Source organism: Cryptomeria japonica, chromosome 10 (genome assembly GCF_030272615.1).
Source record: "Cryptomeria japonica chromosome 10, Sugi_1.0, whole genome shotgun sequence".
Classification (NCBI taxonomy): Eukaryota; Viridiplantae; Streptophyta; class Pinopsida; order Cupressales; family Cupressaceae; genus Cryptomeria; species Cryptomeria japonica.
Window position 1 is genome coordinate 383951452 of NC_081414.1, and position 72089 is coordinate 384023540.

Here is a 72089-nt window from a genome sequence, read left to right on the forward strand (position 1 = left end):
ACCTATAAACTAACTTCTAATTCACTTCAGTGACTTAGTCTGAGGCTTCTATATCCAAAATGGACTCAAGCACCAGAAACTAACTAGTACTAACAGGTTAATCTTCATTCTGAGTCAGGTATTCAAAAATTTCTTCATCTTCATGTTGACTCTGAGTCTATGATCCATCATTTGTCTCAGCACTAGCAGTAGCAGTAGCAGTAGCACCACCAGCTTTTAAAATGTTGCACAACCCTCGTCTTTCATGCATGGAATTCCAGATTGTTAGTGCCCTATCATATGGAAAATATCTAACATTATACTGAGTTACAAACAACCTCAAGCAATTTTCCAATTTTTTGTCTAATTTGTTTCTAATCTTTGATTTCAAAAGCCCTAATGCACTAAAAACTCTCTCATCTTCCATCGACCCCAATATCATTGTTTGACATAAATCAGCAAGTTTCAAATATTTTGGTATTGCAATACGCAATGCTTCACTTTGATCTATCCTTTTCCAAAGCCTTGTGATTGATCCAGGTTCAAATGGATTCTCCAAGTTAACCAACTGTTGTTTCATAAACAATGCAAAGTGTTTACATTATTTTTTAAGATGATCTGAATTTAAAATTCCTTCTATTGGTTGTCCATTGCAATATGCATCTTTTGAAAATGTCAATATCAATTCCTCTAGTTTTTAATGAAACATCTTTGCGTCATTTGGATTATCTCCAATTGAATGCCAAAATTAAAATACAAACAACCCATGGCTTCAAGTATTTCTTCTTGAGGGAAACTTTCACGAATCTCAGTTGAAAGTTCATATGAAATAGACTTCAAATTATCACTAATAGATTTAACAATCCTGTCAAAATCTTCCTTTTTAACTCGTAGTGCTCTGCCTCGCTTGCCCATCTTAGATTGGTGCATTGGTATCTGAAATCCTTTTACAAAGATACATAACTCATTTTTTGTATTGAAATGTAAAATAATTTCAGCATGATTCAAATCTATAATTATCTGCCACCTAAAAAAATTTGGGCTTCGCCCTATTAGATCTGAATATAGACCATCCAGGCTCAAGCATGTCATTTTACGTAGAGTGCTATAGTCATTGATATACATAGTTCTATCTTGGGCTTTCTTAACAAGTTTTTTCATTGAATCCAACATGGGGAGAAGACTAGCTAAAGTTAACAGAGTCTCTATATCACTTAACTTATGTAAGAGATCAAGAGCTTTGTCTACAGTGAGGCATTGCTCATACATTAGTCCGATCAAGGATTGATATTCTATTAGAACTCATTCCACTGGTCCATGCAAGGAGGTCCATCTGGTCTCAACATCCCTGAGAAGCTTGTTTCCTGTTGTTACTCCCTCAGCAAAAATCTGAAATTCTGCAAAACGTTTAGGACTTCGACAGAAGTATGAGTGGAGCTTGTGGACCAGATCTTCAACTTTTGACACTCTAGGGAGATTACTTACAATTATATAGGCTAAATTCAATTGATGGGCCATGCAGTGAATACCAACCATGTATGGTGCAATACTAGTTTGAAATCTTGTGCAAAGATCGGTCCTTTGACCTTGCATTACTGCAGCCCCATCAACTCCAACACACACCAACTTCTTGGCAATTGTCAAGTCATCCATACCAGCAATTTCATTCAAAGCTTTCTTAACTTCCCAAATATAAATTTGTTGTTGTTGAACTGCCCCTCATTTTATGAACATAGAGTAGATGAGCTCGATGGACATGTTCTTTTACGGTATACACATGCATACAAACGCAAGCAGTGTTATCTACCGTAGTAACTTCATCTATGGATAATGAAATGAAATTTGACTCTTTTACACTCTCTTGTAAACTTTTCTTTTCCACCTCAATGAGACAGTTTGCCATTTCCCATCCAGAGTTTATTGGCCAATGTGACAAAGGATAGTGAGGAACATTCAAAAAAGAGAATAAATTACTAAATTCTGGGAAATCTTTCATAGGACACCCTCTCGACAGAATATGAAAAATAACACACATCTGAATAGTCTTTTCCAAGTTTGCATCTTTTGTTGCATGTTCAAGCCCAGCCTTGATTGTATTTCCAAATCCACTATTACCAATCAGTGTTATTTTGTGGTTATGCTCTTCATATTTCGTGACATACTTAACATGAATACATTCTTTCTTTGATTTACATCTTACTACCGATGTTTCCTTTCCATCTATGATCTATTTTTCATAAACCTTACCAATATGCTTTTCTATGGTGTCAAGCTTTAGTTGCATCTTCTTGTCTCTTTTAGTTTTCTAGCTACAAATCTTACACCTGCATTTTGTTGGTTGTTCATCATTGTTTAGGACTGGTTCAATGAATGGGTACTTTGCTACCCAATCAATCTTAAAACTCCTTGTCATCTCCCACTCTCACCCCAGTTTTACTTTCCTTTTTCTTTTCTTCCTACCAACATCATCTTCAGTACTATCATTTACATCCAAGTGAGTTATCTCATTGTGTGTATCCCTTAGAACATCTTCTTCCGTGTCAGTATTGTCATCCTCATTTGATGCATTTAACTCAATAAAAATCCCACCTTGTGGTGGTGGTGAGCTACTGTGAATGGCTTCTGCAACTGCAGAAGTTGATGGACCAGAAACTTTGCCAATTCCAAAGAAAGACTTTATGGTAGTATCTTGAAGTTTAATTTTTGGGCATTTTGATGACCCCCAATCCCTTTAGTTTCACTGCCCTAAGGATTCTTACCCTTGTATGACATCCAAATCCCTTCACCACCCTAAGGAGTCTCAGTCTCACCCTTGTTTGACATCTCAATCCCTTCACCACCCTGAGGAGTCTCAACCATATCTGATTGTGACATCTTGAGTCTTGACCTCTCACTACGAATTAAAAGTTAAAACTAATACTATCAAGTATGAAGAAATGATTACTCACCTTTATGCCTTCTCAATTCTCTGAATCAGGAATCAGGAATGCCTGGGCCTATGTTGCAGGATTGTAACTTTGGCCCTTTGCCCTACAATGAACTTTGACATTCCAACTCAAATTGCAGAATGTGAATCGAGAGCTCACAAATTTACTAATCAAACATGAAAAAATTGTAAGAAAGAGTGTATTTATATCAATCCATGATTGCATTTTTGGTGAATTGCGTGGGCATTTCAAAATGCATCTTAATTTAAGCGGGGCGAAATGGGTCTTTGAATGCTTATAATTTTTTAATTGATATTGGCAAATTTGGCTGACGCGTGCAATGAACATTTAATTTACCATTGGAAAATTAGGTCCTGGGTACGTGGTCATTTTACTATTTCTAGTGAATAACAGAGGTGATCTAATACCCATGTCTGAGTGATTCGAGGCGAATATTATAGGCATGCACGTCGAACGGTGTGTGGTCAATGGAAAAGCCAGAATATAGTGTATCGTTAACCTTGAAATTCTAGGAGATTTGACCACTATGTTGCCCCAGACTATTCGCCATTTCCTCAAAAAACAAAAGCAAAAATACACAAAATTCGCCAATTGGCGAAGATTCGCCACTAAAAAACTCTCTGCATGGGATAAGGAGATAGTTATCTACACCCCAGACACCTTAGCAGGATGGTGTTGTGGAAAGAAAGATCATAACTATCATGGATGCAGTTAGATCTATGATGATGGAAGCTAATTTGCCACATATCTATTGGAGAGAAGTTATGAGCATGACGGTGTACACATTCAACAAATATCATATCAAAGGAGACCTGTAAGACACCTTATGAGTTAAGGTTTGGTCATACACCTACTGTTAAGTATTTCATAATATTTGGTAGTAAATTCTATATCAAAAGAGATGAGTCCATTGGAAATGTTTGATCCTAGATGTGATGAAGGAATATTTCTTGGTTATTCAAATGAAAGCAAATCATATAGATGTTATAACAAAAAATTATAGAGAATTATGGAGAGCGCTAATGTCAAGGTGGATGAGCAGTACAAAGGTCAAATCAGAACTTATGAGAGAGAAATGGAAGTGGAAATGATCATAACTAAACCGATAACACCTGTACCAGAACAAAATGTTGAGCCAGTTACTCCAATAGTATCAGAAAATTCAATAGTAACTAAAGATCATAGTAGAGAAACATAAAATCAAAAGACTCCTAGGTATGTAAGGTTGAATCATTTAGAAAATCAGATCATTGGAGACAAGAGAAAAGGAGTGATGATAAGGAGAAGGTTGACAGTTGAACAAATATGTTTAATTTCTCAAATTGAACCAGCATCAGTAGATGAAGCATGTAAGGATGAATGTTGGATGAAAGCTATGGAAGAGGAATTGGATCAGATAGAAAATAACAACACATGAACTTTAGTTCCCCGACCTAAAAATAAGAATGTTTTAAACTAAATGGATTTTTAGGAATAAATTAAATGAAGATGGACAAGTTGTGTGGAACAAGGTTAGATTGGTATGTAAAGGATATTCTCAGAAGGAAGGAATTGATTACGATGAAAATTTTGCTCTGGTAGCTAGGATTGAAGTTGTGAGATTATTTCTTGCTTATGTTGCCGATAAGAAATACAAGGTCTATCAGATGGATGTTAAGTGTGCATTTCTAAATGGATATCTTGAAGAGGAAGTCTACATTAGCAACCTAATGGATTTTCTCTTTCAGATGACAATAACATGGTTTGCAGATTAAGGACAGATTTATATGGATTGAAGCAAGCACCTAGAGCTTAGTATGCTAGATTGGGCAAATATCTTTTGAAGCTTGGTTTCACTAAAGGTAATGGTGACAGTAACTTATATTATAAGATCACTAATGATGACATATTGATTGTTGAGGTCTTTGTGGATGATATCATTTTTGGAGGTGAGGAAAAGTTCTGTATGGAACTCTCTGAAAATATGAAGAATGAATTTGAGATGTCTATGATTGGAGAAATGATATTTTTCTTAGGTTTGCAAATTAATCAGATGGATAAGGTATTTTCATCTGTCAAACTAAATATGCTAGAGAGTTGTTGAAGAAATTTGGTATGGAAAATTCTAAACCATTTGGTACTCCTATGGTTACAATGAGAAATTGACAAAGAAAGATGTATCAGCTCTAGTAAATCCTACAAGGTATAAATCTATGATTGGAGGTTTGTTATATTTGACTTAGACTAGACTGGATATAATGAATGTTGTTTGTATTGTATCAAGATATCAGAGTGATCCTAGAGAGAATAATGAGAGTGCAGTGAAAAGGATTTTTAGATATTTACAAGGAACAACTAAATATGGTTAGTGGTATCCTATAGATGATGACTTTACATTATGTGCATATACAGATGCAGATTGGGCTGGTGATATAGATGACCAAAAAAGCACATTTGGTGGAGCTTTCTTTCTTGGAAAGAAACTTTTTCCATGGGTCAGCAAGAAACATTCATGTACTTCTTTATCTATTGCCACTACTAGTTGTACACAAGTTCTATGGATGAAGCAAGTGATGAAGGATATAAGGGTATATTGTAATGAACCGGTAGTTATTCACTATGATAACTTTGTTGCTATTGAAATATCAAAGAATATGGTATTTCATTCTAAGACAAAGCACATATCAATCAAGTATAACTTTTTGAAGGAAAAGATGGAAGCAAATAAAGTCAGATTGGTTTATGTGAACACTAAAGAGCAGATTGCAGATATCTTCACTAAACCTTTGCCCAAGGAATCATTTGAGTACTTTAGAGATAGATTGGGGGTCTCTGCCTTTCCGATTGAGACTTGAGTGATGTTGATTGGCATTAGTCTGGTATGCATTATCAGAACTATAATTCATTCTGGATAGATGAGCTAGTGCTACTACTCAGGGGGGGTTGTTAGCTGTGTGGTTCAAAGGTTCTATGGTTTTTCTTTGATGTTTATGTCAGATTTTTGGCATTGATGTCAAAGGGGGAAAGATATACATGTCAAAATAGAGCTTAATAGAGATATCAGTCACACGGGGAGTTTGGTCTATGGTTTGGTTATTTGGTTCAGAACTTCATTGATATATCATTTGATTGGATGTCTTCCATTGGGAGAGATTTGTTTGGCACTTCTTGGTACTTGGATGTTTTTCACATCTAGTGTTGCCATCAATGCCAAAGGGGGAGATTGTTGGAAATTTGGAGGAATTGATTATGTGTTGCATTGAACTTTGTCATTGATTTCAACACTAGCTTCTTTAGTTATCTATCGGGTTTTGGTAGAGTGGTTGGACTTTGATGATGATCAGGAGATTTGTCTCCGGTATGTTCTGATTGGTGGAATTAGTTTGGTTCAGTCATTCATGTTATTCAAATGTGTGTCACATTCAGTTGGTTCATGATTTGGTGATCTGGAAGCTATCATATGTTCTAGTAAGCCTTTTGGTTCAGTAAGGGTGCTACTAGTAGAGCTTCATTGAAGATATTTGGATGGATTTGATAAGTGGTGTTGGTGCGGCTTCTAGAAGGTTTTCAGGATGATGATGGTTATCATGTTCGTGTTCTAGTTGATTGGTGATATCTCATTTGGTTTATGGCGACCTATTTTAGGTCCGGTCTTATTCTGATAGGTTATGGACCGTTTTATGTAACGTGTTGGTGGATACTCTCGATGCGTTACCGGTTGGATTTATTGTTTGGTTAATGTTGTCTCGGTCTTAGGCCGACTTAGATTATCATTAATTTAAGGGTTTATGTAATGGATTTATTGTATTATATTTTAGGTGGCCGGCCTAATTGTTTAGGTCTCGGGTTGGTATAAATATGATGTAAGATCTCTTTGTAGATCATGGTCTAATATTATGGTTATGAGATTATTTGTATACGAATAAAGTTGTAATCATATGTAGAGGTTTTGGTTGATCATAGGTGATCAAATTGGGTTTGTGTAAGAGGTTTAAGACCTCTAGCATTAAGCTTAACTAGAACTATACTCAACCATAGAAGATGCTATTCTTGCAGCTCATTCTTATTTCCAAATTGTAATCTAGATATATTTTGTAGTCAGTGAGGCTCCTTTTGTGATGAGCAGTGCGCTCTAGGTTGTTGACCTTCCTGCATGTGTAGGCCCCTTATTGTAATCACATACTTACTACAGAAGTAGCATCTGGTTGTGGGTAGGCTTCCCACCGTGGTTTTCCCTTTACCAGATTTTCCACGTACAAATCTTGGTGTTATGTGTTGTGGATGTGTGGTATTTAGTTTATGGGCCATGCTTGTACTTAATTGATATATCTTGTATTCTGGTAAAAGGTTTTGTATGCTTAAAGTTTCATAATATGTTAACTAATTCAGCCCCCCCCCCTCTCAGTTGTTCACTGGTTATCCTAACAATACTTGTTCAAGAATGATTTCAAAATGGAGCGCTAATATGTGGGTATGGACTGTGTATGAACAAGATGTAAATTCTATGACATTAGGTGGAGGATACTACAGTGAACTTCCTTGTAGCTAAAGGGATATGGAAAGGTAACTATAGTTGCAAAAGTCCTTTCAAAAGATACCTATCATCATCCCTTCATCATCTGATGACTGAGAGGTAAGGGGAGAGGAGAGGAAAACAATGAGGGTAAGGGTCTAGAAAAGAGCCTATTAAATTCCAATTGATTGCCAAAGCTGGAACTCATTTTCTCATTACAACATTGCTTGATGAGCTTCTCTAGCTTTACTAGTTTCTCTTCTAGTTTCATGAGTTGCTCCTCTAGTTTTGAGAATGCTTCACTCCTAATGTTGTGGAGCTCCTCTTCTAGTTTTTTGAGCTCCTCTGCTAGTTTGTTTAGTTAATTTTGCATCTTCAAGGTCATTCTATAATGCGATGGTGGCACGAATCAAGTAGTTGGACTTCAACAGTTTTTATTCTTCATTCCAAAGATTCATTAAGGGTTTTGGCACACAGTCTATTTGTTTTGTCTTTTCTATTTCAAGTTCTATTTTGTGAACATTTCTTTCCCATGCATATAAAACAAAAACATGTCAAAAGAAAAGACAATAGTTATAAACAACTTAAAGCTTGTCAAATTCCTTGTTACTATAAAAGGAATTCCAAGGCTATGAAAAGGGATTCTGGTGGGTGCATAGTTTTGGGAGGGATACTACTAGAAATGGTAGTAGCAGTGTCTGAATTGTGAAGTCTAGAATAAGGAAGAATGTAAATATTTGGATGGGAAATGTCAATTAGTTTATGATCTATCATGAATACTTCTGCAGAAATTATCGCCACAATGTATTCCTTATCTTACATGAATAACAAAATTAACGGTTTTGTTATTTGTCTTTACAAAAATCTTGTGAATGTGTAATACTATTTTTGGGTTCTCTTTAAGGAAGAGATTAATTTTCTAACATGTGTAAATATAATTATTATTTAATGCCAAAAATAAATATAATATTTTTTGCTATGCTATTCAATATTTAAATTACAATACTAAAATCTTAAAAAGTAAAGAGGCAAGTATTCATCACTACGTGTTACATGGGTATCATTACATTAAAATAATTGCCTGACATGTGTAAATATAATTATTATTGTAACTAGTAAAATGGGGGAAAGATTCATAACATATAAATAATCTAACCATGAAATCCTAAAAGCTATCTAATTCAATCAATAGAGATATGAAGACAAAGCACTAAAAGAAAATGCAAACCATCACAAAGTGCCTCCTCCATTATTCTCCATTGTTCTTATTTCTCCTTCAAATGGGATTTTTGTGGATCTCACCTACAAGATTGCAAATGCAAGTGAAAGAAAGATTGCAAAGTGAAATTCACAGCATAAGGATACTAGAATCGTGGTTAGGACTGATAAAAAAGAGAGCTCAATTTATAGGACAAAATTCTCCAAATTTGATGAGCAATTGAAAAGGGAAACAAATTCAAAAATTGGCATTATTATGACTTTATTGAATGACAAATTGAGAGCAAATAGTGCTCATTAATTATGACATGATTGAGAGGGAAAATAGCCACTAAGCTATGGCAAATTATCCTCAAAATTTTCTCATTGATTGAATCACAAATTGAACACAAAAATAGCCTTTAACTTATGATAAATCAGCATGAAAAGAGGAGACAAAATACAGGAGAAATTAGTGGGAAAAATTAGGAGAAAATAGGTGGAAAAAGGAGAGTTAGAAAAATAGGAAATAAGAAAGCATTAATTAATAAATTTTTATTTATTAATTAGCTCACAAAAGGAAAACAAATTAGACAATTAAATAATTCATTTAATTGTGACATAGAAGACTTAGGATAAATGAATAAATCATTTAACCCAAATGGAAGAAATGTTAATAGGATTAAACGAATAAATCATAAAACCCTAAGAAAATGGACTAGAGATGAAATTAGGTCTTGACACAATTAAAGGACAATTGACAAAGAAAATGATCATAGATCAAAAGAATAAATGACAAAGATTTGATATCGATATTGTAATACCCTAAAAATGGTCACCTAAACCATGGGCCCCTAATCTCGACAACATCACCAAGGTCCTAACCAAAGGCAATTAAATCAACTTTGAGCACACAATTAATTAATTCTTCAATCATTAAATGTCACATGGCAAGTGAATTATTCTATATTAATTAAATATTTATTTAATTAATTAAATCATTCCAAAAAAATCATTTTGATCAATTATCCTATTTAATTTATTAAATATCCTAGCATATTTAATTAATTAATAAATTTTTCATTAATCATAAAAAAGAAATTAATTTATTACAAAAGAGGAATCAATATGCAAAGCAAGAGTTAAATTGAAAATAAAATAAAAGAATTGAATTGAGAGAGAAATCAAACTTGAGATATTATTTCTTCTTCTAAATTTAGATAACTTGAAATCAGAAAAGCATTTAAAATGAATTATTAATCATTCTCTAAAATTGGAACTCAAAGCTTTTGAGAAAAGAAATTCAGTTGCATTGAAAAGACTCTTTTCTTGAATAAATTAAAGAATATGCAAGGAATCACCTATTTTTATCTCAAGTGCATAGAATTAATTGAATTTTATCTCCAATGCAAACTCAAACTTATAATCTGAATGCATTTCAATCAAACTACAATTGGAATCTATCTCAAGGTTAACTGAATCTAATCTCTCAATTATTTCAATTATCCTAAATTGTGTTTTTTCTTGAATAATCCCAACCGCTCATTGCTAATCGATCTTGATTGTTGGTCTCTCTTGTGATTCTCTATAAATTGAGCCTTCATCTCTCATTCAAAACACCTTGGATATTTATTGTTATTATACAGTTTTTGCTCTGGAGTCATTGAAGATATTGTGCTTTTTTTAGATTATTGCATCTTAGTTTAGTTTTTAGCATATTTAGTTCAATTATGATTGCTTGAATTCATATAGCTTACTATTCATCCATCTAGCATAATATTGCATCCATTTAGCTTAATATCATGCTCATATAGATTAAATCCTTTGTCTTGGTGTAGTCTAGTCACTGGTATTGCTTATACAAATCTGAGAGCAACTCTATACTCGCATCTTTTAGAAGGCAATTGGTCGATTTGTTATGGTTTTATTATTCATGCTTATATCTGTCTAACCATAAATGTAATGACTTAATTGGAGTGTTGTGTCTTATAGATTGCAGATACTTATTCCACTTTTCACACACACAGATATGACAAAGATTGATGATGAATCAATCAAAGATGACAAAAAGATTGAATTTATAGATGATAATTGATAAAGGATCAATGACCGATTGATCCAAAAGTGACAAATATTGATGATTGATTGAGATCGATAACAAATCGATCAAAGATTGATAAAAGGTCAATTTGATGAAGGTTGAATTGACAAAAGACCGATGATGAATTGATCACAAATTGATAAGAAAATTGATAATTGATGATTGAACGAGATCTAAAATGATTGAAAATGACAAAGATCTAGGACAAAACCCTAATTTGACAGTGATTAGGGTTGACAAAGTCCAACTGACATGATAAGTTGATTAAGATGATTGATTGCAATTTGAAAATGATATTGACAAGACCCAATTGAAAATGCAAGAGAATTGAAACCAAATAGGAAAGAATGGAAGAGAATGACAAGATGTCAACAAATGATAAATATCAAGTGTGCAACATAGAAGAAATGTTAATAAGATGCAAAAACCCTAAAATAAGGGCATGTGGACATCTTAAAGTATGACACTGCAAGCATTGACCATTTTTAGATGCTTGCATTTTTCCCCTCAGACGCTGCAAGTATTGACCATTTTTAGATGCTTGCATTTTTCCCCTCTTTGAGACAATGCGATTATGAGCGTTGTTTCAAAGAATAATCAAGAAATATGCCCCAGATAACGACAGGGTATATGTATGCCCCCTCAGGGAATTGGCCAAAAAAATCCTGAAAAGAGGCCAATTAATCGACAATGACAACAATAAGCCACTGGTTCAAATAGACTAAAAATTAGAGATCAAATGCACAAGATACAAGCATGAAAAAGTGCAACAGACCGCAACCAAGACAACTTAAGAAGGGTGCATGTCCATCTATACACTTGAAAAGCCTATAAAAGGAGAGATGGGAGAGGTGAAAAGGACTCATTTTCACTCTCTAACTTGGCAAATTTTGAGCTCTGGATGAAGGAGACTATAGAAGGATGGCAAACATTATAGTAGTAGAGCACCTTAGGGAATGTGTACATAGCTTCAGATGACCAAACAACATAGGACCACAAGCGAGTGGCTCAAAAACACATGTTTTAATTGCTATGAATTATGCATGCTTTTATGACATTGCAAGGGATATGTCAAGGGGTTGCAAGTAGAATTACCCCAATGTAGGCATGTTCTGCACCTGTGTCAAGTTGTTTTGTGCATGTGTTGATGACATAAGTGCAATTGTGCATTAGGATAGTAGATGGACAAATTGCATGGGCCAAGGGTTAAGCGGTCAAGCCGACAAGAGTCCTAGGGTAGAGGATACCTAAGTAGGATAGGATAGGACACAATGATGAAATGCAAGCATTAGGAAGGAAATTTAAAACTAATGAATTGATGCCCTGATGTTAATGCAGATTTGCCATTATCCATGGATAACCCAGGAGAATAGACTGGACTGCTTTGAGCTACACCGTAGATCAAGGACTATAGATAGAGACACACTGGAAGCCTTTGGATTGCATTACATCACCTATATGCCTAAGATTAGGGAAAATACAGGACTTCTCACTGCATTAGTAGAGCAGTGGCACTCAAAGACCTCATCATTCCATCTCCCTATCGGCAAGGCTATAGTGACTTTAGAGGATGTATAGTGCATCCTATGCATTCCTATTCATGGGTAGAGGGTGATTTATGATCCCTTGATAGGGATGGATTCCTTATGCAAGCTATTCAAGTGTGAGCCAGATGACATAGAGGTCATGGAGAGAGAGATCTGATGGGAGACTATGGTAGCAGAGTTTGAGAGATGGTATGTCATGATTTCAGTTGTCATATCATGTCTTCTAACAGTGGAAAAATGAGGGAATGGTTTCCCTATTAGATGGGGAAGAGTACTACAGTGGATGTGCATAGAGGGCACTATGTATGCATGGGGACCATGCATGCTCAAGATGTTGTACTTTTAGTTGTATCAGATAGCCTATCAGGGCATACAGACTCTCAGTTGTGGGGTGGTGTTGCTCCCAGTATGGGCTTTCAAGCACATAGTAGTATTTAGACTGATCATAGATAGGCAAGTGATACCAAACCAACCTTATGTATACTACTACAAAGGTGGATTGAGTTAGGGTCTATTTGGATACATGTTATACTAGCATCATGAGCTAGATAGACTTAGAGAGTTCATATGGAGACCTTATAGGGACTAGCCTAGACGGTTGGAGGATGAGGATCATCTACCGTATTGCCAATAGGAGAGATACTTGGTAGGGTGGTCAGTGAACTACCAAAGAGTAATAGAGCTTCATTTACCAAAGAGGGTCAGATGGCAGTTTGGGGAGCAATGGGATATACCCTTAGGGATAGCATTCTTTGCTCGGTCAGTCAAGAAGGTCAGATAATGGGGTAGAGTGATTCAATATCACATAGCATATGCAGATTTTGCATAGTTGACGTAGTCAAGGCAGGGAGATTCAATGAAGGATAGCCCAACCTTGTAGCTTAAAACATAAACCATGCAAAGCATACCGGTAATTGATAACAAGATGCCAGAAACAATAGAAAGATCAACTGGTAACAAGACACAACACATAATCGATAAACAATGTGAATGAATCATATTATAATTTGAAAAATTATACATGCCACATGCTAGATCGTAGTCCAGGATACAAACAATGCTTAAAATGCAATTTCAAGATCCGTAGATCATCCACATATCAAATCATCTTCCGAGAATAGTCTATCAATTCTACCATAATCCGAACCTCAGCCTTCCAACCTCAGTCCTACGGGATCAAGATCTCGTCGGGTTTAACATCTTTACTTAATCTCAAAGCTCTGTCTTCAATATTCTAACTTCTCTCTCTCTTCTCAAATGACTCACCGGCTTCATTTATACCATTTGCAAATAATTACAACTCAATCAAGTCGGCCCAAATACCAACCGGTTCATGAAATGTGCAATGACAACATGTCAACTCAAATCACTAAGAACAATCTCCAAATAATAAAATGATGCACAGACCTCTGAGAATACCAACCACAGCCCAAAGCAACATCTCTAATGATCTGCAAGTCACAGAGATCAACCGCAACCCGAAATCATATTTGCTCAACATACAGCCAAGCTAGCCAATAAGAACACATCAACCGGGACAATACCAGAATCTACATCTCACCGAAAAAAAATCCAAATGCTATGAAACTCAAACATTATAAAGACCACAAACACAAGGGAATAAACCCAAAACCATAATGATAAACACTCAAACATTGAGAAATGCCATGCTCTCAAGCAATTCCACTAAAAACTGCCCAACTAGTAAGAACTAGACTGGTGCTCCTGCATCAGACTCTCGGGGTTAATCTCTAGGATCTACGGTCTACCTACAAACCTTACTCTGCCTCACATTTGGGGATCTGAACAAGTCCACAAGTTGCCTAAATCTTCTCTCCAACCAACCAGTGCATAACCGGGTCCTCCTCCAACAACATGTTCACAAACCATCTCTAATACCACTTGAAGAAGTCAAGGCAGGGAGATCCAATAAAGGACAACCCAACCTTGCATCTTAAAACATAAATCATGCAAAGCATACTGGTAACTAGTAACAAGATGCCAGAAACAATAGACATAACACATACCCGGTAAACAATGTAACTGGTAACTGGTAATAAGACATAACACATACCCGGTAAACAATGTGAATGAATCGTATTACAATTTGAAGAATTATACATGCCACATGCTGGATCACAGTCCAGGATACAAACAATGCTTACAATGCAATTACAAGATCCACAGATCATCCACATATCAAATCATCTTCTGAAAATGGTCTATTAGCTCTACCATAATTCAGACCTCAGCCTTCCAGCCTCATTCCTACCAGATCAGGATCTCATCGAGTTTTACATCTTTGCTCAATCTCAAAGCTCTGTCTTCAATCTTTTAACTTCTCTCTCTCTTCTCAAATGATTCACCAACTTCCATTTATACCATCTGCAAATAATTACAACTCAATCAACTTGGCCCAAAGACCAACTGGTTCATGAAACATGCAATGACAACATGTCAGTTCAAATCACTAAAAACAATCTCCAAATCATAAAACAATGCACAGACCTCCGAGAATACTGGCCAAGGCCCAAAGAAAAAACTCCAACAATCCACAAGTCATAGAGATCGACAACAACCTGAAATCATCTTCTCTCAACATACAACCAACATAATCGGTAAGAACACATCAACCAGGACAATACCGGAATCGACATCTCACCAGAAACAAAGCCAAATGCTATGAAACTCAAACATGATAAAGACCATGAACACAAGGGAATAAACCCAAAACCACAATGTTAAACACTCCAACATGAAGAAATGCCACACTCTCAAGCAATTCTACTAAAAACTGCCCAACCAGTAAGAACTAGACCTGTGTTCCTGCATCAATAGTTGCAGCCTAGAAAATGGGATTGGGGATTAGTTATTGGAGATGCAGGCATGATAGAGAAGTATGATGGATAGTTTGTACAATATCATCTGATACCACTTACATATCCAATTATTCCTATACCTAGGAGATAACAGGATTTCTTGGGAGAGGAGGATGAGGATGAGGATGAGGATGATGAGGATTATGATGAGGATAGAGAGGAGGAGGAGGAGGATGATGTTAGATAGTTCAGATTGTTAGGATTCCCAAAGATACTGAGAAGGGGGGGGTGAATCAGTATCTTACCGGTTAACAAATTTTCTAAACTTATTAAACAAATTGCATTCCAAAATAGTGTACTGGTAAACCAGAAATAATGCAATAAATAAGATCAATAACCACAACATAGAAAGAACACCATAACACAATATTTTTAATGAGTAAACCCGGTGTGGGAAAAACCTCGGTGGGATTTGTGACCCACAATATTCACTCAGTGGCCAATAAATGAATATTACTTACAATAGGGTCTTGTACATGCAGGAAGGCCAACTGCCTAAAGCTCACTACTTAATTACAAAAAGGGAAGTCTCTCTGACTTACAAAAATGTATTATGCAAATCCAATATCATGTACTGCTTTGGTTCAGCATCTACTATGCTAGGTTCAGTATCGGTTTAAGCTCATACAACTTCCATAAACCTTATTCCAAAATCTGCCTTAATATTCACATCTACCTATTACATTCCATACTTACCATATATACACAAATGATCTAGAAGATCTCATACTTATATATGAGGCCTATTATAATTCACCTTGTTGGCTTACAAAAAGATTTTACAATTAAATACAAAATAAAATCTTGTTGGCTGGGGTGTCGATAATCATCTTTGTCAGTGTCGGTGCCTGTGTCGGTGCCATAGGATTGTAAGGTTTCCATCAATGACAATGCCTTCAATCACCTACAATTTCTCATTGGAGTGTGCATTTGCCAACAATCTCCCCCTTTGGCATTGATGGCAACACTCATGAGAAAAAGTCAAAATTGTATCCAAAAATGTGTTGTTAAAAAAACTGTCTTACCAAAACTGTGTGCTCCAAAATTGTGTGCTCCCCTTGAGTAGATGATCTCTTCTGGCAATCATTTTTTCTCATTCTATACTCCCCCTTTGGCATCAATGACAAAGGCTATCAATTAATGTCAATTGAGTGTAGTTCCTATTGGGATCCCTGTAACTGGTGGGTTACAATCTGATATAGATCCGCTAATGCAAAATTCAAGTTGTTAGTGAACCTCTCACTATCCTTCAATGTTGCTTCTATCCTTTGGATGGTACCGGTGAGTATGTGCATTTTCTCTTCCGGTGTCTTAAGTCCTGGAACAAGAGCCTCTAATATCTCTTTTCTCAAAGAGATGAGGATGTCTAGTTTCAAACCAAGTCTACATTTGAGTTCCTTAGCCTTGTATTTTATTTTTTCCTTCTCTTTTTCAAATTTCTCAAGTTTTTCCTCAAAACCTGCTATCTCCTATTCTATAACTGATATGGGTTCTGATGAACCAATGAGATTGTCAGCTATATCATTTATTTATTTTTGTGCTATGTTGATTTCCTTGTCAATATCTACTATTAGAAGATCAATCTTGCAGGTGTCTTTGTACAATTCCTTAAATTCCGTTAAAGTTTTGTTTAGTGCGGTAGAAGGGTGTCAATGTGTTTTGTGCACTTATTTATTGTCTCTTCAGAGAATTTTTCTTTTTCCTTGTTCATTTTCTCACTGAATGTCTCCTCATTGATCTGATCAATTGTCAAAAGATTGATGGTGATGTACTTAGACAATGTGTCTAGTTGACTCAAAGAATCTTTATTTTCCACATTACACTTAGGTGCAATCAATTTCAATAAAGGAATTGTGTCATCAATAGCCTTATATGCCTATGCATTACACTCTGTGATTTTCTTGATGGAATCCAGTAAAACCTCTGTTACATTTGTCGGTTTGAATTCTGTTAAGGAGGAACTAGAAGATTGTCCAACTACCTTAACAATCTGCAATCTGTCGGTGTGAGTAACCTCTTTGCTTATGTTGACCTTTGGTAGGTCAGTTTGAGTCTCCATTTCTACTAGTAAAGGTTTGGGTTTCTCAGCTATTGTCGGTGGCACAGTCTTTGTTTTAACCTTTTCCTCTTCATATTTCTCAGAATGTACCTTTGTCGGTTTCTCTATGCATTCCATTGCCAGTTTCTTTGATTGTGACTCAATGTTTTCTACCAATTTTTCTGTAAGTACCTCTGAACTGTCTACTACCGGTATCTCAACAGATTTATCGGTAGCCAGTTGCTCAGTAGGTTTTTCAGTTTGTACATCAGTGGTATCTAGCTTTCCAGTATCTTGGGGATCAGTTGATAGTTCAGTGTGTGTTTCAATCCCAATCTCAATGTTTCCAACTATATCCTCAACATTTGTCTCAACTGCAATGTTTTCTGTCGGTGGCTCAGTTGCCACATCTCTCTTCTCAGTAGTTTCCTTATCAACCATAATGTTGACTTCTTGTGTGTCAATATTCATCATATACAACACCTCTGAATCAGAATTAGGATCCTCATGTGTATTTTCCATACTCTCCACATTATCTGTTACCGGTGGTGTATCAACTGAGAGCGGGGGGTGAATCAGTTGTCATAGATTATCAAAAGTATTAGAAATTTAAAACAACAATACCAAAACCCAAAATAATAATATAGTAATAGCTATTAATCCAATTAAGCATAACCAATAATCACATAATAAAATCCATCCACACAACACCAAGATTTTTACGTGGAAAACCTGGTAAAGTGAAAAACCATGGTGGGAAGCCTACCCACAGTCAGATAATACTTTTACAGTAAGTATGTGAATTTATAGTGAAGGGTCCTACATATGCAGAAAGGCCAATAGCCTAGAGCACAATGCTTATCACAAAAGGAGTTTCATTGACTACATACAAATCCAGACTACAATCTGGAGAAGTGTTGAATTGCAACAGATAGAATCTCCTATGCCTGAGTACAGTTTTAGTTAAGCTCAATACCGGAGGACTAAATCCTCTTACAAACCCAATTCGATCTCTAATAATCGACCAATTCCTGTTCCTGAATAATATTACATTATTTGCACATTATGTTCCTTGACCATGCTCTTACAATAACCATGATGATCTACAATGAGATCTTACATCTTATTTATACAAATCCTCAACCATAAACAATCAGATCGGCCACCAGATAATAAACCAATTACATAATTACAAACCATGTCGGCCTTATACCAAAATAAATAATATCCAACACATAAGATATCTCATAAATACAACAATAGGTCTTTACCACACGTTACATTAATGTCAGTCCATAACCTAGATCAACCGGGACCAAGTATAGGTCCACATGCTTCAGAAATGATCAACAAATGGCAAGTGTCAAACATGATAACCAACAACATCCTGAAACTCTATCAAAAGTTGCACCAACACCAATTATGCAATCTATCAAAGATCTCCACCAAAAGATCTATCGATGAAACCCTCATCGAAACCAGAAACCAATCTTCATAGCAAGCAAGATAGCATCCAATCACCAGACCAAAATCAACTAACCAAATATGAGTATAAGCATTATGAACAAGTCAATTCCATCACCAAATTCTACTGGAGTCAACCGGATCATGCCGGATCCAAGTTAGCTAGAAACCACTCAACCTACCAAGATCAGAAAGGTGCTGGTAAAGCATCCAAACAACTAGTGTTGACATCAATGACAAAAAATCAATGCAACACATAATCAATTCCACCAAATGGCCAATAGATGGTGAGGGAGACAAGGAAGAGGATGAGGAGGATGAGGAGGAGGTCAGGAGTTCTATGCACTTATAGATGGATCAGGTAGAGGATGAGACACTACAAGATATATCCATTGGGGATGACATAAATCAAATCAAAGGTTTACAAACATATAGAGCTACTATGAGCAGTTAGTGAGATTGCATTATAGAGTTAGAGAAACATATTTTGACCTGTAGCTAGAGAGGGATCAGTTGAGGATTGAGCAAGCGCAATTTAGGACTGAGAGAGATTAGTTAGCAGGAGATAGAGATAGGTACACAACTGGGAGGGATAGGTGTAGATGATGGTATGATGAAAGAATAAGTATCTAGTCAACTACTAAGAGGGGGGGTGAATCAATAGATAGAAAAATTGATACAAACTTCACCAATCTCTCAAATTAAACTTAGAACTAACAATGTAATACCTCTATCAAGATAAAAAATCATAAGATAAACCGGTTGACTGTTACAACAAATTAATAGTAAACAACTTCTTCATTTCTAAATGCTTCTGGTTATCATGACTTATCAAAGTAGTTAAATATTTAAGTAAATAAACCATGAAAACATAACCACAAAAACATTCACCACTTGACACAAATATTTTTGAAGTGGAAACCCAAATAGGTATAAACCATGGTGAGATGAGACTCACAAGATAACTATCTGAACTCTTCTAAAGTTTGCCATGTTAGGAGCCTAGCCTACTAAAGCTTTACAAAAAGTCTTGTTAAGAACTGATCCTGTAAGGAATCACCCGGTTAGGGGATTGACTACAAATAACTTGTTAGAAGAAATACCCTGTAAGGAGTAACCTCAGTAGAGGATTTGAAAATCCAAGCTAATGGATCACCTTGTTAGAGGATTTGAATAACACCAAGCTTGTTAGAGCTTACCCAGTTAGGGGATTTCAATTCTATTGTAATTGTTAGAAAACAACAGGAGTTTACTGATCTATCTGAATATCACTACACTTGCTTCATCAGATCCATTTCATGCTCCTATCTGCCTTTACTCAAATTGCAAATACATCATCTGGTTCGGCAACCACACTCTCAACTAATTTGCACTCACTCTTTTCCAACTCATTAAACTAAACAACTTCATCAACCTTACAAAAAAATCAATCAGGTCGGTAACACAACAAAAACCTAATTCTCATAGAGATTACAAACAAATTAGTTCAAGTATGACCATTGGATTACATAGAAATCTCTGCACATCAATTAAGAAAACCTTGATCGCTCCTTGATCATCGCTTCATCGAACTGCGTAACTCATCACATGCTTTGCATTAGACGCAATACATTTGCTCATTCCCTAGACAAAAATCATTACAACAACTCGCCAAAATATCTTTTGGAATTGTCTTCATACAATAATCATAAGTGTCATAATCATTACCACTCATCATCAGATCATAAACCAATATAACCAATTCACCAAACTTAATTGGTTAGGGTTTATCAAAAATATTAGGTAGGCTTTACCGGTTACATCAATAGATAAGGTTTACAACAATTATCGGTTCACTCCACAAATTCTTCCTACTAGTTACAATAACAATATTACAACAATATCATTACTGGTTAATTGACATCAATGACAACATAACATATCATTAATGCAATCTTCATGCAAATGCCAACAATCTCTCCCTTTGGCATTGATGGAAATACAAATATCAATACCATTGATTGTTGCGTGATTGTGAATAGGAATCCTAGTTTACATTACCAAGTATTCGCATGCTCTCCATGTCTTCAGCTTGTCACTAGTTCTCCTTCCCATAATCACATAATTCTTCTCCCCCTTTGACAACAATGCCAAATTGAAAGTAAAACATGTAATGTCAAATTTCATTGTGCATCATCAACAATCTGCAACTTGATGCTCTCCCTATGGAATAAATCCACTTCTACACCAATCCTTCTATAAAATTATGCAAGTAGCTCCGGGACCGATGTAATCTACATCATACTTAACTAACTTCATGAAGAGGAACAACCCCTAACTGACTTCTAAGATACCCAAAAGTAGTCTTAGGTAGAGGTTTAGTAAAAATATCTGCAAGCTTCTCCTTGGTAGAAACATGCTCCAAGATCACATCTTTACTTTATACTTTTTCCCTCAAGAAATGATACTTCAATTCAATATGCTTGGTTCGTGAGTGCAAAACAGGGTTCTTGAAAATATTTATGGCACTTGTATTATCACATAAAATATTTATAGGTTCAGAAATCTTCATCTTAAAACCTTCCAAAATGTGTCTCATCCATATAGCCTATGTACAATTCATGTAAGCTGCAACATACTCAGCTTTAGTAGTAGATTGTGAAGTACAACTCTGCTTCTTACTACTCCATGAAACAAGTCTTCCTCTAAGAAAAAATGCTCCACCGGTTGTGCTTTTTTGGTCATCAATATTTCCTACCCAATCTGCATCTGTGTACACCTTCAAGTCTTTTTTGGTTGCTATCAGATGTGGTTCCTTAGGATTCTTCTGGAATCTAGCAACTATGTGAATTGCATGAGCTATGTCTAGTCTGCTATGAACAACATAGTACAATTTTCCAATCATTGACCTGTATACCTTCTCATCAACAGATTTGGACTCATCTTCCTTAGACAATTTACAACCTGTAACCATAGGTGTCCCAACTAGTTTACAGTCACTCATGCCAAATGTCTTCAAGACCTCTTTCACATACTTAGGTTGTGTGATGAAAATACCATTCTTCATTTGTTGTATTTGTAAGCCTATGAAAAAATTTATTTCTCCCACTAAAGACATTTCAAACTCATTTTTTAGTTCATTTGCAAACTATTGCTCATGTCATCATTACCTCCAAATATGATATCATCAACAAATACTTCACTAACTAGTATTTTATCTCCTTCATATTTGAGATATATGTTACTATCATCACTAGTTCTCAGAAAGCCTATCTTCATCAGATGTGTATGAAGCCTCTTATACCATGCTCTTAGTGTCTTCTTTAATCCATATAAGGCTTTATGCAGTCTGCATACCATGTCTTTCTTATCAGTCAAAGTATAACTATTTGGTTTCTCATTGTACACTTCTTCTAGTATCCCATTCAAAAATGTTGACTTAACATACATCTGGTATACCTTGACTTTCTTGTGTGTTGCAAATGCAAGTAAAGTTCTGACACCTTCCAATCTTTCCATTGGTGCAAAAGTCTCACCATAGTGTTCTCCTTCTTCTTGTGCATAAACTTTGCAAGCCAACCTATCTTTATTGTGAACTACAGCACCATCTTCATTCAACTTGTTCCTGAATACCCACTTAGTACCTATCACATTTTTATTTACTAGTTGGGGTACTAGGGTCTATGTGTTGTTCTTCTCAATTTGATCTAATTCCTCCTCCATAGCTTTAACCCAATGATCATCACCAAGTGTTTCCTTAGTAGTTCTTGGTTCAATAGTGGAGATCATGCAAGAATTCTCTTTGATTCTTCTTCTGGTTAGTACTCTAGCATCCTTATCCCCAATAATCTATTCAATATTGTGATTCAGTCTCACATATCTTAGAATAACATGATCATTATCTTCAGGTTCAGCTTCTTCATTATCATCATCTTCTTCTGAATTTATTTGTTCTGGTTGAACTGGTACATCAGTATTTTCCTTGCCGGTTTCGGATTTAACAGTCTTTGGTTCCAAAAACAAAATGCAAGGATCTTCATCCTTTTTCTTTGAACCATTTCCTCTGAGACTTCAGGATTTTCATCCACTCGAACATCAACACTCTCAATAATTCTCTGTATGTGGTTGTTAAAACACTTGTAGGCCTTACTCTTGGTGGAATAGCCAAGAAATATACCTTCATCACTTTTAGCCTCAAATTTGCTAATATAATCACCTCTCTTAATAAAACATTTGCTTCCAAATATTCTAAAATAACTAACATCGAGTGATCTACCATACCAATATTCATAAGGATTCTTGTCCTTACCTCTCTTTACCAGAATCTGGTTCATAGTGTAGACAATTGTGCTGACAGCTTCTCTCCAGAGAGTTTTCACTACACCTCCTTGTATCAACATCATCCTAGCAACTTCAACAACTGACTGGTTGTTTCTCTCTGTGATACCATTCTGCTATGGTGTCCTTGGTGCAGAAAGTTGTCGTTTGATACCATTTTCTTCACAATACCTAGTGAATTCCTCAAAAGTAAATTCACTGCCCTGATCTGTCCTCGCACACTTTATCTTCTTACCGCTCTCCTTCTCAGCTAAGGCTTTGAATGCCTTGAAGTTACCAATTGCTTCAGTCTTATCCTTCAAGAATGTGACCCACATCATCCTTGAGAAATCATCAGTGAAGATCATAAAATATCTGTCACCTTGAATTCTTTTTGTTCTTATTGGTCCACAAAGATTTGTATGAACCAAATATAACAAATGTTCTGCTGAAAAGGACTTGCTCTTGAAATTTGAGGATGTCATCTTTCCCAACTAACATTCTTTGCATAGAGCATTAACCAGTTTGTCTAACTGAGGCAAACCTATCACTGTCTTGGACTTACTCACTTTAACAATATTATCAAAGTTTATATGACAAAATCTCCTATGCCAAAGCCAACTATCATCTATCTTTGCAATTAAACACTTGCTGACTTTAGGATTAAGGTGAAACAAGTTACCTTTAGTTTGCTTCCCAGTTGCAATCAGTTCACCTTTATTGCCATAGATTTTGCACATACCATTTTTAAACTCCAATGGGTATCCTCTGTCATTGAGTTGCGCCACACTCAAAAGATTGTGCTTTAAACGTTCAACCCAGTAGACATCATCTGCACTACTCTTTCCATTAAGAGAAATAGTTTCCTTACCTTTAACCAAGCAGGGTGAGTCATTACCAAATCTTACAAATCTGCCATCAAATTCCTTCAAAGAAATAAATTTGCTTCGATCACCGGTCATGTGACGTGAACAACCACTATCAATAATCCAATCATTAGAGTTATCCATCCTGGATACTAATGCCTTCTAGTCTGACATCTGTTCTTTAATAGCTACAAGCACAATGTCTTCAATAGAATCGCCATTAGATTCCTCATCAGTGATACCACCATCAACAACAATAAGACAATCTCTTTTGCCTTTACCCTTATACTTTTTGAATTTCTCTTGTTTGTGCTCATTATCACCATTAGGACAGTTAGCAGCAATGTGTCCAATCTTGTTGCATGCAAAACATTTCAAAGGTAATTTGCCTCTATATTTACCTGTACCTCTAAGCAACCGCTTGGCCAACAATTGTTCAAGCTCAACTAAACTATCTTCATCATCAGCTTCTCTATTGGATCTGGATTCATAACTCTGACTGGCATCTCTACTTTTCCTCACAGATGGGTTATAAATAGAAGCTCTAAATGGAGACTCATATTTATGTATACTACCATCATAACCATTTATTTCAAAAGCAGTAAGCTTGCCAATGATAGAGTCAAGAGTTACCTTAGTTTTGTCAATAGACTTCAGCTCCTGAATAGTTGCAACTCAGAGAGCATAGACCAGTAGCAGGGTTCTCAGTACCTTACTGATCATTGTGGAATCTTCCACTTTACCTCCTACACTCTTAATTCCACCGACTATCTCTTTTATCCTTTGACCATACTGCTGGATATTTTCACCTTCATCCATCCGCATGTCATCAAACTTTCCTCTTAGACTCTCTTCTTTAGAAATATTAACATGTTCATCACCGTTATAAATCTCTTCAAGTTTTTTCCATACCTCATATGCAGTTTCAAGACCATGACCATCTACATACTCTGCATCAGACAAAGAACTGATAATAGCCTCCAATGCTTGATGATTTTCTTGTTTCTCTTTCTTCTGATCATCAGTCAACATCCCAGTAGGTGCAACATACTTAGTATCGACATGTTCCCAATGCTGGCTTCCCAGACTCTTGATATAAATTTTCATTTTGTCACTCCATATCCTGTAGTTCTCTCTATTAAACTTTGGACCTTCCTTCTTCATCATGATCTACAAGATCTTTAACTCAAGTTGTTAGGCTTAGACATTAGAGGACCTGGATTAGCTCTGATACCAATTGATGGTATGATGAAAGAATAAGTATCTGGTCAACTACTAAGAGGGAGGGTGAATCAGTAGATATAAAAACTGATACAAACTTCACCAATCTCAAAAATCAATCTCTCAAAGTAAACTTAGAACTAACAATGTAATACCTCTGTCAAGATAAAAACTAATAGGATAAACTGGTTGACTGTTATAACAAATTAGCAGTAAACAACTTCTTCATTTTTCAATGCTTCTGGTTATCATAGCCTGTCAAAGTAGTTTAGTTAAGTAAATAAACCATGAAAACATAACCACAAAAACATTCACCACTTGACACAAATATTTTTGATGTGGAAACCCAAATAGGTAAAAACCATGCTGAGATGAGACTCACAAGATAACTATCTGAACTCTTCTAAAGTTCCCCATGTTAGGAGCCTAGCCTGTTAAAGCTTTACAAAAAGTCTTGTTAAGATCTGATCTTGTAAGGAATCACCCGGTTAGGAGATTTGACTACAAATACCTTGTTAGAAGCAATACCATGTAAGGAGTAACCTCGGTAGAGGATTTGAAAATCCAAGCTAATGGATCACCTTGTTAGACAATTTGAACAACACCAAGCTTGTTAGAGCCTGCCCATTTAGGGGATTTCAATTCTCCTGTAATTGTTAGAAAACAATAGGAGTTTTCTTATCTGTCTGAATAGCACTACACTTTCTTGATCAGATCCATTTCATGCTCCTATCTGCCTTTACTCAAATTTCAAATACATCATTCGGTTCAACAACCACACACTCAACTAATCTATGCTCACTCTTTGCCAACTCATTAAACTAAACAACTTCATTGACCTTATAAACAGATCAATCAGGTCAGTAACACAACAAAAAACTAATTCTCATAGAGATTAGAAACAAATTGGTTCAAGTATGATGGTTGGATTACATAGAAATCTTTGCACATCAATCAAGAAAACCTTGATCGCTCCTTGATCACCACTTCATCGAATTTAGTAACTCATCACGCACTTTGCATTAGATGCAATACATTTTCTCATTCCCTAGACAAAAACCGTTACAACAACTTGCCAAAATCTATTTGGAAGTGTCTTCATATAGTAATCATACATGTCATAATCATTACCGCTCATCATCAGATCATAAACCAATATAACCAATTCGCCAAACTTAATCGGTTAGGGTTTATCAAAAACAACAGGTAGGGTTTACCGGTTACATCAATAGATAAGGTTTACACCGGTTACCGATTCACTCCACAAATTCTTCCTACCAGTTATAGTAACAATACTACAACAATATCATTACCGATTAATTGACATCAATGACAACATAACATATCATTAATACAATCTTCATGCAAATGCCAATAGTAGACACGTAAAATTGTCCTCTTTCATTAAATAAATATTTTTATTTATTTAATTATTTTATCCTAAGTCTTCTATTAATTAAATAAATCTTTATTTATTTAATTAATTCATTTATCCTCTTCTAGCTCTTTTCTCATTTAAATAAATATTTTTATTTATTTAAATTATCTTTCTCCTAAATTAAATAAATATTTTATCTATTTAATTGGCCTCACTTCTTCTATTAATTAAATATATATTTATTTGTTTAATTAATTCATTAGCTTTTTCCTCTATGACACATGTCACTTATCTCTTAATCCTCCTCTACCTACCCCCTTCATTATTTTATTATTTCTTCTACCTACCCTTTAATCCTAGCCGACCATTTATCTTTTCACCTCATAATATTATCCCTCCATTTTCTAAAGCATCTTCTATATAAGAGGATAATTTTATCATTATCAACCCTAATCACCTTATGCAATCAAGCCTTCTTGTGATCAAGCAAATTCAACCACAATTTGTTCTTTGTTGAGCTCTTGTGCACCTATACAAATCTGAGAGCAAATATATCAAACAAGATCAATGGAGATAGGAGACAATGGAGATTGAAACCCTACTCGGCATGTGAATGACAATTTTGTTTATTTGTTGATTTGCATGTTCTTAGGTATCTTCATTGGTCTATGGTGAATGTTTGGTTGCAGAACTAGGGTTTTACTGTAGTTGGATCTTTGAGATTTTACAATAGTTTATCATCATCACTTTTCACCGTATATAATATGTATACAATAGAGATAGCTAGTCGGATAGCTTCTCAAGACATAGTGATATCCCAACCTCAGAGATCAGAAGAGGCCATGCAGGGGTACATCAACTCTAATAGAGACACTAGTGTGTGAGAGTTGGGTCAGATGCTAGTAGATATAGGAGAGGAGATGTGACATTGGAGGATGTTGTATGAGAGTGCAATGCCACATGAGTAGAGAGCACCATATTATTGGCCATAGTCACGGTCTAGGATAGAGAGTAGATCATGCTCCCGGAGTACACAGAGAAGAATGGGGTGATTGGGCCAAGGCGACCACCACAGCCAGGACCAGGAGGAGCTTCATCCTTGAGACAGGACATAGATTAGGAGGGAAAAGGGAACACACAATGATAGGAACAGGAACATAGAGACTTATTATGATGTAGACATCTTTTGCTATTATGTATTTAGTCTGCAGACCATACTAGGACAAACAACCCGATTTTGTACTCTGACACTTTTTATATATATGATGTGTAGTTATGTTATGATGTGCATTGCATTTATTTCTATATGATGTCATTTATGGATGCTTTATGTACATCTCATGCGATGCAATGAAATATGCACTTATGTTTTTCTAATATTTTTATGGGATGCAATAAAATAATGATGTTGTGCAAATGCCTTATTTTTTGTTTTTATGCAATATAATGAATAATGATGATATGCACATGGTTATGATATGCAATGAATGATTATGATGCGCAAATGTACTAACCAATTAATGCAAGATGCAATATTTCTTTATGTTTTGGCGTATCGAAGTACTAGACCAAACCGACTGTGAGGACTAACAGAAGAAATGTTAGTAAGAGGAAATTAGATGAAGACCACTTAGTGGTGAAGAAAAAATTGCTTTCTCAAATGCAAAATAGTAGGTGACAATCTTTGTTTAATATGGCAAAATGGATGCAGCGCACCATGCAAATGAAGGCCAAGGTGATAATGTAATTCCTTTGCATAAGACAAACACGTTGCATGCAAGGAATGAGTCAAAGCATCCTAAGACATGAAGTGTGCCAAAGGTCAAGGTATGTGCGACAACCACAATGTGGATGTGCCAACACAGACACCCAAGACATACTTGCCCCAAAACACTACAAAACACTCCACAAATAGAAAACAAAACAAAAAGACCATGAGCAATCTCGACCACTCTAAATCACTCAGTGACATCATCGAGAAACATAGGAACATGATCGAAGATAAATCAGTGAAAGATAAGGTTGACAAATTCAAACAAGTCAAACAACCATTATGATCTCCATTGTCAAAAGTGATAATGTTGTGATGAAAGGATGATCATGTTGTCTGGTTTCAGGGAATGTAGTACCATGTTTAAGACAAGACAAAGTTTGGTTTCGAGTATACCACGCCCTATATAAGACCCATGATAATGTTGATGGTGACAGTGGTTGACACGACAAGTGGATCAGTTGGAATGCTTGGTTGGTTGAAAAGTTCATCTGTTAATGCATGATTCATTAAAACATAGTTTTTTTATGTGTTATATGTTTGACGTCTACTCAAATGTCTATCTATGTAAAAAGGGGACAATTTATTGGCGAAATGAAAGGTGATTGTTTTTGGATTTTTATGTTTTCAAATTTTTAAGGTTTTTGAACTTTTTGATTTTTTGTTCTTACTCAGGACATTTTACGAATGTTTTTGGATTATTTCAGGACTTTTTTTCAATTTTTTTTTTATTATTTCAAGACATTTTACAATTTTCTTGTTTTATTTAAGGACTTTATTTGCTTTTTAGTGATTTTTCATGAATTTATTTGTTTTTTATTGATTTTTTCAGGACTTTATATTCTTTTTATGGATCTTTTCAGGACTTTATTTGATTTTTATGGATTTTTTCAGGACTTTATATTCTTTTTAGGGATTTTTTCCAAGACTTTATTTGATTTTATGGATTTTTTTTCAAGACTTTATATGCTTTTTGATGTATTTTTTAAGACTTTAAAAATTATGTGCATGTCGTAGCTTTCAAGCTATTCATAATGATAACTCCATCAATTGATCATGACAAGGGATTTTCACCCAATCAAAGGTCCAAATATGTACAGTGACTAGGACAGAAAACATATGTACAAAGATTGGTAATCGCCAAGAAAAGACATTGATGTTGACCAACCACATGCCTCGACAGGGACATAGGTTCAAATCAGAATGGATAGGCATGATAAAGCTTTGCATTATGTACAGATAGAATCAAGATAGATGGTGGAGCAACAACCTTGCTACACATGGTGCTTGTTTGCCAATTTTTCACCATAGTACTTGCTCAAAGTGCCTATTTTCTAGGTTTTCACTAGAGGGCGAATGATAATTTTCTTTACTATTTTTGAATTTTTTCCATTTTTTTGTATTTTTCAAGATCATATTGAAAAAGTGTTGAAAGAAACTTATGTACAATACTTCTCAAGGTGCATTTTGTTGACAAGGTCTAATCAGGGTTCTCCCTCCAGGGTTGCGAGTTGTTATGCACTTGAGCCATATGTTGTAGTGACAATAAAAGGCCCAACCCAATTAGGCTCAATATTTGCCCTTGATAACCTCAGTAGACTATGAATTCTTAGGGTTATCTTTTAGGATGAAGTCTCCCACTTTGAAGTGTCGGCTTTTGACTTTTTTGTTATAGGTGCGACAAAGACAGCTTTGATATGCTTGTAGATGAGACAAAGTTGTTTGATGTCTTTCATCTAACATTTCAAGATAGTGCATCCTAGGCACTTTGTATGTTTCATTATCAATCAAGTGCTATAAAGAGATTCATAGTGATGGAATCTCAACCTCTAAAGGTAGAATAGCCTTCACACCATACACCAAAGAATAAGGTGTTGCACCAATAGAAGTGTAGATAGAGGTGTGATAGGCCCATAAAGCTAGATTTAACTACACATGTCAATATTGGTCAGTATCATCAACAACCTTTTTAAGTATTTTGATAATTGTTTTATTGGATGCCTCAGCTTGGCCATTACTCTATGGATAATATGAAGTTTAGAAGCGATGTTGAATGTGAAACTTCTCATAGAGTTCGTTGACATCTTTGTTCTTAAATGGATGACCATTATCAGTGATTGTAGTAAGAGGGACCCCATATCGGCATATGATGTAGCTCAAAATGAATTTAAAGATATGTGTGCCAATGATATAGGTCATATGTATAGCCACAATCCATTTTTAAAAATATTATATGGCCATTATAATGAACTTATGTCCATTTAATGATGTCAGGTGAATCTTACCAATGAGATCCAATCCCCGTTGAGAAAAGGGCCATGGAGATATGACAGGTTGAAGCTCTTGTGTTGGTGCATGAATTAAATCTCAATGCATCTGGCATTTATAAAATTTCTTAGCAAAATCATGGACCTCTTTTTCCATTATTGGCCAATAATATCCAGCTCAGACCAAGTTTTTAGCTAGGCTAGGACCATTGAAATGGCCCCCGCATATACCATAGTGAATTTCATGTAAAGCCATTTGTGCTTCATTAGAATCCAAACACCTGAGGAGGGTGTGGTCAAAAGAGCAATGGTGAAGTATCACCAATGATGACATATTTTGCAACTTGTCTTAAATAAAGGCTCAGTGTTGGTTGACATAAGGGTTTGGAGGTATAGTTTGGGATTTATGATAGTCATAAATGTCATGATACGATAGGTACTTAGGACCAACAAGGACACACACAAGATATGATGGTGGGATTCAAAAGAGGGGATCAACAATTGTTCCACTAGGAATTTGCATCTTTCCATATTGTAAGGCATATCTAGCATGGAAGCAAATAGTTGCCATAGCATCCGTTGATTTGTCCTGAAGTTAGGGGACTTGATTAAACTGGATGACGATGAATTTTCTTTTGACGGATTCTACCATTTGCTTATAATAGAAAAGTTTTTCATCTTTTATTTCATAGTCATCATTCACTTGTTGGATGACAATCTGAGAATCCCCATATACCCGTAGATGTGTAATATTCCACTGAATTGTTATTCAAAGCCCGGTGACTAAAGCCTTGTATTCTACAATGTTATTGGTGTAGTCAAAAGTGATCTAATATGACTTTGGGATAGCATCACCTTGAGGGGTTATAATAGGATACCTTCCCTTGAGCCAAATCTTGTATGTGATCCATTAAAATACAATTGTCATGGGCTAGAAGGAGTTGTTGTAAAGACAACTTCATCTGGAAAATCAGTCAACATGGGATGGTCATCTTGAATAGGTGCATTAGTGAGTTGATCAGCTATTACTTGTCCTTTATTGCTTTTCTTTTAGTGTACTCAATATTGAACTCACTCAAGATCATAACCCATTTTTCTAGTCACCCTGTAAGAGTTGTTCTACTAAGAAAATATTTCAATGGATCAATCTTTCCTACAAGTAGTGTCTTATATTTAACATGTAATGTTGAAGCTTTTGAACTACAAATACCACTACTAAGCATGCCTGCTCAATGGTAGAATAATTTAACTCATAGCCTACTAGTGTTCGACTGATGTAATAAATAGCCTGCTCTTTACCTTCTTCATCTTGTTGGGCCAAAAGAGCTCCTAGTGTTGTATTAGTTGCAGAGATGTATAAAATAAATGGATTTTTGTCTATTGGAGGCATTAATACAGGTGGTGACAAGAGATAGTCTTTGAGGGCTTGGAAGGCCTATTGACATTGCTTATTCCATTTGAAGGCTACCCCTTTGTGCAACAAATGTTGGAAGGGGTGACACTTGTCTCCCAATTGAGCTATGAATCATGGGATTGATTATAATTTTCCCTAAAGGCTTCTCAGTTGATGAAGATGTGTAGGTGGAGGAATATATATAATTGCTTTCACTTTAGCAGATCCACTTCAATTCCTATGTGAGAAATGATATACCCTAGCAATTTTCCAGTTGTTACCCCAAAGACACACTTCTTTATGTTGAGTCTAAGTTTATATTCTTCCATCCAATCAAAGATCGGGCCTAGAATAGAAAGGTGACTATCTCTTGTGATTGATTTACATAACAAGTCGTCAACATAATCCTCCATCAGGGTATGCATGTAGTCATGAAAAAATGTTGTCATGGCTCTCTGATATGTCTCTCCTACATTTTTAAGGCCAAAAAGAATCACATTTCAGCAGTAGGTTCCCCAAGCACATGCAAAGGTGGTCTTTTGTTGGTCTTTGGGAGAAATTTAAATCTGATTGTATCCAGAGAAGCCATCCATCAATGACATCTCATATCTAGTTGTCATGTCCACTACAATGTCAATGTTTGGCAGATGAAAGTTGTCTTTAGGGCATGATTTATTTATATCCCTAAAATCAATGTAGATTCTTATGCCCCAGTTGCTTTTCTAACTGGAACCAAATTTGAAATCCACTATGTGTAGTCAATAGGTCTTATGAAGCCCACATCCCATAATTTCTTGAGCTCTTCTTTGATTAATAGGTCCACTTGTGGATGTATTTTCTTTAATTTTTGTTTGACGGGCTTTGAACCTGGATTTAGTAGCAAATGATGAAGGACAAGTTATATATCAAGGCCAAGTATGTGTACATAAGACCATGCAAAATTGATCTGCTTCTCAAGAAAAAAGTTGACAAAATCTATTCTTTCTTGGTCTGATAAGGAAGCAGCAAAATAAATGACCTTAGGGTTGTCAGGTGTACCCAAATTTATTTCTTTGGTCATTTCCACCCTGGGGTGCCTCAAAGAGGTTTTCACCACTAGGTACATCCTTTATTTTTACTTTTTTATGGTCAAAGGGTGCCTTGCAGTTTTCACCTCGAGACCTATTCTTTTGATTTTTTTCTTTTTTATTTTCTTTTTCACTTTTGCGATTGGAAGATGGAGTTAACTCCCCAAAATATGTTGTGTAATCCAAATCAATAATAAATTTGGACTTGTGATCACCTTGTAGTATGCCTTCCCTAAGCTCAAATAATTTTGCTATCACCTCATCATTCTTAAAGCAATCTAACTTAGGTGATCCTTGTTGGAAAATGCACACTCCAATGAGATATTGTAGGTGATTGAAGGTATTTTCATTGATGGCAACCTTACAATCATGTGATACCAGTAGGCAGACACCGGCACCAGTACCAACAGACTCTACACCGGCATACAGAACACCGGCACTGAAAAAGATGAATACTGGCACCCTGGCCGACAACAATTTTGTAATTAATTGTAAAATCTTTTGTAAGATGACATGGCGGATTGTAACATGACTCATATATGTACGAGATCATTGTAGATCATTTTGTAAGAGGTAGGATATGAAAGATAGAAGGCAGCAGACCTATTATATGAATTATTGGATAAGGGTTTATGTATTTAGCAGAGCTTAAACCAGTACTGAATCTGGCATAGCAGATGCTAATCTGAAGTAGTACAAGACATTGGATTAGTATAATCCATTTTTGTAAGTCAGTGTGACTTCTTTTGTAATTGAGCAGTGAGCTCTAGACACTTGGTCTTCCTGCATGTGCAAGCCACTATTGTAGTAGTAATATTCTCTTATTGGCCAGTAAGTGAATATTATGGGTCACAAATCCCACCGAGGTTTTTCCCACACTGGGTTTCCTCATTAAAACATTGTGTTATGGTGTGTTTTTCATGTTGTGGTTGTTATTCTTATTTGCTGCATTATTTCTGGTTTACCGATACACAATTTTAATATGCTTTTCATGTTATAAGTTAAGAAAATATTATTACCGATCAGATACTGATTCACCCCCCTCTCAGTATCTTTGGGAATCCTAACAATTGGTATCAGAGCCTGGTCCTCTATTTTCAGAAGCCTAACAGCTTGAGGAAGATCTTGTCACCGGTAGAGATGGAAAACTTGAGAAAGCAATTAGAAATAGCTCTTTCAGACTATGATGCATAAAAGGTGAAGAATATCAAACTTGAGGATGATCTGAAGGCTGCTCAAGATATCATTCAAGCACTTCAATAAAATTACACTATAGAAAGGAATAAAAGAAGAGAACTTTGTGAGAAGATGCAAAAAGAGGAAGATGAAAAGGAAACTCTTAATGATTTGGTAAACAAGCTAAGACAAGAAATCAGTACAACAAAGAATGAGATGCAAGATATGACTATGAGATTTTGTAAAGAAATTGAAGACAGAAAGAAGAATGAAGAAGACTTGGTTAGAAGACTAAATGATGCTGGAAATGAAAACACAAGACACAGTCATGAAAATGATATGTTGAAGATAGATCTGATGCATACACAAAATGACATAACTAAACTCATAAGACCAAAAGGAATCTTGGAGAATGAACTGACTGCTGCAAATCAACACAAAGGAGAAATTCAAGAAAATCTCAGAAGAACTTGGTGACATGCTAAAGAATTAGAAACCTAATGGTGATACAAATGGCCTTGGCTTTGAAACTGGTGAAATCTCTGGTACTACAAACACTCATGATCATAGCAAACCGGTAAGACAACCTAATGCTTACAAATTCAATGGGAAATACTTTAACTGTAACAAGTATGGTCATAGAGAAAATCAGTGTAGATCTAGAAATTATTAGAACACTAATACACCCACCGGTCAATGTTCTAAATGCAACAAAGTTGGTCATAGTTCAAAAAATTGCAAAATGAATGTAAGATGTTATGTTTGTGGAAGATTTGGACACTTATCTAATCAATGCAGAACACATACCGGCATAGGATATGGGAAAGCTATTCAAAAAAAACAATTTGACTTGTTATGCTTGTAACAAAATTGGACATATTGCAAAATTTTGTAGAAGCAAGTCCCCACCGGCAAATAACAAAGGTCCTAGTTTGAAAGGTAAAGAAAAGGTTGAAGAGGTAAAGCAAGAATTCTCAAAACAATGGATCAGAAAGTCGGATCAGAATGTTGATGGGAATACCCCTCCACCGGTAGAACGGAGTATCACTCCACCGGAAGGGGACTCTTCATCTAACTGAAGGAAAATCCTTTGAGGGTTTAGCAACAAAATGAAAAACATGCTATTATTCCCTCGGTTGATGGTGAGAAGTTGAAATTACTTCTATATCAGCAGATGAGTTAAGTTGTGACTTAACCGGTGAGCATTAAATGTGGTAGTTGGAGAAAGTAACATTATAAAGCAAGTGTTTTGGCTCCTTTTTCATTCACCGAGCATTCAAACCTTCGAGAGTGCAAAAATTCCTGAGTGAAGGCATCCTTAGCGAAAAAGTGAAGCAGATCATCAAAGCATTCTTCCTTAAGGCAAATTGAGGTATTTATAGCTATGGCTTCTTCATCCACTCCTGAATTTATTGCAAACCCTACTATTATCGAGGTTATTAAGCACCCTAGACCTTTATTCAAACTGGTTCCTGAAATTGCGCAAAAAGATGATAGCATAGGTGCATTTTCCTGAATTCCTAAGGGAGTAGTATATGTTGAAGACCCTAGGATGTATATACATTATCATATAGAGGAATTAGGTGATGATGAGATCAAAAACATGTATAGCACTATGATTTGTGATGAATCTGGAAATATCAAGCTGAAACATAAGATAGTGGAAACACTAGGTTTTATTGAAATCCTTAGTGTCCCGGATTTTCCCAAGGATATTATAAGGATTGTGTTAAGTAGAGTTCATGGTGAATTCTTCTAGTTTTTTCAATCCATAAAATCACAAAGGAAGTTGTTAAGGCAATAACAGGGTTACCTTCCACCAATAGTAGACCTGACAAAATGAAGAGAGTCTCAAATGACACAGTGATGGATTTAACCGGGGCAACATTCGACAAAAGGTCTCTAAGGGTAAATGATGTAAAGGACATAAATGTTAGATTTATCAATATGATCTTAGGTTATAAAGCTACACATGCAAATAGGTTGAACTCAGTTTCTAGCCTATGTATTAAGAGTGCTTATGACATGGTCAACAACAATGCTAGAATAGATGTATGTGAATGGCTCAAAGATGAATTGATAGACAATCTGGGGAAGATTAAAGGAGATAAGAAAAGAACATTCAAATTTGGAAATTTGCTTGTTTGTCTAATGTTGTACATAACTAAACAAGTACCTGGTATTGGTGCAAGAGATTTTGGCTTTGATATACAAGTAGAAAAGCAACTATTGGATCTACTAAACAACATGGGAGAAAACTGGGAGAAAAACTTAAATCAATACTTTCAAGCATTAAAGGCTCGAATGAAAACCAGAATAAGACTGTCACAAGCTATTGTGGACAAGTATTAGAAAGAAATTTGTTTTGTAATAAAAAAGGATGAAATCTGGATGGAGGCAGTTGTCCCTAGAACTATCTGGGTAACTGAAATGGGCTATGCAATAGATGACAATATTATTGAAACTTATGCAAAAACCCTCCTTGAAGAACCAAAGGAACCTACTGAGAAAGTTTTTGGAAATGCGGAAACAATAGAAAGTGGAATTCAATCTAGAAAAAGGGTTAAGAAAGCTGAAGCAATAGTAAGGAAAGGAACCCGGCAAGCTAAAGCAATTAAAGAAGATGTTTTGAAGCAAACTGGTATAAGTGAAAGTGAGTTGGAAACACTTCAACCGGAAGCTCATCTTTCACTGGTTGGAACCTCCTCTGAGAGTGATATGCCAGCAGTATTTAAAAGGGTAGAAAGGAAAAGAAAACCCTCACCGGTACCCTCACCTACACCCAAGAGAACCAGACAAAAACAATAGGTAGTTAGGCCTCCGGTAAAGAAAATGACTCCAAAGAAAAAGAAGGAAAAACATAATATTTCTCCACTGGATAAACTCTTGAGTGAAATTATAGAGGATGGTAAGCTGAAGAACATCAACAAAATATACAACACACTATCAGCAGATGACAAGGAAAGCATAGAGAACAGTGTAATTTTACACTTGGATATTTATAAGAAATTTTTATGCAAGTTGTTGATGAAATACCAAATGATCTTTATAGAAGATTAGAAGCTAGAAGGTTATCCATCGTTGAGCTAGACAAGAAAATCAAGATTGAAAACTTACTTGCAGTACATCCAGTCAACTCACCTGATGAAATAGATAAACTAATTAGTGAAGCAAACCGGAAAGTATTCTCCACTGCTCACCAGCACATAGCACTGATGGCAGGTAGAGTAAATGAAGTCTCTGAGGAAACAACAGATGCATGGGATATATTCTTTGTGGAAAAAGAAAAATAGGAAGAATTACTTAGACCAAAGACTATTAAAGTATATCAAAAGGATAGGGATAAGGGGAAAGGTAAGGTAGGTGGTCCTCCAAGCCTTAAAATAACTGATAATGTGCCCCCCACCTCCTTTAGATACTCCACCGATAGATACTACTGACAATCAATCAACTACTGAGAGTACAGAGACTCCATTAGAGGATACAAAACCTGAGTCTGAAGTTTTGTACACTGTAAATATTGATACTCAAGAAGTAAATGTTGTGGTTGACAGAGAAACCACTGAGGACAAGAAGATAGGTGTGACTATTGAGTCACCGACTGCAGAAGTTGAGATAGGCATAGAAAAACCTACACATAGAGAGCAACCGACAAAGGATACCACTGAGAAACTGGTAGATACAACTGAAAAACCATCAAAAGAACCGGTAAAGGAAAGTACAGAGGTATAAAATGAGACTACATCTAAAAAATCAGCAATTGAAAGCTCAGAGAAACCTTCTGAGACACAAATGGAAAATCTGGAACAGGTACAGGTTGAGACACAAGTTCAGACAAAAATAGTGCCACCAACCAAAACTGAAAAGCCTAATCCTTTGTTTGTAGAAATGCAAACATAGACTAACCTACCAAAGGTCGAATCAAGTAAGGTGATTACCACAACTGGTAGCATGGCTATTGTGAAGGTAGTTGGATAGACATCTGGTACATCTATGGTAGAATTCAGACCTACAAATGTAACAGAGGTCTTATTGGACTCAATAAAGAAGATCACAGAGTGCAATGCACCAGCCTATAAGGCTATTGATGATACAATTCCCATTCTTAAACTGATAGCACCAAAGTGTACTGTAGACAATAAGGACTATTTAGGTCAACTAGACACATTGTCTAAGTTCATCATCGGCAACATATTGATTGTTGATCAAATAAATGAGGATACATTTAAGGAGAGAAATATTAAAGAAAAAGAGAAGTTCTTTGAGGAAATTGTGAAGAAGAATAAGGAGAAAATGGAAACATTATTACCAGAACTTGGAGAGATAATTCTTGACTTCAAGAAACTATATAAAGATTCTTGTAAAACAAATATTTTAACAGAAGATCTAGACAAGGAAATCAACAAAGCACAAGATAAGATTAACAATATTGCTGACAATCTGATAGGTACATCGGATTCATTTTTGGAGATAGAGAAGAAGATTGCAGAGCAAGAAGAGAAAATCAAGCAGTTAGAGAAGAACAAAGAAAGAATAAAGGATAAAGCAAAGGACTTAAAATGTAGACTTGGTCCAAAACTAGATTACTTCATTTCTTTGAGAAAAGAAATATCTGAGGCTCTAGTTCCCAGACTTAAGACACCGGAAGAGAAAATGCATATACTCACCGGTACAGTGCAGAGAACTCAAGAGGCACTAAAAGATAGTAAATCATTCATAAATGGTTTAAATTTGATTTTAACAGATATATTTCAGATTGTAACCCACTGGTTACAAGAATCCAGGCAAGACTCCACTGACCACGAATGACAACCTTTGTCATTGATGTCAAAGGGGGAGTAGTGTGATGAGAAAAATGGTCAGAAGGAAGTAGAGATTATCCGCTCAGGGGGAGCACACATTTTTGGGCATACAGTTTTTGGCAAAGATTTTTGGACTTCAGTTTTTGGACACATTCTTGAGTTTTTCTCATGAGTGTTGCCATCAATGCCAAAGGGGAAGATTGTTGGAAAATGCACACTCCAATGAGATATTGTAGGTGATTGAAGGTATTTCCATTGATGGAAACTTTACAATCATGTGATACCAGCAAGTAGACACCGGCACCGGCACCAATAGACTCTACACCGGCATACAGAACACCGGCACCAAAAAAGATGAATACTAGCACCTTGGCCGACAGCAATTTTGTATTAATGTATTTTGTAATTAATTGTAAAATCTTTTGTAAGCCGACATGGTGGATTGTAACATGACTCATATATATATGAGATCATTGTAGATCATTTTGTAAGAGGTAGGATGCGAAAGATAGAAGGTAGTAGACCTATTATGTGAATTATTGGATAAGGGTTTATGTATATAGCAGAGCTTAAACCACTACTGAATCTGGCATAGCATATGCTAATCGGAAGCAGTACAAGACATTGGATTAGTATAATCCATTTTTGTAAGTCAGTGTGACTTCTTTTGTAATTGAGCAGTGAGCTCTAGGCACTTGGCCTTCCTGCATGTGCAGGCCCCTATTGTAGCAGTAATATTCTCTTATTGGCCAATAAGTGAATATTCTGGGTCACAAATCCCACTGAGGTTTTTCCCACACTAGGTTTCCTCGTTAAAACATTGTGTTATTGTGTGTTTTTCATGTTGTGGTTGTTATTCTTATTTTCTGAATTATTTATGGTTTACCGGTACACAGTTTTAATATGCTTTTCATGTTATAAGTTAAGAAAATATTATTACCAGTCAGATACTGATTCACCCCCCCCCCCCTCTCAGTATCTTTGGGAATCCTAACAGTCCTTGTTGGTCCCATTGGATAAGTTGTGGGTATATGAGGGGCATGTCATCATCAGTTTCAAGAAAATTTTGGGTTGAGATAGTGAAGACATAAATGGTAGTGGTATAACTATCTGAGTTGCACGTGTCAGATTCAGTGCTTGGATCCCAAAATGATTGTATCCAAGCTTTAGGACATGTTTTGATAGGAGGGGGATTTTGTATTTTTCTTCTATAGGTAGATCATCAGGGTCAATGAAGACATTATCTAGAGAGTAGGAACTGGAGGAATAAGAGTCTTTCTCCCATTCATTAGAATTAGTTTCAAGATGGGTGTCCTCAAGTATCATTCCATCATCAAAATCATGCTCTTTTTCACATGCAATTACTTTGGTAGATGAGGTTTCGATTCGCAATGGTAGAAAACCTAAACCCAAATTTCTATATCACATCTCAGGTATGATGGGCTCCAATATTCCTTTTTTATTCAGTCCCAAACTGTTGCATCCATCGTATCCTTTTTTTTGCATTATTGTAAACCCTTTACAATATTATTCTACTGGCAATTTGACAGGTGGAGTATCTATTATGTCTACTTCATCTTTATAAAACCAACCTGATACATCAATATTTAAAGTTTCTTTATTTAGTTCACCCTACTTTGTGAATATGGTAGGGGTTTGTAATTGGATGATTGTCTTAGAATCTTTTTTCAACAAATGTGGCTTTCCTTGTGATTTTGACGACATAGGCAACTTGCCAAAAAAGAATTTTTGGGACATTGAATACTCTCCACAACCTTGATCTTGTATTTTCATCTTACCTTTGATAGATTTTAACAATGTATTGGGATCCACATAATTAGGTGAAGGCACTTCCCTCTTTACTGGTACCTATTGTTCTGGAGTGTCCTTCAGATTGGTACAAAATTGAAAGGGATTAGGGTCTTTGGGAATTGTTATCTCGGTTCCATTGTAAGGATATTTTAGACATTGGTGATAGGTCAAAGGAACCTCTTTCATTGCATGAATCCATGGTCAACCAAGGATCATATTATAGGGAAGATCCAGATCTAGCACTTGCAACAAAGTGTTCTATATTGCCGGACCCACTTTGATAGGCAAGACAATCACTCCTTTAGATGGGGGCTCAACATCATCATAGGATTTTATTATTATCCTCCTAGAAGGATCTATGTCATTTTTAGACTAACCAAGGCCAATTATAACTCTTATAGTGCATATATTCAGACCTGCTCCACCGTCTATCAAAACTCATTTGATTTTGTAGTTATGGACAAACACTTCAAGATGGATGGGATCGTTATGATGGGTTTTATCATAAGGTATATGTTTATCTGAAAAGGAAACATACTGAGAGGTAGAGAGGTGTCCTACCCTGACTTGAAATTGGTCAACATCAATGTCAATAGGTACAGTTGACTCAATCGGGGCTTTATCCAAAATAGGGTGATGCATAGGAGACATTTTCAACAATTCAAAGATCAAAATTTGTGCAGGTGTTTTTCCCAAATGGTCAACAAGATTGTACTGACTTGTTGATGTTGGTTTAGGAAGATTGGAAGGTGCTCCTTTTAGGACTATTTTGGACCAATGAGTGGTCACTACACATGAGGGTTCTTGTTTCGTAATTCTTATGGTCAACATATAATCATCTGACACACAAAATAAATTAATCATATTGTTCACATGAGGCATACTAGTATAATTCAGATTACCTTTTTGAGTCAAATTTGAAGAGGAGGATTTTCCCTTGTCATGATCAAGGGAGTCTTGAAAATTGTATGATTAGTGTTAAAAATTTTGATGGATAGATCTACCTTAATCACACCTCGATCAAGAAAGTCTTGAATGAGGTGTTTTAGTTGAAAACATGATGCAATTTTATGTCCTTTGGATTGATGATATTCACAATATGAATTATCATTCCACCAATGCATTTTTACTAGTGGTTCCTCTTTGATATCTGGTAACTTAATAAAATTAGTCTGAGTCAACTATCTCATAACTAATTCAATTGACTCTCCCAATGGTGTAAATTGTCAAGGAGGACCATCACTTGATCTAAAAGGTCTACGTTTTTTACCTTGTTGTTGGCCTTGCTACTGTTTACTTTGTGGTTGTTGAATAACATTACTTGTTTGATTTTGTGTTTGTTGAGTCTATTGAGAAGCCAAAGCGTTAGAAGCACTTGTTCCTTCTCTAAAAAACTTAGGATGATTAGTGCTTACTATTCTTGCGTCAACCACACTGTCATTAGTGACATTCTTGTTCTTGGACCAAAATTTATTCTTGTCACTCTAATTGTTTAAATTATTAGTCTTTGTTGATCTTATTTACTCCCTTAGCGATGAGGGCATTCTCAATGTTCATTCCTTTCTTAATGAACTTCTCAATAGTACTCGGACTTTTCAACTTCAACTCATACATCATTTTGGGCACCAAATTTTGAATGAACATATTGACTTGTTGTTCCTCAGGGATGTCAAGAGAACATCGACTAACCAAGCTTTGCCATCTTTGCAAGAAAGTCATTAATGGTTCTCATGGTTTTTCTTTTTATTCCATAGATCTGACATAGTTATCTCATTGTCGATGTTGAATGCAAAATGAGAAATGATCTTTTCAGCTAGTCTGATCCATGATTTTATATTTCCAAGTAAATGTGAGTACCAATCCATTGCTTTTCCTATAAGACTTCACAGGAATAAACACATGAGATATGTTTCATCATAACTTACTTTTGTGCATGTTGTGTAGAAGGATTGTCTATGATCCTTAGGTTTACCATTTCCCTTGTATTTCTCAAAATTTGGTGCTTCAAAATATTTGAGAAAGGGAGGCATGTACAAAATTTTATCAAATGGATTGGGACATAAGTCCTATTTTGTGTACAACTTCTTGGTACTTTTATTCCATAATGCCTCAATTTCTTGTCGTAACTTTTCAAGTTGTTGTGTTACTACATCAGATTGTGAATCCTTTTGAGGTTCATCATTCATCCCTACATATCCTCTTTGTTGATATATAATGCCTCCAGAAGGTTGTTGTTGTTTAGAGATTATTATCTTTGGAATCTCTAGCATGTATTCATTTTGATATCACCCTTGTTGTTGAGGTACTGCCATGCTTTGGTATTGAGTATTTTTCTATGCCAATTGAGATGGAATTTCCATCTACATCTGCAGTTGATATTGCACTTTAGATTGTTGTAATTGCATTTATGATTGGTAATGTGCATTTGTCTGTCATTGTTGTTGTTGTTGTTGTTGTTGTTGTTGTTTTTGTTGTTGTGGCATATAATAGCTTACTTGTCATTTTTACGCATATTGAGGCACATACTATTGTTGGTATTGATGTTGTTTATTTTGGATCAGAATTTGTTGATTTTGTGCCATTTGTTGTTGTCTTGATGTAAACCCCTTTAATTTAAAAAAGATCTGCTTATGCACTTTAGGTTCTTTCACTTTTACATGCGGAATGACACTTGCATTAACTTTTTGTGAAGTTTGTCCAAATGATTGTTGTTGTTGCAAGCTTTTATTTACTTTTAGTGGCATTGAAGGCACCGTTGTTTATTGTTGAGTATATATTATTGTTTTTCATTACGTGTTTGCAGATTTTTGGTGCAGGTTGTGCACTTTTCAATTGTTGCAATATCTGTTGTGGTTGTACACCACTATTTGTTCTTTTTGTTTCCATGATTGAAGGTCTTGTTGACAAATTTTGTGTCATTTGATCATGTGTATTTGTTGCATGTACTAAACTTGAGTGCACATAAGCATTTTGTTGTGTCATTGAATTGGTTTGAATATCAAGGATATTTGGCATCCCAAACGTAAAATGCTCGTGTTTGTGATTGTGATCCACTTTGAGGAACTTGTGATGTTTTTGGATATTTCACATTTGCCAATGTTTTTGCCTTACCATTTGATCTCGTGGAAATGGTGTAGTGTTATATAATGGATTGTTGATTGCTTCAAATTTTTATTTTGGTGGAACATTCACACTCAAAGATTTAGAGACGCACTTCTCATATAGTGTGATTGGAACCTTTTGTTGTGGATTTATTTCATCTAGATGAGGTTCAAAACTCAAAAGATTACCAACCTCATGTTGTGTTTGGACATTAGTTTGATCATTCAAGGTTGTAGCAGCGTCGATCATATTTCTATGCTTGATGGGAAATATTTTAAACACTTTGTTCAATAATTTGTTCATTTTATTTTCCATAGGATTGCTGACAAACATTTCAATATCATTGGAGTCATCAAAACATGATGAAGAATCAGAAGGGTTATTTGGATCCATTTCTTGTTGAAGATATTGATTTGATCCAAATCCTTTTAAAATATTTTGTTCCTCATATGACGTTGGAGGTTGCATCTCATGATGAAACATTGGGGGTTGTGTATAATGTTGTAGGTTTCATTTATTAAAATTGAACGATGCACTCCTTGATGGTTTTGGTGGAACACTTCCACATTCTGGTTTCATTGGCACAAATATGGGTTCATAATATGATGGTGGTCCCAATTGCACTATCCCATATTGTGGTGTTGTGTTGCTCAACGAACCCACATTTGGATTGAGTGTTTGAGTTTCATATTGTTGCATTTTCATGTTTTGCATGTTATCCATTGAAAAATACATGGCTTGATACATCGATTCATGTGATTTCTCAGATTTAGACCTTGTTTCAATAGGCATGTCACTATGTAATTTTTTGGGGATTTTTGAATTTTTGGATGATTTATGAAACTAATGTGACCTAGATGATTGAAGATGCTACTTATGTTTTTGGTATTTTTGATATTTTGGAATGATGATGGTGTGCAACTAAATGCAATCTTAAGGAATGCAAATGTGAGCTTGTTTTGGACTTTTGAATTTTTGGGATTTTGATAATGCTATGCAACTAAGTGCAACTTTGGGATATAAAAATGGAACCAATGTTTTGGTCTTTTACACTTTGAAATGACAATGACATGTAACTAAATTCAACCTTAGTGGATGATAATGCAATCTAGGGAAAGAATGCAACCTATGCTTTTGTTGTTTTTCAAGATTTGGACAAACTTTGAAATACAACCCTAAAGATGCAACCTTGGGAAATCGAAATGAAGCCAAGACCTTAAGAGGACAAAAGGACAAAAGGACAAAAGGACAAAAGATGAAATGATAATAGGACGATGTCACACCAAATGCTTGGATACTAAGCTAGGTTTGACAAATGATGTTTATAAAGAGAAATTTTGAACAAGGTCAAGTCTTCCTAACAACAACTTAGGGTTTAATCTAAAGTTTTGATTTTTTGAGTTTGACAAACCTAATTTTGAGACTAAATGCAAGAGGAAAATGAAAATGACAAGGACCTAGGGTATGAACCCACGATATGATATAAATATGAAATAACCTCAAGATATGATATGATCTAGGGATATGATATGACCTAATGTTATGATATGAACCAAGGACTAATATTATAAAATGGACCAAAGATATGAATGCAAATCTATGATAATGTCAACCTAAGATAAGACTTAGGGTTTGGACTATGCAATGATAAAGCTAATGTGATAAGGATATATATAAAATAATGATTTGAGATATGCAAAATATGACCTAAGCCAATATTTGGGATGATAATGATAATGCAAGATGTAACCTAAGCCAAGACCTAGTTTTGGTATTATGACAATAATGCAATGAAAATAAATGATAAAGACCTAGGGGAATGATTCTTAACATAAGTCCAAGAGGAATTATGATAATGCAATGGACTAGATATGGAAATAAATGTGAATGTCCTAAGACCTAGGTTTGAACTATGCAACAACTAGCCCTAAGTGACATGAATTTTGAAACAAGGATATCCAATGTTTTGACAAGCCATGTTTATGAGACCTTTGTAGATTATTGGATGAATACTTTGAAATATCTTGGAACAAGTTCAACTTTATTTTGTACTTTTTTTGGATAGTTTTTTGAATAGTGTTTGAGTTTTGAAGACTTTTTTTGATAAAAAAGGTTGATTATGATTTCTCTTGAAGGTTGTTTTGTTTTCCAATGTTTGCTTATTATGTTTCTTATATCCTTTGTTTATGATTCACTTTTTAACAAGAATGGAAAACAAAATGTTTATTTGACTTTTACATAAAAATAAAACATTCAAGCACAATCCTAAGGCTGGCCAGGACAATACTTGTTGATTCCCCTTGCCAAGAACACCACATTCAACTGAATAGTTAGAAGCTTGATAGTACTGGCTCCCCTCCATGACACGCACTTCTCAGGCATACCAATCTTTGAATTTATAAGGACCCAAAGGTCTCAAAAAATTTACTATCTCAAATTGAGGGGTACATGAGGGGTTTCTTTGGCATGCATGTATCACAACACCTAAGTCAACAAGTAGAAGTTTTTTTGGCAAACTACAACAATGGATTTTATAGTTCAAGAATATGTTCAGGTGGCCATACATGCTATATTTTTCTCAGATTAATGAGGCCTCCCAACCCTTTTAGGTTTTTACATATCACATGGATATTGAGGGAGACTGACGTCGGTATGATACAATGGCACCTATCGCCTATGAGTTTCCTCACACATGCATTTATTTTTAGTGGCTTGGAAAAGATAGATTTTATCTCTTACCACTTGGGTCATTCTCCCCTCACTTGGCCATATGGACTACTTGGGGGGCAAGCCCTCTACCTAAAAAAGTAAATATGAGCATCATTGATACTTTTCTTGTGCACCTAAGACCACGAGGACAAAGGGGAGAGGATAGTGTGTTTCAACTATGGTACCTATCACATGCACAAATGTGCCAAGCAAAGCAAACACATGTTCATCTTAAAACCCAATTCGAAGTGTTTTCTAACTACTAAAAAAAATGCAGACACTCAATTTCAAAATATTGTCTTTAACACGCATCTTGCATCAAATCACATTAGTAGTTTATGTTTTGTTTAAGTCTTCTCCAACATTCGCCAAAGTGCTACACAAAATATTAGTAATAGAAGAAACCCAATCTCTACAAATGAAGTAAAATTGACACTCTTAAAAGCTTAAAATGAAAAGTTATACATCAGCTTTTGCCTCTACACAAGCGCATAACAGTTTGACACGGGAGTAACAAAATTTAACATAGGTGCAGATTAGCCTTGCACAAGCACAAAATAGCCTTTCTTAGGTGTAAAAGGTTAGTGCACCTACAAAAATAGAGAAAACCAATCAATCAGAAGGTAAATCTTGCAAAATTAAAGTCATAGCATGCATGAAAACCCTAATTTTGATGAAATTTTGACCTATATGATCTCAAAACCCAATATAATTGCAACATATCACTTAAAATTGAACATTTCTAAGTGAATTATTTACTATTAAAGTTATTTCAGGCCCTAACCCAAGAAAATGAAAACTTTGTAACCTTCCCAAATGAGATGCAAAGGTTTGTAACTTAAAAACCCTAATTAGGATAATGTGAAGATTTTTTGTCCATTTACCAACCTAATTAGCCTATGTGAGTTCATCCAAGCCTAACTAATCCTAATTAGACTAATCAAAATGAAATTGAATCAATTTGCAGAGTTTGTGTTCATTTTAAAAACCCAAATTGAGACATTTTTTGTTCTTTTTAACCAATTTGTATAAACAAATCGATGTGAGAAGTTGTTGTTCTTTCACCAAACCCTTATTAGGACTATGTGAATTAATTTTAAGCTATTTTGATGAATTTCCAGTCCTACTCAACCTTGCAAGCATCAAAAAGAAAGATAATTTGAAAACTATGCAAATAAAACAAAAAGGCCCAGAACACTACACAAGCACAAGTCTAGGCAACACAAGTGCAGATTTGCCCAACGCGAGCATAGATGTCCTAAACATAGGTGCAAAAGACTTAAACATAGGCATAGAATTCCTCTGCATAGGCAAAGAAGTCCTTAACATAGGCACAAAAGTCTTGATCAAGTCCAGAAAGCCTTTTTTTCTTGCAAATATGACCTGCCATCACTTCAAAAACACTCAGAAGATAGAGGATTAGTCATCTTCATGTTGGGTTCACTAGAAAATGTAACTAGGAAAATGGGGGAAAGATTCATAACATATAAATAATCTAACCATGAAATCCTAAATTATATGAAAAGACTCCTAATTCAATCAATAGAGATATAAATATAAAGAACTAAAAGAAAACACAAACCATTACAAAGTGCCTCCTCCATGATTCTCCATTGTTCTTCATTCTCCTTCAAATGGATTTTTGTGGATCTCACCTACAAGATTGCAAATGCAAGAGAAAATAAGATTGTAAAGTGAAATTTATAGCATAAGGATATTAGAAGCATGGTTAGGATTGATCAAAAATGTAGTATCCTAAAATTACGCCCTCACACAATTTTGACTACATTGGCTCCCTACCTTAGTGTTTGTGCCTCTTGTCCTAATTGGGACCTGATTATGTTCATTCCCCTCATGAATTGCATCATTTTTCACTTTTTCTATGCATATGGTATCTTATCCTATCCCTTAATAGGGGTAGGACTAGGGCACCACACTCCAGTTCTAATTAGGAATATGGTGCCATGCTCTGGTGCCCCCTAATTTGGGACCCCTTTAAACCCTTTCCCCTATTTCAAATATGAGTGGATTTCTTGTTTCGTGTCGGCTCATGTTGGGAAATTAGCAATTTATCTGATGGGAAAGTATAAAAGGAAGGTTTCCCCTCTCATTTGAACATCCACAAGCATCACATCAATCCGGCAATCATTATATGCACATGAGATCGAGCATTCAAGAGCAATTGAGAATTAATCAATCTTCCTTCAAGCCTTGGAGCAACAATAAAGTCAAGATTCAAGCATTGAAGAAGGCATCTTTCATCTGATTTTGTTGAAGACTTTATCAAGCCCTAATTCTATGTGGAGACAAACAAAAATTCACAAGGAGGTATATCATTTGATTTTTAGTCATTATTCAGCATCTCCCTCAAAAGGAGAACCATCCATTATAGTAATTTCAATTATCTTTATCTCAATTTCATGGTTAATTATAAAATAAGGGTTTGACCAAAGGTAATCCTCTATTTCCCTTCCTTTTTGTGTTCAGGAAATAGGTACGGAGTTGTGATCTTCAAAATAGGCATTATTTGCATAGATGAATCAACCCTCTTTGATATGCGAAAATTTAGGAGGACTAGAGCGACGAGCGCTCTAGTCTCAACATTTTTGGATCTTTTTTGGGGATCAGATCTGAATCTGCATATACTACTCAGATCTAGGTGCGTGCAAAAATTTGACAATTATAGCTCACTATTTTCACATATTTACCTTTTTTAACTCTTTATCTTAATTCAACATTTCAACTCACAAAAGAGGTTCAATTCATTCACACCACCCTTAAATCCAATCAGTATTCAGTCCTTATCATTTTTTATTTGTGACTAAATCTATTGGATTCCACCCTCTTTTGAATGTAATGAAAAATTGGCGTTTTTCTCCCTCTAATGGTGGAAACCCTAGTTTTCCACCATTACAAAAAATAGATCTCAATTTATAGGACAAAAGTCTCCAAAATTGATGAGCAATTGAAAAGGGAAACAAATTCAAAAATTGGGATTATTATGGCATAATTGAATGACAAAATGCTATGTCAAAATATGACAAATTGAGATAAAATTGTGCTTATCAATTATGACATGATTGAGAGGAAAAATAGCCACTTAGCTATGATAAATTATCCTCAAAAAAATTTCATTGTTTGAATGACAAATTGAGCACAAAAATACCCTTCAACTTATGACAAATTAGCATGAAAACAGGAGACAAAATAGAGGAGAAATTAGTGGGAAAAATTAGAAGAAAATAGTTGGAAAAAGGAGAATTAGAAAAAGAGGAAATTATAAAGGCATTAATTAATAAATTTTCATTTATTAATTATCTCACAAAAGGGAAACAAATTAGCCAATTAAATAATTCATTTAGTTGTGACATAGAAGATTTAGGATAAATGAATAAATCATTTAACCCAAAGGGAAGAAATGTTAATAGGATTAAACAAATAAATCATAATACCCAAGGAAAATGGACTAGAGATGAAATTAGGTCTTAACACAATTAAAGACAATTGACAAAGAAAATTATCATGATCAAATAATAAATGACAAGGAGTTGATATTGATATGACAAAGATCAATGAGGAATTGATCAAAGATGATAAAAAGATCTAATTGATAGCGGATAATTGATAAAGGATCAATGATTGATTGATCTAAAAGTGACGAATATTGATGACTAATTGAGATCGATGACAAATTGATCAAAGATTGATAAAAGATCAATTTGATGAAGGTTGACTTGATAAAAGACCAATGATGAATCAATTGCAAATTGATTAGAAAACTGATAATTGATCATTGAACAAGATCCAAAATGATTCAAATTGATTGATAATTGATCAAGGATTATTGATAAATGATTGAAAATGACAAATATCTAGGACAAAACCCTAATTTAACATCGATTAGGGTTGACAGTGTCCAACTAACATGATAAGTTGATCATGACGACTGATTGCAATTTGAAAATGATATTGAGAAGACCCAATTGAAAATGCAAGAGAATTAAAATCAAGTCAGAAAGAATTTAGGAGAATGACAAGATGTAGACAAATGATAAAGATCAAGTGCGCGACATAGAATAAATGTTAATAAGATGTGAAAACCCTAAAATAAGGTCACACATACGTATTGAAGTATGACACTGCAAGCGTTGACTATTTTTAGATGCCTACAATTATTTAATGCCAAAAATAAATAGAATATTGTTTACTATGTGTAGACACCTAAAAGTTGAACAACAAATTAAGTTAATTTTATTCATTTAATTATCCTTAATTCCTCCAATTAATTAAATTAAAATTTAATTAATATCCCTATTCTTCTAATTAGCCTATTAATCAAATTAAAGATTTGATTAATATTTCCCTTTTTCTATCTAAGACATTTTTAATTATATTTGCATTTAATTGAAATCCCCCTTCTAGCCATTTTTAATTAAATTTACATTTAATTAAAATTCCTCCTCTAGCCATTTAATTAAATTTACATTTTAATTAAATCCCCCTTCTAGACCATTTAATTAAATTTACATTTAATGAAAATCACCCACTTGCAAAATTAAAAAACACATTTAAATAAATCAATATTTATTTAAATCCTACAAATGCAAGTTGCAACCAATAATTAAAATTAATTTTATTTATTTTTATTAAAAAAAAATTTCCCCACCCACTTGCAAAATCCTACATGTCCCACTTGCCTCCTAAACCTCTTCTAGAGCCTTCTAGATTCTTCTAATCATTTTAATTAGCCTAATTCATCTCTTAAACATTTGCACATTCCTTAAGAGAAATCACTTCTCAAAAATGCTTCAAAGTCTTTGAAATGCATTAAAGGCTTTATGTCCTCAACAAGTTAACCTTCAAAGTCTTGCTAAACATTAATGGTTAACTCAACCCTTCCCACATGGTTAGAGAATTTCTCTCTAACTTAACCCTCATCTAACCTAAGGGTCTCATCAATCATTAATGGCTTTGACCCTCGTTATTCTATTAACCCTTGCACAAGAGTTTACCCCTTGGGTAAAAGTTGTATCCAATGGATAACTCTAACCTAACCTTAACCCTTACCTCCTAAGGTAACCTTCATGTCTTCTTAGGCATTTAATGCCCCTTGCATCTCCTCTCAAGCCACCTCTTGTTGACAATTGTCACCATTTCATTGGTGAAAATTGTGAACATGGATTGAGTAACTTTCAATCCTATCCCTTGTTGAGATTATTCAATCTCAACCCTCCATTGCCCTATTTTTCCTATAAATAGAGATCTCATTCTTCATTTTCCATATATCAAGTCTTTTGTGCATCAAACTTATATTCTCATTTCATCAAGGATTATTAATCTCTCTTTGATAATGGTAATTGGACCATTTAGTTTTACTTATCATATTATCAATATCATGTTAGCTTCATCTATATGCTAGTTTAAATGTCATTTTAATACCATTTTCATGCTAGTTTTAGCTTCATATCAGTATCTTGCATCATATCATTATTTATTTTCATATCTATATCATTCACTAGGATCATAGCTGTATCCATTTTGATCTTAGAATCATCACATATCCCTCATTCTTTTGGTTGTCATCCTATAGATCAAGTTCTCTTCCAAGCTGAGAGGCACTTTGATTTGAAGGATCCTTGGAGATAGAGAACAATCAGAGACGCTTAAGATCTTTATTTCATTTTTTGTTCTAATGATTTTGATCTCCAACATAATGTCCCATTGGTGTGTCTCTGTTGTTTGCCTCTCTCATGCAGGGGCGACAATCTAAGCATACATTTCTGGCATCCACTGTGGGGCTCAAACCCCATGTTTTTTAGACATTTCTAATTTTTTTCTGTAGGATTCATGCCTATAGATTTCAAACGCAGAATAGCGCATACGACGGTTCTTTTTGCGCATATGATGGCTTTTCTAGTGCATACGACAATTCTTTTCATGCATACGATGGTTCTTTTCCCGCATACACCAAATCTTACAGCGCATAAAACCTTTGGTATCGTGCATTTAACTATTTTTATCGCGCATTTAACTATTTTTATTGTGCATTTAACTATTTTTATTGCGCGTTTAATTGTTTTTATTGTGCATTTAACTATTTTCCTCGTGCATTTAACTGTTTTTATAGTGCATACAACTATTTTTGTAACACATGCAATTATTTCTGTAGCACATACAACTGTTTTTGTTGCGCACATGATCTATATTTTTGCACATAAAAAACAAAGGCAAAACTTTGTAATCCAGTGTTGAAAAATTAGGCTTGTAAAAGCTCACCTAAGGTTTTTTGGATTTTCCTGACTTCTTTCTTTGCAGATTGCTAACAGTTTTCTTGTAGACTTGGAGTTAGGATAGGATTTAGTAGCTTATTTTATAACTTTTCTTTTTAAGTTGGTTAAAAAGAACTCATCTTCCTATTGGTATAAAAAGAACTTCACACCTCAATTTTGGGCTTAAAATGAACTAAAACTTTCCTTTGGGCTTAAAAAGAACCTCATTGCAAGGTAAAAAGAACAACAAAATCACACTTTTACTTCCTTGCAAGTTAGGATTCACATTTCAAATTTGGGCTTAAAAAGAATCAACAAATTTTCAATTTCTTGCAAAGGATTAAAAAGAACAATCAACTTTATTATTAAAAGTTAAAAAGAACAAGCCACAAATTGTCAAATTACCAAGCAATTTACTTTCTAACAAAATTTGCTTTCATTTTGTTGACTAGGATTTTAGTTTCCTAGTTAGACAAAAAATTGCTTTGTGGGATAAAAAGAACACCATGCTTGTTAGAGCAACATCTCCAAATATGACTTACCTAAACATTGCTTTGAAAAGGTTAAAAAGAACTTTGTTTGCTTTGTCTTAAGTGGTAGGTATATTCTCTCCCCTTAATTGGGTGATTAAAAAAACCAAATCCACTTTTTCATTGCTTTATTTACTTTCAATCATTAAATCCTTTAGAGGGAATGCCCTCCCGAAGCCTTGAAAGGGCTAGTGTGAAGGGTACGACCCAAGTGGGGAATGACTTTATCACCAATTTTACCAACCCACTATAATCAAATGTGGAGGCTGATGAAAATCCCCTCCAATGGAAGTGTGTATTTGATAGCCTTCCCCTAGTATCCTTGTGATGCAAAATGCCTTTGTTCTAAAGGCTGGGAAGCCTCTTAATTGATTTTATCATTTTTCGCGCCGAACGGAATCCTTACTATGAACCTTAGCATTAGAAGCTTTGAGCTGAGTCAGTTGCCAAATATTGGTAATATCATAGTGCAAGGGTGGGGAAGAATCTGCCCCCAAGATCACTCACCATATATCTCCCAAGATAACTACTCAACTATGAAGCAATTCACTTTGGGTTAATTTCTAGAAAAAGGCAAAAAAAATGAGTGCCCTCTAGGGGGTGACAAGGTTGTTTGTGCTGACAGAGTATCGAGACTAGTGGGCTATGATATTGTCAATGAACTTTGAATAAAGAGTCTATCCGATGTGTCTTTGGTTGTAAACCAAACCGGTGATAACATCGGGGATTTGAAAACACCCTCACAAAACATACACTCAATGTTTAGCATAGGGATGGCCATTATTTTCATGTGTGCTATGTCTTCTTGTCATAAATATTAAAACATACAACAGTCAATTTAAAACAAAGAGCAAAAAGCAAACCTTAGAGAGAAGAGAATTTCCAAATCCAACTAAGCACTTTTAGAAAAGGATATCAGATCTTCAACTATCTTAGGATAAGATTTCATCCAACAAGATTAAGGAGTATCACAACAGTGATCAAAGGTTCCACCATCCAACGAATTCTATCAAAACCATACCTAGTTAAGATCTCAAGTTGTCAAATTAAGTTTCTACATCGTGAAACTTGACTCATATCATTTGGCACACTTTGTCATAAGGGTGAATCAAACTAAACCTTTACTTGACAAGTAGACTTGAGAATCCAAAATAAAGTATCTATATCCAACATCAAACATCACCATTGATCATTTTGTATGACCACTCCCCACATTTTGAGAAGAACTCTTCATCAAAAGACTAAGTTGAAGAAGAGACAACCTAGTTCTAAGGCACTTATCAAGATGAGTAAATTTCTCTATATCAATCGTCAACTCTTTAAATCGAATTGTGCATTTGTGCATCATATACGGTTGTATATCCAAGAAAAAACCAATGAATTTGACAAAGAACCTTTGAGAAGTAGGTCTTATGTTCAGAAAGTAGCATTCAACCAATGCCTTAATAGGGGAGGAAGGATTAATCCCGCTTTTCTTCCAAAGTTTCTTATCACTTACAATGAAGCTCGACCTGAACCACCAACTCCACCAAGAACCCCAATAGAAGAAGAATAATTCACTACTATAGAGATATATTAATGCCCACTATCACTTGATCTTAGAAAAACAAAAAGAAGGAATCACAACTAGAATCAAGCATGAGTCGTAGAGTGTCCAATCCTTTTGATGAATATGCAAATATGGGAGAAACAGAGATCACCGAAGAGCTTCTCCAAAAATGTCAAGAGAATGCGGCTTTCCAAAAACTTGTAGAAAGACTTATAGAAGCGGATAAGAAAAAATATCTACTCATGCTAACTAGTAAAAGAGTCAATATTCTTAAGGATTTTGACACAGAAAACTTAAGGAATATGGATGAGAGAATTTCATGAAAAAGGGAGAGAAACTATGCTTACAATCAAGAACAAATGAGAGAAGCAAAAACACATGATCAAGAAAACATACGCAACCGAGATCACACCCATGAACAAGATAACACTCACGAACAAGACCATACTCGCAATCGAGACAATCTTAATGAACGAGGAGAAATTCCCCATCGAAGGACCAATGCACCCCTTTTTGTTCTTACACAACACCTCCAAACACTTCAAAGACAAATGCAGGACACGCAACAAGGAACTACGATACGATACTCATTAGATGACATTTGTCCTTATCCTTTTGATAGGATATTGAACATGGTACCTTTTTCTCACAAATTCAGATTTACCAAAGTATGACAAATACGATGGTAAGAGAGATCCCTATGATCACGTTCAATAATTTTGTACTATGAGTTTGGAGTTCGCTCACAATGACACATACTTAATGAGACTATTCCCAAGAAGTTTGGGATGGAAAACAATGGAGTGCTTGTCAAAACTCACACCTCCCATCAAATGATTTGATGAGTTGGTGAATAAATTCATAACACAATACTCCTATAATATCCAACACATGATCACCATGCTTGATGTATGCAATACGAAACAAAATAACAATGAAACATTCATGGTGTTTCCACAAAATTGGAAGTGCATGGTCGCAAGATATGCACAAGATGTTCCTAAAAAGGAAAAGATGGAAATCTTCATAGACAATTTAAACAGTGAAATGAGTTATCATCTCAAACTACAATGTATACCATATTTTGCAAAATTAATAGAGAATGGTATCCAAGTAGAGGAAACTTCCATCAAGAAAGGAACCTTGAAGTTCTTTAATGAAGGTATTATTTCATCAAACAATAACACCTTTAACAATCAAAACAATAACAACAACTCAGACAAGTCCAGATTTTGGACAAGAAAAAAAAATGTTGTTAATGATGGGGTAATCAATGACAACAATGTAAAGTCTAAACAACCAGTGTTGACTTTATCAAGAAACCCACCATCCAATAATGATCGAAGAAGTGCTAATCAAGGCACTAACACTTATCAACAAAATACCAACCAAGGAGCTTCAACATCAAACAACAAAAATCACCAAGGCAACAACAACAATAACAACCTAGGGAACACCACAAACCAAAGAGGCAAAACTAATACTTTCCCGCATCAACAAATATACACATCATTAGGACAAACCTTGGATTCATAATTTTGATAACTATTGGCAAATGAGATCATCACATGGCTAGCCACAAGCAACTTTTAACCCCAAGTCAAACCACCATGGTGGAATGACTCACATTATTGTGATTATGGTAGTTTGACTCACATTATTATGATTATCATCGAAACAAGGGGCATAGCACAAATGATTGCATGAGGTTGAAGAACATAGTTTAAGATATGATAGACAAGGGAGATTTAACGGTCGATGATCATAAAACCAATGGTGACCATGAAGCTTTCAAAAATCCCTTCCTAATTACGATAAGGGAGGAGCATAAACGTCAAATGACACCAAAGGAGATCATATTAATTACATATACGAAAACACTATTAATCACATATTAGCATATGACAATCAAGTGAATGTCATAAAAATCAAAGACAAACAAGAACATATGTTAATAAATGTAACAACAAGAGCTCAGAAATATATCTTGAAGGGAAACACATCAACAACAACTCTCCCCAAAACTCAATATAACTTGGTCGACTAACTACAAAGAACACCCACTCAGATATCTATACTTGAGTTGCTTAAGCTTTCACCAAAACATAAGGATATCTTGGAGAAAGCTCTTGTTGAAACAACCATTCCAAATGATCTGGATATCGATCGATTCCAAGCCATGGTGGCCCATATGATGGTGTCACACAACATATCTTTTTCTAAACATGATGATGTCTCTTTGAATCAACTGCATAATACCGCACTACATATCAAGGTCTTAGTCTATAAACATCGGGTAAAAAGTGTTGGAATTTGCATGAAGATTGCATTAATGAAATGTTATGTTGGCATTGATGTCAATTAATTGGTAATAATGTTTTTATAATGTTATTTTCTAACTGGTAGGAAGAGCTAGTGAAGGGAACTGCAACTGGTAGGTGAATTTATGGAGGAAACTGGTATTGCTATGAAATGGAGAGATAGACTTGTAAACCCTACCTACTAATATGCTAAACCCTAACCAATGAAGTTTGGTGAATCGGTTGTATTGGTTTATGATCAAATGATGAGCGGTAAAGATTATGCCACGTATGCATATTGTATGAGAAGAGTTTCAAATGGTTTTTGGCATGTAAAGATAATGGTTTTTGTCTTGGGAATGAGCAATTTCATTGCATATAATGTAAACCGCATGATGAGTTATAGAGTTTGATGAAGCGGTGATCAAGGAGCGGTCAAGGATATATTGAATGATGTGCAGTGATTGTTATGTAATCCAACAGTCATACTTGAACTGATTTGTTTGTAATATCTATGAGAGAATTAGGTTTGTGATGTGTTATCAACCTATTGATTTGTTTATAAGGTCGATGACTTGTTTTGTTGAAGTGTTGGCAATTTGTACTTGAGAGTAAGAGAGTATGGTTGCTGAACCAGATGATGTATCTGTAGTTTGTGTAAAGGCAGATAGGGGCATGAAAAGGATCTGAACAACAAAGTGTAGTGCTATTCAAATAGATCAGCAAACCCCTGTTGTTTTCTAACAATTACAGCAGTCCAATCCCTTAACGGGGTAAGCTCTAACAAGCTTAGTGTTATTCAAATCCTCTAACAAGGTGGTCCATTAGCTTGGAATTAAAATCCTCTATCAAGTTTACTCCTTACAAGGTATTGCTTCTAATAGGGCATTATAGTCAATCCCTTAACCGGGTGGTCCCTAATAGGAATTGTTCTTAACAAGACTTTTGTAAAGCTTTAACAGGCTAGGCTCCTAACAGGGCGAACTTCAAAAGAGTTCATAATACTTGTGGGTATTCATCCCCACCGTGGTTTTTCCCATTTGGGTTTCCATGTCAAAAAATATTGTGTCAAGTGGTGAATGTTTTTGTGGTTATGTTTACTCTGGTTGAATTTCTTAACTGCTAAATCCAGTTTGATATGTTATGTCAACCAGCAGCAATCTGAAATATGTTTTAACTACTGTCAATAAAGTATTTGAATTATTTAGTTAAAAGGTTTTGAGATTTTCAAAGATGTTTTATTGTTAGTCTATTATAATAGTCAACCGGTTTAACTTGTCAGTATTATTACATTTGAAGCTCAGTGTTTAAACAAGTCAGTTTAGAGTTTGCTTTGAAAGGTTGCTTTTGAGATTGGTGAAAGTCTATACAATTTTCTATCTACTGATTCACCCTCCCCTCTTAGTAGTTGACCGGATCCTTATTCTTTCATCATACCATCAATTGGTATCAGACCTTTTCAGGTCTTCTAAGGTCTAAGCCTAACAGGTTGAGGTAAAGATCTTGTAGAATATGATGAAGACAGAAGGTCTGAAGTTTAATAGAGAAAAGTACAAAATATGGAGTGACAAAATGAAAATTTATATCAAGAGTATAGGAAGTCAATACTGGGAACATGTTGGTACTCAATATGTTGCACCTAGTGGGACTATAACTGATGATCAAAAGAAAGAGCAACAAGAAAACAATCAAGCACTGGAGGCTATTATCAGTTATTTGTCTGATGCAGAGTATGTTGATGTCCATGGTCTGGAGACTGCTTATGAGGTATGGAAGAAACATGAAGAGATCTATAGCAGTGATGAGCATGTGAAGATTTCCAAAGAAGAGAGTCTAAGAGGAAAGTTTGATGACATGTTGATGGTTGAAGGTGAGAATATACAACCATATGGTCAGAGGATCAACGAGATAGTTAGTGAGATCAAGAGTGTTGATGGTAAAGTGGGAGATGTCACAGTGATTAGTAAGGTGTTGAGAACCCTTCTACCAGTCTATGCTATCCTAGTTGCAACCATTCAGGAGCTAAAGTCAATTGACAAAACTAAGGTAGCCCTTGACTCCATCATTGGTAAGCTTACTGCTTTTGAATTAAATGGTTATGATGGTAGTGTCCAGAAATCTAAATCTACATTTAGAGCTTCAATTTCTAACCCATGTATGAGGAAAATTAGAGATGCCAGTTACAGTTATGAATCTAGATCCAGCAGAGAAGTTGATGATGAAGACAGTTTGGTTGATCTTGTAGAATTGTTGGCCAAGAGGTTTCCCAGAGGTACTGGTAAATATAGAGGTAAAATACCTTTGAAATTTTTTGCATACAACAAGATTAGACACATTGCAACTAATTCTCCTAATGGTGACAATGAGCACAAGCATAAGAAGTTCAAGAAGTACAAAGCAAAAGGAAAAAGAGATTGTCTCATTGCAGTTGATGGTGGTATCACTGATCAGGAATCTAAGGGAGATGCTAATGAAGATATTGTTTTTGTTGCCATTAAAGAGGAGACATCTGATCAGAAAGCATTAGTTTCTTGCATGGATAATTTTTATGATTGGATCATTGATAGTGGTTGTTCATACCACATGACCGGTGACTGGAGCAAATTTCTTACCTTGAAGGAATTTGATGGAGTTGTGAGATTTGGTAATGACTCACCCTACATGGTAAAATGTAAGGGAACTATTTCTCTTAATGGAAAGAGAAGTGCAAATGATGTCTACTGGGTTGAAGGATTAAAGCACAATCTTTTGAGTGTTTCTCAACTCAATGACAGAGGTTATCCATTGGAATTTAAGAATGGAATGTGCAAAATCTATGGGAGTAAAGGTGAACTGATTGCAACCGGCAAGCAGACTAAAGGTAACATGTTTTACCTAAATCCTAAAGTCGATAACTGTTTAATTGCTAAAGTAGATGATAGTTGGCTTTGGCATAGGAGATTTTGTCATATAAATTTTGATAACATTGTTAAAGCGAGTAAGACCAAGTCGGTGAGAGGTTTTCCTTAGTTGGACAAACTCATAATGCTCTGTGTAATGAATGTCAGTTGGGAAAGATGACATCCTCAACTTTTAAGAGAAAATCTTTTTTATTAGAACATTTGTTAGATTTGGTTCATACAGACCTCTGCGAACCAATAAGGACCAAAATTATTCAAGGTGACAAATATTTTATGATTTTCACTGATGATTGCTCAAGAATGATGTGGGTCACATTCTTGAAGGATAAAGTAGAAGCATTTAGAAGTTCAAGGAATTCAGGGCCTTAGCTAAAAAGGAAAGTGACAAGAAGATAAAGTGTCTTAGGACTAATCAAGGTGGTGAATTTACTTCTAAGGAATTCACTAGATATTGTGAAGAAAATGGTATCAAAAGGCATCTTTTTGCACCGAGGACACCACAACAGAATGGTATTGCAGAGAGGAACAACCGGTCAGTTGTTGAAGCTACTAGAATGATATTGATACAAGGTGTAGAAAAAACTTTCTAGAGAGAAGCTGTCAGCACAACTATCTACACTATGAACCAGATATTGGTAAAGAGAGGTTAGGATAAAACTCCTTATGAATACTGGTATGGTAGATCACCTAATGTCAGTTATTTTAAGATATTTGTGTAGTAAATGTTTTATTAAGAGAGGTGACTATGTTAGCAAGTTTGAGGCTAAAAGTGATGAAGGTATATTTCTTGGTTACTCCACCAAGAGTAAGGCCTACAAATGTTACAACAACCGGACACAGAGAATAATTGAAAGTGTTGATGCTCAAGTGGATGAGTATCCTAAAGTCTTAGGGGAAACCAGTGTGGAGAAAAAGGATGAAGATCCTTGCATTCTGATTTTGGAACCAGAACCAATGAAGCCAAAAGCTGATAAAGTAAATACCGATGCACTAGTTCAACCGGAACAGGTAGATTCAGAAGAAGATGATGATAATGAAGAAGAATAATTGAAGATAATGATCATATTATTTCAAGGTATGTGAGACTCAATCACAATCGTGACCAAATTATTGGAGATAAGGATGTTGGAGTGTTAACCAGAAGAACAATTAGAGAGAATTCTCACATGATCTCCACTATTGAGCCTAGAACTACTAAGGAAGCATTTGGAGATGATAATTGGATTAAAGCTATGGAGGAGGAGCTTGTTCAAATTGCTAATAACAACACATGGACCCTAGTACCCAGATTAGTGAATAAAAATGTGATAGGTACTTTGTGGGTATTTAGGAATAAACTGAAAGAAGATAGAGTAGTAGTCTGAAACAAAACTAGATTGGTATGTAAAGGTTATGCATAGGGAGAAGGAGAATATTATGGTGAGACTTTTGCACCAGTTGCTAGACTAGAAGGTGTCATGACTTTACTTGCATTTGCAGCATATAAGGGATTCAAAGTATATCATATGGATGTGAAATCAGCATTTTTGAATGGAATACTAGAAGAAGTATGCATTGAGCAGCTAGATGGTTATGCTTTGACTGATGCAAAAGACATGGTATGAAAATTGAAAAAGGCACTATATGGGTTAAAGAAAGCACCGAGAGAATGGTATGAAAGGTTACATTCACACTTGATGAAGATAGGTTTTCATAGAACCAGTGAAGACAACAACATATATCTCAAATCTAAAGGAGATAAGATACTAATTAGTGAAGTATATTTGGATGATATCATATTTGGAGGCAATGATGATATGAGAAATGACTTTGAAAATGAGATGAAAAGTGAGTTTGAAATGTCTCTAGTGGGAGAGATAAAAAAAATTCATAGGTTTACAAATTCAGCAAATGAAGAGTGGTATTTTCATCACACAGTCTAAATATGTAAAAGAGGTATTGAAGAAATTTGGAATGAGTGACTGTAAACCAGTTCGGACACCAATGGTTACAGATTGTAAATTGTCTAGGAAGATGAAGCCACATCTAATGATGAGAAGGGGTGTAAGTCAATGATAGGGAAATTGTACTATGTTGTTCACCACAGACCGGATATAGCTCATGCAAATGGTCTAGTTGCCAGATTTCAGAAGAATCCAAAGGAAACATATTTGATAGCAACCAAGAGGATATTCAGATATTTGAAAGGTATTATTGACTATGGTTTATGGTATCCATATGCAGGTAAATTTGATTTGAAGGTGTATACTGATGTAGACTGGGTAGGTAATGTTGATGATAGGAAGAGCACAACTGGTGGAGCATTATTTCTTGGTGGAAGACTTGTTTTATGGAGTAGCAAGAAGCAGAGCTCTATATCACAGTCCACTGTTGAAGCTGAGTATGTTGCAGCATATATGAATTGCACCCAAGCTATCTAGATGAGACACATTCTGGAAGCTTTCAAGATGAAGTTTACAGAACCAGTAAAGATCTTATGTGACAATACCAGTGCCATAAATATCTCAAAGAACCCTGTTTTGCATGCACGAACCAAGCATATTGAACTGAAGTATCATTTCTTGAGAGAAAAAGTGCAGAGTAAAGATGTGATATTGGAGCATGTTTCTACCAAAGAGCAACTTGCAGATATCTTTACTAAACCTCTTCCTAAGACTACTTTTCAATATCTTAGAAGTCAGCTAGGGGTTGTACCCCTACATGAGGTCAATTGAGCATGATGTAAGATACATCAATCCCAAAGCTACTTGCAGAATTTTATAGTAGGATTGGTGTAGAGTGGAGTTATTCCACAGGGGGAGCATCAAGTTGCAGGTTGATGATTCTTAATAGTGAAGTTTGACATTGCATGTTTTACTTTCACTTTGGTGTTGTTGTCAAAGGGGGAGAAGAACTATATGATTGGGAAGAATTGTATGATTGACAGAGAGAATATCTATAGTCAGTTACCAGCTGAAGACATGGAGACTCAGTTGAAGGAGAGTACATGGCAAAATGTAAACTGGGATTTCTATTCACAATCATAGCAATCAAGGGTATTGATACTTGTATTACCATCAATGCCAAAGGGAGAGATTGTTGGCATTTGCATGAAGATTGCATTAATGAAATATTATGTTATCATTGATGTCAATTAACCGGTAATAATATTGTTATAATGTTGTTTTCTAACCGGTAGGAAGAGCTAGTGAAGGGAACTGCAACTGGTAGGTGAATTTGTGGAGGAAACTGCTATTGCTATGAAATGGAGAGATAGACCGGTAAACCCTACCTGTTGATATGCTAAACCCTAACCAATGAAGTTTGGTAAAATGGTTGTATTGGTTTATGATCAAATGATGAGCATTAATGATTATGCCACGTATGAATGTTGTATGAGAAGAGTTTCAAATGGTTTTTGGTGCATAAAGATAACGGTTTTTGACTTGGGAATGAGAAATTTCATTGCATGTAATGTAAACCACGTGATGAGTTATAGTTCGATGAAGCAGTGATCAAGGAGCGGTCAAGGATATCTTGAATGATGTACAATGATTGTTATGTAATCCAATGGTCATACTTGAACCGATTTGTTTGTAATCTCAATGAGAGAATTAGTTTTGTGATGTGTTACAGACCTATTGATTTGTTTATAAGGTTGATGAGTTATTTTGTTGAAGTGTTGGCAATTTGTAGTTGAGAGTAAGAGAGTGCGGTTGTCAAACCAGATGATGTATCTACAGTTTGTGTAAAGGCAGATAGGAGCATGAAAAGCATCTGAACAAGCAAGTGTAGTTCTATTCAAATAGATCAGCAAACCCCTGTTGTTTTCTAACAATTACAGCAATCAAATCCCTTAACCAGGTAAGCTCTAACAAGCTTAGTGTTATTCAAATCCTCTAACCAGGTGGTCCATTAGCTTGGATTTCAAATCCTCTATCGAGTTTACTCCTTACAAGGTATTGCTTCTAATAGGGAATTATAGTCAATCCCTTAACCAAGTGGTCCCTAACAGGCACTGTTCTTAACAAGACTTTTGTAAAGCTTTTACAAGCTAGGCTCCTAATAGGGAAAACTTCAAAAGAGTTCAGAATAGTTGTGGGTATTCATCCCCATCATGGTTTTTCCCATTTGGGTTTTTACGTCAAAAAATTTTGTGTCAAGTGGTGAATGCTTTTGTGCTTATGTTTACTATGGTTGAATTTCTTAACTGCTAAATCCACTTTGATATGTTATGTTAACCGACAGCAATTTGAAATATGTTTTAACTACTATCAGTAAAGTATTTGAATGATTTAGTTAAAAGGTTTTGAGAGTTTCAAAGATGTTTTACTATTAGTCTGTTATAACAGTCAATCGGTTTAACTTGTGAGTATTATTACATTTGAAATTTAGTGTTTAAACCTATCAGTTTAGAGTTTGCTTTGAGAGGTTTTTGAGATTGGTGAAAGTCTATATAGTTTTCTATGTACTGATTCACCCCCCCTTAGTAGTTGACCAGATCCTTATTCTCTCATCATACCATCAAAAATAGTATTAATAGATGGAGGATTTGTTCTCAATATATGTACTCCAAAGCTTATATGTGTGTTGAAATTCTCTAAGCAAGCTATTGATCACAAAAACAAAATCACTATCAAAGCCTATGATGATGAAGAAAGATCATCTGAAGGAATAGTAATGCTACCCATTCAAGTAGGTCATGTACAAAGAGACACAATGTGCCAAATCTTGGACATAGACTTGGCATACAATATATTATTGGGTCGTCCATGGATCCATGAAATGGAAGCAGTACCTTCCATGTACCATCAATGTCTCAAGTTCCCCTACAATGGATAGGAAGTTTCAATATCTGCAGATACCAACCCTTTTCAATACTAAAATCTATGGGGGTAGCTCAAGATAGTTTGGTTCCACACAACAGGGAGGCCCAAGCTTCCTCATCATCCAACCATCAAGAAGAACTAAAGTCCCTATCCATGAACTTCAAGAAGAAGATGAAAATAGAGGACCAAGGCATGGTGGAGTACTCTTTTGAACCCTTGTGTCTATCTAAGTTGCCAACTTCACCAAAGTCTTATGGACAAACTTACACATCAAGACATCAAGAAGCACAACCCATCACAAAGTTTAATGGTAAATTTATCCAAATGGGCACACTAGCTGAAGAATCACAAGATAAAGATATCCTTAGATGGCTATACAAGGATGAGGAAGAAATCAGAGTTGCTACCCTAGAAGTAGTCATACCAAAAGAACAGTATGGAAATGGGTTTTGGATCATGCAACGAATGGGATACAAAGGAAAAGGACCTATTGGAAAGCATCAAGAAGGCATCATAAAACCCATACAACCCTGTTTACAATTTGCAAAAGACAAAACAAGACTTGGGTATGGCCAATATGCTCCACCTATGCACAAGCAAGATCACCATCAAAAACCTCCATGGAAAGCAAATAAAAAACGTAACAAAGACTCATGGCAAGAAGCATTTAACCAAGCAGTAGAAAAGACAAGAAAGGAGCAAAAACATGAAGAAAAAGAAAGCCAACAAGAAGAACTCGCTATCCAAAGGGAGGAAGCTTCTTATAAGAAAGTACATCATGTACAAGAACCTAATCAAACCAAGGCTGAGACACACCATAAGGAAATTTCTACTCAAAGAAAGGAAACGACATATGAAAAAATCAAAGAGTACAAGAAAGCATCAATCCTGAATCAGAACAAGCTACTAAATGTGTGTCAATTATCAGTGATCTTTTCTCACCATACAACATACCTATGAGATTGAGTGAGGTAACCTGAGATAGTGATTCTGAAACCGATTCTAATGAGTATGAGTGGGATAGTTGTTCTGATGTTACTGAAGATATTGAGGTGGATACAATCTACACATACACGCCCATTTCTCATGAGGGACAAGACTCAAGATCTTGATCGTTTGAATTTAGACCACAATATATCTATGAGGATAGTGAGAATGAGCAGCGACAAGACGAACAAGGCAATATCGAGGAGAGTACCATCGAAGACCTTGAGAATATCATAGACCTCACCAATATCCCAAACAACTATGAGTATGTCTCCATCATGACACTTATAGCAGTTGATCTTAACCCACCAAATGACTCCTTACCTCTCATATATCCTGACCTCATAGACTAGGAAGAACCCGTACATCATGATATACCAATATTCCCAAATGATGAATCAATTGTCCAATACCTATGCTTAGTCAACCCGGAAACATGCTCCACCAGTGAACCGCATAACGATATCTGCAATTAGGGGAGTGCCAAGTCTCTCAGTCACAAAAATGAAATAAAAAATGGATCTAATGGTGAAAACCATTTAATGGCAGTGTTAGATCGTAAAAACAAAAAAGTAAAAATAAAGGACGTATCTAAAGGTAAAAACCTTTTTGAGGCACCTGAAGATGGGAGACTTGACACTCTTCTTGAACATTACCAGGAGAGGTTACCAATATTGATTGAGCCAACTCAATCAATAAATATCGGCATTGAAGCAGTAGCTAAAATCATACATCTGGCAGAATCACTCACACAAAAAGAAAAACCAGATTTTGTCAAATTATTCAAGGAGAAGCAAATAATTTTTTCTTGGTCTTATGCTAACATGTCAGGAATAAATATTAATCTAATCATGCATCACTTGTCCATCACTCTTGGAGATAAACCTATCAAACAAAAATTAAGGAAGATGAATCCACATGTGGTATTATTAGTCAAAGCAGAACTGAAGAAGTTATTAGATGTTGGATTCATCCAACCTATAGACTATGTTGAATGGATCTCAAACATTGTACCATTTTCTAAACTAGATAAAAGCATAAAGATTTGTACAGACTTTAGAGACCTCAATAAGGCATATCTGAAAGATGACTTTCCTTTGCCAAGCATCGACACCACTGTTGATCTAACGGCAGGGCATGCAATGCTATCTCTCATGGATGGTTTTTCGAGCTACAACCAAATCAAGATAGCTCCAGAGGATCAAGATAAAATTGCATTCACATGTCCATGGGGAACATATTGCTGGAATGTCATGCCTTTTGGCTTGAAAAATGTTGGAGAAACTTATCAAAGAGCCATGACAACAATTTTCCATGACATGATGCATACTTTCATGGAGGATTGTGTCAATGATTTGCTAGATAAATCATTCAAAAGAGCTAAACACCTAGACATCCTAGATAAAATCTTTCAACGATTGGAGCAATTCAATGTTAGATTAAACCCTAAGAAGTGTGTCTTTGGGGTCACATCTAACAAACTTTTGGGCTACTTTGTATCAGAAAATGGCATCATAGTGGATCCAACAAAGGTTCAGGCTATCATGGAGATGCTACCTCCTAAAAATATTATCCAGCTACGATCTCTGCAGGGCAGGCTACAATCCATCAGACGATGCATTATTTAGTTAGCAGATAAATGTCTCCCATTCAACCATCTACTTCATAAAAATGTACCTATCAGATGGGAAGAAAAATGTGCAGAATCATTCTACCAGCTCAAACAATATCTGATGAATCCACTAGTTTTGGTACCACCAATAGCAGGCAAGCCACTCATCCTCTATATATCAATAATAGAAGTATCATTCGGGGCACTACTAGCACAAGAAGATCTAGCAGGCAAAGAAAGGACTATCTATTACATCAACAGGACTTTGAATGGATATGAACTCAATTATACATTCATCAAAAAGGCTTTCTTAGCAATGGTGTTTGCTTCTCAAAAGTTCCACCACTATATGTTAGCCCACATAATCAAGCTAGTATCCAAGATCGATCCTCTCAAGTATCTACTCAACAAGGCTTCTCTCACAGGGAGATTAGCTAAATGGGTCATGACCCTTAGTGAGTTCGACATTCAGTACATAGAACAATGAGCTATCAAAGGACAAGCAATTACAGATCAACTGGCAGAAGCACCACTACCAGACCAACACCCACTATAGGTGGAATTTCTAGATATAGATGTACTCACTATCACACCCAAGCAATGGACCCTATACTTTGATGGATCCTATACACAACATGGATCAAGTGCCAACATCTTGTTCGTCACTCCAGAAGGGCACACAATTTTGAGATCTTACAGATTAATGTTTCCATGCACCAACAACATTGTTGAATACGAAGCCCTGGTGACAAGAATCAAGGTAGTTGTAGAATGGAGAATCACATAATTAAGAGCCTATGGGGATTCTCAATTAGTTATCAATCAGACCAATGATGACTATCAGATGAAAGATGATAAGATAATGCCTTATAAGAGAATGGTGGATGATTTCAAAAAGTACTTTGTGCATATTATTGGCAATTGACACTCAATTGGTTGGTTTCAATATGTTGTCATCGATGGCAACATGGCAACATGTTCCAGCTTCATATTTTGGTTTAGTAGTGTACTGGCAGACACTTCACCAGCACCAACACCGGTAGGTTGGAAGGAATTCTTTGGTTACCGATATTGCATGCTGACATGGTTTATATTCAGGTTATCGGTATTGGAGGCCGACATCATTTTGGAGATCGAGCATCGGCAATTATTTTTGATATTCATGTATTTATGTTATTTAGCTAACATGTATATTCATATTGTAATTATCTTTGTAAGCTGACATAAGGCATGATGGATTGTAAAGGGATATATAGGTCAGTTGATTAGATTATTTTGTAATATGCAAGGATATGGACATGTAAGGTTATGGAATGTAGTGGAGATATGAAATATATGAGAGAGATCATGTATGTGAGGATATTTATGTAAGAGGGTATTTCGGTAAGGGTTTAGGGTTTCAAACCAGAACAGACAAAGATTAACTAGAACTGTATTCAGGCATAAAAGATGCTATCATTGTAGTTCAATCATTTCTTTGGATTGTAGTCTAGATTTGTATGTAGTCAATGAGGCTCCTTTTGTGATTGAGCAGTGTGCTCTATGCTATAAGCTTTCCTGCAAGTGTAGGCCCCTATATTTTGCAATATCTCTTCATATGGCTAGTGGATTGATATTGTGGGTCACAAATCCCACCGTGGTTTTTTCTCTTTGAGGTTTTCCATGTATAATTTTCTGTGTTATGGTATTCATTTGTGTGATTAGCTTATTGGTTGCTTTACTTCTTTAAATTTTATATATACCGATATACCGATATACCAATTGGTGAATGCATGTTTTAATAAGATTAAAATTGATCATTCTGGTAGAACATTGATTCACCCCCCCACCCTCTCAATGTTCTTAGATTCCAACAATTGGTATCAAAGCCTTGTGCCTTGGAGGAAGTTTAACAGCTTGAGGAAGATCTTGAATCCGGAATCCATGGATATGAGTTTGGAGAAGCAACTTGAGGTAGAACTTGAATATTATGATGTTGAAAGGATGAAGAACTTGAAGTTACAAGATGAATTGAATTCTGCTTAGGAATTCATTCTTGCCCTACAGGAGAGACTGTCATTTGTTCAAGCTAGGAGGGAGGAACTTTTGCAAAACAAGGATAATGATGAGAAAGATGCACTTAATGAGAGATGTCAGAAGCTGAGTTAGGATAACATGGTCATGAGGAATGAAATGCAAGCTATAATTATGAGGATGTCAAAGGAGATTGAAGACCGAAAGAAAAAGGAAGAAAATCTTGTTGTACCTCTGAAAAAAAAATTGAGGAATGTGGAAGGTTGGTTCATGAAAATGATATGTTGCGAACTGATTTAGTACAATCCAAGAGCAATGAACAAGAATTTGAGAGACAAATGATAATTCTGAGAGATGATTTGGCTATTGCAAGTGAGTATAAAGAAAATAGCTATGTTGAGAACTGATTTAGTACAATCCCAGACCAATGAACAAGAATTTGAGAGACAAATGATAATTCTGAGAGATGATTTGGCTATTGCAAGTGAGTATAAAGAAAAATTCAAGATTAGTTCAGCACAGCTAGATGATTTATTGAAAAGAAAAAGGCAGAATGGAGATTCCAGTGGACTTGGATTTGAACAAAGACAGAAATCTGGTACTGCAAATGAAGATCAAAACTAGAAGGCACCAGTAAGGCACCAGTAAGGCATCTTAATGCTTATAAATTTAATGGTAGATGCTTTGTTTGTAATAAATTTGGTCACATGGCTAGGAAATGTAGAAATAGAGAAAATCAAAACCCTGATTCTACTCCTAGTCAATGTTCTAAATGCAATAAGTATTGTCATAAGATAGAAGATTGCAGAATGAATGTTAAATGTTATGCATGTGGAAAATTTGGACATATGGCTAATCAGTATAGGTCAAGCAATTATACTGGTTTTAGCAAAGCAATTCAAAATAACAATGTTACATGCTATGCATGCAATGACGTTGCACATATTGCTAAGTTCTGTAGAAGCAGAAATCCATCGATTGGTAATGATGGGTCAAATGATAAAGGGGAAGAGAAGGTAAAAGAAATCTGGAAATATCATACCTAGAGATGGGTTAGGAAGTCAGAAGAACAATCAGTAGATGGGAATGCTCTGGTTACTCAACTGGTAGAGGAGGTTGCTCCTACACCGGCAGGAAGCTCATCCAATATCTAAGGAATATGCCTTAGGGGTAGGAAAAATTCATGAAGATAGTGCATATGCCCCGAGAAGAGGTTCTAGAAGATGTTCCAGACATTGGAGATGCTTATCAGGCATGGAGATGTTTGATTGAGATCCAGTATCTTTCACCAAAATTCATTCATATCAATGACGGATTAGTTTTTCTTGGAGGTTAAAAGGATGAATTCACTTCATTTCTGATCACTTTGCATTCAAAGCGATTTAAAGTGATTCAAAGCAATTCCAAGGAATTCTAAGGCGATTCAGTGCGATCGATATCATCTTGAGCGATTTCACCAGCGATCAGAAGAGTTCTTTAGGGTTTTTCGCCAGCAACTATTCACGGGTATTTATCTTTCACCATGGAAGAAGGATCATCATTTGTACTTTTGTTTATTGCAAATCCTAATGTAGTTGAGGTCAAGGACCATCCTAGGCCGATTTTCAAGTGATATCTGCATATTGCTACCCTGGATGATTCAGTTGGCACTTTTTCCTGTTTCCTGAAAGGAGTCATGTATGTTGAAAATGACAGAGCTTACATTCACTATCATATTGAAGATTTGGGAATGAGTGATATTAAGAGTATGTACATGAGCAATTTAATGGGAGATTATAGAAATATTAAGCCCGAGTACAAGCATATTGAGGATCTAGGGATTACTGGCATTCTGGATATTCCAAAATTTGAAGATGAGATTGTCAGATATGTTTTGAGCAGAGTGCATGGAGAATTTATCTAGTTGGACAGACCATATAAGATTTCAAAAGAGACCATCAAGGCAATCACTGGTTTACCACAGGTTGGACAACATCCAGAGAAGAAGGTTTATAATGATTAGGTCAACAAGATCACTGGCACAACATTAGACAAGCAATCAATGAGGGTTAGTACTATCACCGACAAAGATATCAAATTTGGAAGCATGGTCATTAGTTACAAGGTAACTCAATCAAACTGCCTGAATTTTGTTTCTAGCTCTGGCATTTATAAAAACACATAAGATGATGAGAGAGAATGAGAAGTTAGATATTTGTGGTTGTATGTTGGATGAATTGTTGATTAACTTAGGAAAGATCAAAGGAGAGAAGAAGGTGAAATTCTGGTATGGAAACCTAATTGTCTGTTTAATGTTGTTTTTCATCAGTGAAACTCCCATATTTGGGAAGAGACAATGGGCATTCGATATCTTGATAGGGAGGTAATTAAAAAAATCTATTTCTACATTGGGTAGTCAGTGTGATGACAAGTTGTGGGGTTAATTTAAATCATTTCAGAAGGCTATGCATTCTAGGGAGAGGGTTCCAAAGCATATTGTTGAGATGTACTCAATGGAGATATGCTTCATGGTTAATAAAGATGAAACTTTTATGGAGGCTGTCAAGCCCTAGAAGATTTGGATTGAAGAAATGTGTTATGAAGTTGATGCACAGATTCTAGATGCTTATGCACAGT